This window comes from Melanostigma gelatinosum (assembly GCF_949748355.1).
Source record: "Melanostigma gelatinosum genome assembly, chromosome: 18".
NCBI classification, from domain to species: Eukaryota; Metazoa; Chordata; class Actinopteri; order Perciformes; family Zoarcidae; genus Melanostigma; species Melanostigma gelatinosum.
This window is the reverse complement of record NC_136651.1, coordinates 20,151,953-20,224,041: the sequence shown is the minus strand read 5'-3', so window position 1 is coordinate 20,224,041 and position 72,089 is coordinate 20,151,953. Positions and strand designations below refer to the sequence as shown.

Here is a 72,089-nt window from a genome sequence, read left to right as displayed (position 1 = left end):
ATAAATGGCAGAGTGGTGCATTTAGAGAATGGGCTTCTTTCTGTTCATTTAACGTGTGTGTGTGTGTGTGTCTGTGTGTGATGAATTCCACAGATGTCCTGCGTTACCAAACACACGGAAACAAGCAACGTGGAATACGTCACCGCACGACATGATCATTTGTAAACCCGCTTTAGATGCTTGTGTTCGGGGAGCAGTGAGCTGGATTATGTTGCACCAGTTGTGAGAGAGTTTGTAAATGCTGTTATTAATGCAGAACCCATTTACTCAGATTCATCAAGACTGTATTCACTTCTTTTGATTCTTCGTGGAGGCGTGAGAGGGGAACAGAGTGATCATTTCGGGTGATGAAGTATTCCTTCAGCAGGTGAGAGGTCACACTATGAAGTCAGCTCAGCTGTACACTGAACCACAACAATGGTTTGGAAGAGGAATGAATAGCACTCGTCATCTTTTTCTGCCGTGATGTTCAAACTCATGTTGTTGGTGCAAAATCACAAATTCTCAAGAAGATATTCTGGCATTGGCCAGGGATGATCCGCCCCCTAGTCCGCCCTATATGAGGGAATAACCACATAATAAAGTAAAGGTTGATACAATAATACATAAATCAGATGATACATACACACACATATACATACATATATATATGTGTGTACACACATATACATACATATATATGTGTGTACACACTGTTGAACACGGTGGAGATTTTGCGAAGTCGTGATGTCTCTACCAGCAAAACCGTTGTTTAAATCAGGCATATGACTCTGAGGCTCTGAGGCGGTTGTCCAAAACCCCTGTGATGTGTACGGGTGGGCGCACACTCATTCACACACACACACACACACGCCCTCAACCCCCCCCCCCCGGTGCTTCTTGGCTCAGGGGAAGTCCAAGAGTTGAGTCAGCAAATTTACACACAGAACAAAGATGGCGGCTTGGAATTCCCCGGGAGATGGAGGAAGGGGGGGGGGGGGCAGCCATCGCACCCCCGTGAAGTCCGGGAGGCCGGAGGCGGTGTGAGGCATGAGAATATAGGTCATTAGTCTAGAGAAGAAAGGAGGGAAATTCCCAGACAAAGTGAAAAAGACGGAGTCAGCGGTTTCAGGGAGAAGCTATAGGGCGGTCAGATCAGTAAGAGTAGCCTCGGGGGCACACATAAATAAACTTAGCCTTGACAGTGGCGTCGATGAGACTGCTGACGGGTTCATATGGACCACGAAGGCAGACCGGGCTTTCAAAGATTACGCTGAAGTAAGGGTTTTTGTGTCATCAATCAAGTGATGTGAAGGGTAGGAATCCGTTTGAAGTCAGACATCTGAAGCCCGTATTAGTATAAATACCAGCAGTTTTGAAACAGCAGGGACACTTGGAGCAGGACCTTGGAAGAAAGACTTGGAGCAGGAGTTGGAAGGAGGCTCTAACCCCGTGCGGCCTCCTGCCTGCACGGGGTGAAACTTTAACTTTTTACAGAATCTCCGGACTTTGAGAGTCGGAGGTTTTTAAGAAAACTTAGAAGGTTTTTTGAAGTCTAGTCAGGAGAGAAGGCTCACTCTGTCCAGTCCTGCGCTGGGTGAATCATTAACTTTTTCCTCCGTAGGCTACACAGCCAGCTTCGTCTGCCTGGCTGAGTCAGTGTTTTTAAGATCCTTTGTCTGTAAACTACTCTGAAGGGGTTTTTGAATACTTAGGTGATTTTTTCTTATATTTTTCAGTTAACGATTTTCCTCTGCATTTTGGACCAAGAGACTATACTTTGATTTAAATGCAAATAAATAAATAACGAATTAGTTTCTTCGACCAAGTCCTTTTCTTCATATTTTCCTGACGAGCCAGCCCAGAGGGGGGTCACGCCTCAGATGATTCCCCTTCATCCCCTGAGGTAAGTTGTGTTTGATCCAGCTCGGTACATTACTGATGGCATTCTTGAAATGCCCAAACCACACTGATACTTATTCTAATAATAAAAAAAAAAATAAAAAAAATTAATAATTATTAATTTTTCAAATTTTTTATTATCGGATTAAAAAATCGTGAGGGGTCACCGCCCAGATATCACGTAACATGGCGCCCGAATAGGGACCCGTGAGGGATTAGATCCTAGAAACACTAGAACGTGTAATATAGGTAGAACAGCGGTTCCCTCTCGGGTTAAAGTACACGGATCCTCCCGAGGATAAAAGAACAGTGATGCAACCTTCCCTACCAATTGTTGTTCGTAATAATATCACTGTTATATTATCGCATGCCTAGTGTGGGGTAGTATTACAGTGTTGATTTTAGTTAATATTTATTGCTGCAAAATTTAAAAAGCCCCCCTCCTTGCTCCGAGCAGAGGGAGCAGGCAAAGGAGGGGCGGCCCCCTCCTTTTTGTTCAGAGCAGAGGGAGCAGGCAAAGGAGGGGCGGCCCCCTCCTTTTTGCTCCTAGTAGAGAGAGCAGGCAGGGGAGGGGAGGCAGCTCCCCCCCCCCCCCCCCCCCTCTTTGTTCAGAGGTTAAGTTCCAGCGAAAATCTAACGGAAGTACTCGGTCCTTCGTCATCAGCTGTGGCTGCTCTGGTCGCTGCCTCTGGTTGACGTGGGCGGGCTCTTGTGAACTCATGACAATGTCACAGGTGACAGCTAGTTTGGAAGGTGTCTTGACTGCAAAGAAAGAAAAAAGCAGAGACTCGAGAGAGATTAGGCCCTAAAACACGAGAATGTGTAACATAGGGGATCAGATTTTCTCTTTCGCGTTAAAATCGTAATAATATCACTGTTATATTATTGCATGGCTGGATACCTGAGAGGCCTTAGGCCCTAAAACACTAAAGGTGTGAAATAGGGGATCAGATTGTGTGTCTCTCAGGTTAAAGTCAAAAACGCTCCCTCCTTGTTCAGAGGAGAGGGAGCGATCAGGGGAGGAGGGGCAGCCCCTCCTTCCCTTGCTTTCAAGGCAGCTCAGAATGAGCTAGAATAAGAGAAAAAAGCAAACCGCTCGCCCACACAAGCAGACTAAATGGCCCAAGCCAGTCCGAAAATGGCTGAACCTTCCCTTATCTTTCCTCCAGGGTGGAGAGGGAATGATGCACTCACTGAGGTCCTGCTTGAACAAGCCTCTCAAATAGGGACCAATATGCATGAGGGATTACGAAATGAGGGACACGACAAGGTCAATAGGTTTTTTGACACAAAATCTAGTTCCTCTTCCTAACCTTAGAACACATCCAACACAAAGTGAGGTCACGGGTCAACAGTGAACGATGGTTGATGGCTTCAAGACAGCTACGCCAGGAAAAAAAAGAAAAAGAAAAAAGGCAAGCCAGTATCCCATCAAGCATGGGCCTCATGTTGACTTCTGTGACCTCACACGTTACATTCCACAAGCCGGCTGGATCATCAGCTGCTCAGGGGACATGATTTTGCCTAGAATGAGCCTGGACAGCCATCTATTGGCATTCAGGTGAACTCCAAAATCACCGTTTCTCTAAATATAGTTAGGGTCTTTAATCCTTTAAAAGTATATCATTTTTTGTTTGTTACTTTACCAGTTCAATTCTTATCAGCCGTATATTTTACACGAGCTTCTCTGATTTTTCAGTTTCTCCTGCGAGGACATTTTGTTCATTTCTTATTTTATATTTTTTACGATCTTATCCTTTAGATTAAGTAGGGATTATATACACATCGTTTGAGTGTTTTATGCAGTTGTTACGGACTGAGCATTTATTTTTAGTTTTAAAACTTTTTCAAACTTTTAAGTTGAATATTCTAGTTAAGGAAGGAGAGAGCCTTTTCAGATTTTTATGTTTTGATTTCTACACGATTTCTACCCTGGTCATTATGTGAAAATGAATCTTGGACCAGATGACTGGCCCAGCCCAACGATCTATGATCCTGATCTGTGCTTTCATATGGCATACAGAAGGGCGAGGGCAACAGCAGCTAACAATATCCTTCACGATTGTATAAAACTTAATCGGCTGCGAGATAGCACGCTTCAGTCTAGAAAGGACAGGTTGAAACAGGTAGTCATTTAAGGTTTTCTCTTTCTTTGATACTTTACTGCTATTTTTGTTGAATACTTTTATCCTCATCCCCTGGATATATTGGGTTTAACCTCTCATCCCTGAGGTCTCCAGGTTAACCACACCGAATCTCCAAGCTCGGGGCAGGTCCAGTTGGACCGGCGGGTTGTACCACTGTCGGACTCGCCAGAATCACCCACTGCTATCTCTCCCTCTCTGTCTCCCACGTCAACATGACCCTGACCTCTGTCCACTCTGTGGACGAAGAAATCGATCCCCGAAACGTGTACGGGCCCTTACGTGATGCAACGGACCTGATGGACCATCAGCCCATCGGGGGAGAACCGGCCTACGCGGACCTGGGTCCTTATCAGTATCCAAATACTGAAACTGGACTTTCCGTGGGCCCGGGGGCCTTCAATCGACTCTAACGACCAGGGGGTAGAGGAATATGTCCTCTGGGACAGAAAGCGGGCTGAGACAGGTGGCGTCTTGGACGGGAGATGCTGAACTATCGACAGTGACGGGTACTGGCGTGGCTCGCATGTGACTCTGGACATTGACTGTTCTGCTCTAGGAGAGAGGAGAAAGGAAAGAACACAAAAAACAAAGAGGTTGTGGGTGTATTTTGTGTTTTCTGATATGTTCAACATTTTGTATTCTGTACTTTTATGATATCTTTGAGAGGTGGATTTTGTTTTTGGGGATGAGGAGTGTTTTACTTTTTAGCGTTGCTTTTTCTTCTTTTAAACTATGTTTTCAGATAGGATTCATTTTCTTTTTCCTGTCTTTATTTCAATGATATAATTTCATGTGTTGTGTTTCAATATGATTCAGATTCCCATTGTTTTTCTGGGAATACCTGCTTTTGTGCATTTTTGACGATACAGAAGTTATGATGGACCTCTACTGTGAGAGTATGAGATGTTCTATTTTTCGTGTATCTGGTGCCATTCGAGAGAGGGTGTTAGGCGATGTGGCGAATTGGCCCAGATCGCAAAGAAAATGGTTGATCTTCCGTTCACTGAGATAGACATTGTCAAAGGTTTTAGCCTCAATTAATCCTGGTAGCTACCTTTTGTGTGATACAAGAACGGAGGTAAAGACAAGTCACGATTCGCAAGAGAGGGTGTTGAACACGGTGGAGATTTTGCGAAGTCGTGATGTCTCTACCAGCAAAACCGTTGTTTAAATCAGGCATATGACTCTGAGGCTCTGAGGCGGTTGTCCAAAACCCCTGTGATGTGTACGGGTGGGCGCACACTCATTCACACACACACACACACGCCCTCAACCCCCCCCCCCCCGGTGCTTCTTGGCTCAGGGGAAGTCCAAGAGTTGAGTCAGCAAATTTACACACAGAACAAAGATGGCGGCTTGGAATTCCCCGGGAGATGGAGGAGGGGGGGGGGGGGGGCAGCCATCGCACCCCCGTGAAGTCCGGGAGGCCGGAGGCGGTGTGAGGCATGAGAATATAGGTCATTAGTCTAGAGAAGAAAGGAGGGAAATTCCCAGACAAAGTGAAAAAGACGGAGTCAGCGGTTTCAGGGAGAAGCTATAGGGCGGTCAGATCAGTAAGAGTAGCCTCGGGGGCACACATAAATAAACTTAGCCTTGACAGTGGCGTCGATGAGACTGCTGACGGGTTCATATGGACCACGAAGGCAGACCGGGCTTTCAAAGATTACGCTGAAGTAAGGGTTTTTGTGTCATCAATCAAGTGATGTGAAGGGTAGGAATCCGTTTGAAGTCAGACATCTGAAGCCCGTATTAGTATAAATACCAGCAGTTTTGAAACAGCAGGGACACTTGGAGCAGGACCTTGGAAGAAAGACTTGGAGCAGGAGTTGGAAGGAGGCTCTAACCCCGTGCGGCCTCCTGCCTGCACGGGGTGAAACTTTAACTTTTTACAGAATCTCCGGACTTTGAGAGTCGGAGGTTTTTAAGAAAACTTAGAAGGTTTTTTGAAGTCTAGTCAGGAGAGAAGGCTCACTCTGTCCAGTCCTGCGCTGGGTGAATCATTAACTTTTTCCTCCGTAGGCTACACAGCCAGCTTCGTCTGCCTGGCTGAGTCAGTGTTTTTAAGATCCTTTGTCTGTAAACTACTCTGAAGGGGTTTTTGAATACTTAGGTGATTTTTTCTTATATTTTTCAGTTAACGATTTTCCTCTGCATTTTGGACCAAGAGACTATACTTTGATTTAAATGCAAATAAATAAATAACGAATTAGTTTCTTCGACCAAGTCCTTTTCTTCATATTTTCCTGACGAGCCAGCCCAGAGGGGGGTCACGCCTCAGATGATTCCCCTTCATCCCCTGAGGTAAGTTGTGTTTGATCCAGCTCGGTACATTACTGATGGCATTCTTGAAATGCCCAAACCACACTGATACTTATTCTAATAATTAAAAAAAAAAAAAAAAAAATTAATAATTATTAATTTTTCAAATTTTTTATTATCGGATTAAAAAATCGTGAGGGGTCACCCCCCAGATATCACGTAACAACACATATACATACATATATATGTGTGTATACACACACATATACATACATATATATGTGTGTACACACACACACACATACATATATATGTGTGTACACACACACACACATACATATATATGTGTGTACACACACACACACATACATATATATGTGTGTACACACACACACACACACACATATATATGTGTGTACACACACATATATGTGTGTACACACACACACATATATATATGTGTGCACACACACACACACATATATATGTGTGTACACACACACACACACACACATATATATGTGTGTACACACACACACACACACACACATATATGTGTGTACACACACACACACACACACATATGTGTACACACACACACACACACACACATATGTGTACACACACACACACACACACATATGTGTACACACACACACACACACACATATGTGTACACACACACACACACACATATGTGTACACACACACACACACACATATGTGTACACACACACACACACACATATGTGTACACACACACACACACACATATGTGTACACACACACACACACACACGTGTACACACACACACACACACGTGTGTACACACACACACACACACACACACACACACACACACACACACACACACACACACACACACACACACACACACACACACACACACACACACACACAGTGTTGCTGTCCATGTTTTTAGCAGCATGTGTCTGTATGTCAGCGCCCCTTCCTCAACACGTTAACAGATAGTATCGGACCTCGATGTTTGACACTGTACCATCAAACTTAGTATGGAAAGCATGATAACCAAATGTCATCAGAATGTTCACATCTTGTTTTTCCGTCTCTCCTACAGCCTCAGATGTAAACATCCCAAAATGAAAGCTGCAAGTCTGATGTTTCAGTTCAAAGCAGCACGACAACAACAATCCCTGTTAACACCTTCTGACTGCATCTACTGTGTCTCTTAATGCACAGATGATATTCGAGTCGGACTCTGGTAAGACATTAAACAAAAGCACATGTTCCGCTGTTTATTACATTTTACGTATTTACTGTCTTTACCCATCAAATAACGTTAAATATACTGTACACACGTTTGTTTCCACTCATCCAAATAGGACGCAACAATGTCGATCAATGCAGTTCAGCTGAAGTGCAACAATAATATATACAATGAACAAAAGCACAGGCTCAGTCATTCACAGATGATGAGTGGAAGAGTGGACATTGTGTTATCCATCTATGAGGAACAGCTGTTATTCCCTAGTGGGTAGAGGACATTAGTGTTAATGTACAATAAAAAGAATGAATAGTGTGTTAGTGGCTTCATATTGATATTGGAAGCCAATTAGCAAACCCTTGAAACTTGCTGGAGTCGTTTCATCCATTTCATATGTAGTGTATACTTAAATACCTATATGCTTCAATAATCATCCTGGAGTCTGCTGATTGATTTTCCGACCACAAAGACATGAATGGAATCCACTGAACGCCTGGAACAGTAGTCGATGAGCCTATGATCTGTATTAAATGGGCTTCACAGGCATCGGCACCACTAATTATCTTCTAAAACCTTCATGGCTGCATTCAGCTGCAGACGGACAATAACACTGGAGAACAAAATCCTGCTTATTAAAAATAGTCCATGTTGTTTTAGTCGAGGACAATTAATGAAAGAGTTCCGAAAAGCAACACAGAACATTCAACTCAAGAGACTTTTAACATGATTACACTCGACAATTATATTCTTTCGTTACTGTTTTTCAATGGTTCTTGTGGTAATATTACAAATGACAGTTACTATGATACAACAGGGAAACATTAGAAATATGGCATCTATTCGTAAATGTTTAACTTCATTTACATTTTTTGAGTTCTACTCTTGAAGGATAATTCATATTTAATACAACTTGGATCTTTATTCATGGCTTTGGTCTGGAACATCCAGTAATCAGAGGCTAACTGTGATGACTCATTGTAACTGTGATGACCCGTTGTTCACTGGGCTAACTGCGATGACCCGTTGTTCACTGGGCTACTGCGATGACCCGTTGTTCACTGGGCTACTGCGATGACCCGTTGTTCACTGGGCTACTGCGATGACCCGTTGTTCACTGGGCTACTGCGATGACCCGTTGTTCACTGGGCTACTGCGATGACCCGTTGTTCACTGGGCTACTGCGATGACCCGTTGTTAACTGGGCTACTGTGATGACCCGTTGTTCACTGGGCTACTGCGATGACCCGTTGTTCACTGGGCTACTGCGATGACCCGTTGTTCACTGGGCTACTGTGATGACCCGTTGTTCACTGGGCTACTGTGATGACCCGTTGTTAACTGGGCTACTGTGATGACCCGTTGTTCACTGGGCTAACTGTGATGACCCGTTGTTCACTGGGCTACTGTGATGACCCGTTGTTCACTGGGCTAACTGTGATGACCCGTTGTTCACTGGGCTACTGTGATGACCCGTTGTTCACTGGGCTAACTGTGATGACCCGTTGTTCACTGGGCTAACTGTGATGACCCGTTGTATACTGGGCTAACTGTGATGACCCGTTGTTCACTGGGCTACTGCGATGACCCGTTGTTCACTGGGCTAACTGTGATGACCCGTTGTTCACTGGGCTACTGTGATGACCCGTTGTTCACTGGGCTAACTGTGATGACCCGTTGTTCACTGGGCTACTGTGATGACCCGTTGTTCACTGGGCTAACTGTGATGACCCGTTGTTCACTGGGCTACTGTGATGACCCGTTGTTAACTGGGCTACTGTGATGACCCGTTGTTAACTGGGCTAACTGTGATGACCCGTTGTTAACTGGGCTACTGTGATGACCCGTTGTTCACTGGGCTAACTGTGATGACCCGTTGTTCACTGGGCTAACTGTGATGACCCGTTGTTCACTGGGCTACTGTGATGACCCGTTGTTAACTGGGCTACTGTGATGACCCGTTGTTAACTGGGCTAACTGTGATGACCCGTTGTTCACTGGGCTACTGTGATGACCCGTTGTTAACTGGGCTACTGTGATGACCCGTTGTTAACTGGGCTAACTGTGATGACCCGTTGTTAACTGGGCTAACTGTGATGACCCGTTGTTAACTGGGCTACTGTGATGACCCGTTGTTAACTGGGCTAACTGTGATGACCCGTTGTTCACTGGGCTAACTGTGATGACCCGTTGTTAACTGGGCTACTGTGATGACCCGTTGTTCACTGGGCTAACTGTGATGACCCGTTGTTCACTGGGCTACTGTGATGACCCATTGTTAACTGGGCTAACTGTGATGACCCGTTGTTCACTGGGCTAACTGTGATGACCCGTTGTTCACTGGGCTACTGTGATGACCCGTTGTTAACTGGGCTAACTGTGATGACCCGTTGTTCACTGGGCTAACTGTGATGACCCGTTGTTAACTGGGCTACTGTGATGACCCGTTGTTCACTGGGCTAACTGTGATGACCCGTTGTTCACTGGGCTACTGTGATGACCCATTGTTAACTGGGCTAACTGTGATGACCCGTTGTTCACTGGGCTAACTGTGATGACCCGTTGTTCACTGGGCTAACTGTGATGACCCGTTGTTAACTGGGCTAACTGTGATGACCCGTTGTTAACTGGGCTAACTGTGATGACCCGTTGTTAACTGGGCTAACTGTGATGACCCGTTGTTAACTGGGCTAACTGTGATGACCCGTTGTTAACTGGGCTAACTGTGATGACCCGTTGTTCACTGGGCTAACTGTGATGACCCGTTGTTCACTGGGCTACTGTGATGACCCGTTGTTCACTGGGCTAACTGTGATGACCCGTTGTTCACTGGGCTAACTGTGATGACCCGTTGTTCACTGGGCTACTGTGATGACCCGTTGTTCACTGGGCTAACTGTGATGACCCGTTGTTCACTGGGCTAACTGTGATGACCCGTTGTTCACTGGGCTACTGTGATGACCCGTTGTTCACTGGGCTACTGTGATGACCCGTTGTTCACTGGGCTACTGTGATGACCCGTTGTTCACTGGGCTACTGTGATGACCCGTTGTTAACCGGGCTACTGTGATGACCCGTTGTTCACTGGGCTACTGTGATGACCCGTTGTTCACTGGGCTAACTGTGATGACCCGTTGTTCACTGGGCTAACTGTGATGACCCGTTGTTAACTGGGCTAACTGTGATGACCCGTTGTTAACTGGGCTACTGTGATGACCCGTTGTTAACTGGGCTACTGTGATGACCCGTTGTTAACTGGGCTACTGTGATGACCCGTTGTTAACTGGGCTACTGTGATGACCCGTTGTTCACTGGGCTAACTGTGATGACCCGTTGTTCACTGGGCTACTGTGATGACCCGTTGTTCACTGGGCTACTGTGATGACCCGTTGTTCACTGGGCTACTGTGATGACCCGTTGTTCACTGGGCTACTGTGATGACCCGTTGTTCACTGGGCTACTGTGATGACCCGTTGTTCACTGGGCTACTGTGATGACCCGTTGTTCACTGGGCTACTGTGATGACCCGTTGTTCACTGGGCTACTGTGATGACCCGTTGTTCACTGGGCTAACTGTGATGACCCGTTGTTCACTGGGCTAACTGTGATGACCCGTTGTTAACTGGGCTAACTGTGATGACCCGTTGTTAACTGGGCTACTGTGATGACCCGTTGTTCACTGGGCTACTGTGATGACCCGTTGTTAACTGGGCTACTGTGATGACCCGTTGTTCACTGGGCTAACTGTGATGACCCGTTGTTCACTGGGCTAACTGTGATGACCCGTTGTTAACTGGGCTACTGTGATGACCCGTTGTTCACTGGGCTAACTGTGATGACCCGTTGTTAACTGGGCTAACTGTGATGACCCGTTGTTCACTGGGCTAACTGTGATGACCCGTTGTTAACTGGGCTAACTGTGATGACCCGTTGTTAACTGGGCTACTGTGATGACCCGTTGTTAACTGGGTTAATCTTACGACTTTATCTTTCCACAGTGTGTTTTCAGGTCGGGACAGTTACTTGTAACCGTTTGTCGCCCAACAAATGTCTCTTTCTGCGTTCAGTTGTTCTTAGCTCCTCCCTCTCGTCATACTTCTGGTTGCCAGAAAAAAAGAGACGTTAACGGACAAAAATCAAGATGGCGATGCATGAAATTTGAGAGTCTAGGCTTCAAAACAGTAATCCACAAAACAACGGGTAACTTCAACATACGGCTTATCGCAAAAGCTTCAGCAGGAAGTGGGTCTGGGTTCTTGGGTAGTACTTTTACCGTCCACCTACCTCTTCCTGATAGGTTCGTCTAACCTGGAGGTTTGTTTTTAACCTTTCTGATCATCTGACTGCTCGTGTATCTCGACCCTTCAGACTTGGGTTCAGCCTGGACAGGAGGCAGTAGTCTACATAGTCTACATGGGCCAGATGTGGTATGTAATCCCAGCAGGGCGTTCTGTCTGTTTGGAGCTTAAGGGTGCTGGTAGAAGAGCTTGTCAGAGGGTAGAACAGCTTGAGATATTGTGATCGGCTCTCACTTCTGGTTGGACACATTGTGCAAACTAGTTAATTTCGTTCTTATGCTTCATCTTAACCTCACTGATGAACAAGTCAGAGATGTTTTAACCTGTGTTCCCAGATCTCAGGACCCTGGAGAACAATATTATTATTAATGCTAAGAATGATTGCCAAGCCTCGTCCAATTCAAGTTGTAATAAAGCAGAATTATCCTTTAAATTCAAATAAACACTTTGCTGTTTAAGCAGGTTATTTAACAGTACCGATGCTGATGGAGTCTTCCCTTACTCCAATGTCCTTCAGTTGGAGAATAGGAGTCAAGCTCGTTTTAGGGTGGCTTCCCACCATCAGTCTCTGAGGAGCAGCTTCTTGCAGCAGGTGATGAACAAAGATAATGATCGTACCATTTCCCTTTGATGGCCAACCGTCAAAAAAATAAACTCTTTTACAAATAAATACAGTATTTACAGACACACGTGATTGTTGAAAGCTTGGTACTTCATTGTAAATTGCTTTAACTTCTCTCCACCAGCAGCCTTTGGCATACTGGTGTGGACAGTAACTGGCTCTGTTCTGCTGATTGTGTCCGTTGTTCATTTCCATGCTGTTGATTTGTTCTGTAGAAAATAGGAATTTTGCTTTTTGTAAACCTTGTTATGTACATCAGCAAACACCTGCTGAAGGGAACTGATCCAGTGCTGCTTCTTCATTTGACCAACAATTCATGGTTCCATAATAATAATAATAATAATAGTTATTTTGGAGCAGATTCAGTCCAGCTGTGTGCCACAGGGCTGATGAAGACTCCCCTTCGGTCCTTTGTTGCTGCAGTGCTGCTCTTAAATGGTAATAATGAGACCTTCAGAAGTTGGGACGTGCCTCGATGTCGTTGCGTACTCTTACTCCTGTAGGATGTTGAAAGAGCTATAGCACTTTCACAAATGCAACCACTGGAACAACAGGGGGCGTCTTGTTCAACTTCCTGGGTTACAAACCATTTGAAGGCCGTATAACACTGGTCTGCAAACCGAAGATCAGCATCAGTCAGCTAACACTGTTGTCCACATTTGTGCACTGATTGTTTCACCCAAACAGCAACCCAACATGGGCCAAAAAAACAAAAGTGCTTGCTCACATTTTTTTTAGCAGCTTAATAAATGACAGTGAACGATGAAGCCTCGAGAAAGTAACAAGAAACAACCTCACCAAAGTCTTCCATTGGCTGGATTGTTCCACAGATGACATCACATTTAGTCCTGGGGAAGAAGGAAGCAGGTGTGTTGGCGGTCACACATCCAGTATCAAAGAGCTTCTTCTACACTGTCAGATGCTTCTTGACTCTCCCACTTCAGTCGATACCATCAAATTCCACGTGTTCCATTATTTAGTTTCCTTCCCAAAGAAATGGGTTTGGCACAACAATGTCTCGCTGGGTGAGGTCTGCTCTCATTCAAATGACATGAGGTTTGCTGGTATCTGTTGAAAGAATGGTACATATTTAGCACAGCAATAAGAAACGGGGAAAGCTGCTGGGAAAATAAATACACCAAGTACACCAAGCCACTCGCAGGTCTTCTTTAGAGGCTACTCTATGGTTGTACCTCTGGAACGGTGGCAACTTCATCATTTTACCCTGGAAGGCATTTCTGTGAAATTGTCATTACTAGCATATCCATTCTTGAGCTAAATGTGTTTTGTGAAGTCACAGTGACCTTTGACCTGAATAAGATTTAATGCTGTTTGTGCCAAATTTGAAGAAATCCGCTCAAGGTGTTCCGGAGTTATCGTGTTCATGAGAATGGACAAACAGACAGACGGCCATAATGCGTCCAGCGCGTCTGCATACAAATGGCCATCAGAACAGTGTGCCATCACATGGTGCTGATATCAACGCCTTCTCATTGCCTCAAATGATCAATAAGTTGCAAAAAGGTAAATTCAGGTCATAATTCAACATTTAAAGTCAGACAAAAATACCTCGACAATTCAACTGTCTAAGTGCTGAACATACCTGAGGTCTACTGCTCCTACAAGCCACCTCCAGGTTTTTGTGCCAGATGATGGCTGAGAACCTGGATCCGGTCTGGAACTTGTAAACATTGCCTGTGAAGTGACACAAATAGCTGCGTGTGAATCTCTGAAGTTAACGGACGGACACAGTAAAACAGCAGCAGCTCTGTCGGTGGAGCGGAGCGGACCTTTGTCTGGATCGTTGAGCTGGAAGATGTTGGGTCTGGCTGAGTCATCTGGCAGCACCACCATCCATCCAGTCACACACACCTTCTTACAGGGGCTGGACTTGTACTGTGGCAAACACATGATTAACTTAGTTCAGAGTCACAGGATGGATGTGCATGGCATCATACATTACTAAACTGCTTTCTCATTTGTGTGTTAGCATTCAGATCGACAGTACAAAGGATGTAAAGACACAGCTGTACAGCTGTTTATAACACTGTAGTCCATCTCACACATGTACTCTGAGCTGATATAGAAATCACCTGGAGGAGCTGTGAGTGAGAACGAATGAGTTGAGGCAGACATTAAACAGACAAAGGTCTGTGTAATTTGCGATTGAGCCCATGTGTGAATAGAGCAGGTTGTTACTTACGTGTTTCCTCTCTGAGGCCCTCAGTGCTTTCGCCCCGTAGAACGTCAGCGTTGATCCGGACAGAACGATCCAAAACCTGGTCCACGATGACAACTGCAACGCAGAAAAATAAATGGTCACGCTGAAACCTCTCGTCAGATGACTCCTTGCCAACTTTTCTGACGTGGTCGGTGTTTTGACGAAAACGGAGCGGCTTAAACCAGAGTGGTATCACAGATCAGCGCACCTTGGGCTTCCGTCCCTCCTTCAGCAGTGTTTTCCTTCGCAGGGGTCCTTCAATGGTCACGCTGCTGGCCTCACTGCATCCATAGCAGGAGTTGCCAGCAGAGGAGCTGAGGGCGATGGAAAGGGGAGAAAAGATTTGTGACCAGTATTAAGAGTTCAGTGTTTGACATAATATGATGCTCTGTGACAGTGACGAGACTCACTTCTCTACTACTCTCTATCAGCCTCAATAGACCAGAATTCAATGCAGGATGTGTGGGTGTGGCCATATGCTTGGAAACGTAACCCTCTATTACGTCTGTCCCTATGATGATGCCATATTTGACTTCATGATAGTCCAGTCCATAGAATGTACTGTATATCAAGTTGGATGACATCACAGCTCCCTGTAGAGTGAAGCCAAAACATCTCCATCGCCCCCTTTTGGCAGGTTGCAGTATAGGTCATGAATCGCTATGCTAGCGGATGAGACATGGGCCAAACTAAAAAAATCAAAGTATGCGCCAAATTATTTTAAAGATGATTTCTGGAAATGTATGAAGATTAGGAGATGTAACTTTAATGTTGCATAACCTTGATTGTCTGCTTTCTACCGCTTTATCTAAAGTCATTGGTTCATACTGTCACTTTATAGAGATATTATGGTTAGTTGTAGCCAACCAGCTCGTGTGGTGCTAATGGAGCAGCTAGATAGCTCTCACGCTAACAAGCTAGCGGCCGTGCTCGCGACTGGGTCGGCCGGGGCCTCGACGCCACGGCTCCACTAACCGATCACTACTGCGCAGCCTCTGGCTCCGAATGTGCAAGATGGCAGCTCCCGTATCCGGGATATTCTGGCTTCATTTTTCTACAGTCGGAGGAATCAGAGACGCGTCGTCCTTCTGTATTAACAGTCTGTGCTATAGACTCAGAGTATCACTATTGTAGAATAAATGCAATGTCAACAAAGTGCAATGAAAATAGTGTGATCACACAACAGTGTATGACAATGACAGTGACTTTAAAGTTTTTATTCTGAAAGTATCCTGTTCCTGTTTTACAGGATGACATTGAAAACCCCGTTTGAGACTGTGAATACAGGGTGAGCTCAGTAGGGATGGAACGGTTACTGGTTTCACGACTAAACGGTCCGTTTAAAACTTATTTATCATTATCATTTACCGCGAGTCTATTGCAAGGCCGGCGTAATGTTGGCGAGTGTGCGGCCGGTTGAGACAGAATGAGAGCGACCATGTGTGTGTAAGAACATAGCAGTGCCGTGTGTGTACGGTTTATTTGTTGGTGGATAAATGCTACAACTCCTCAAGAACCAAGTCAAGTTCCTGAGTCTTGCTAGCCACCTGCTGACCAAAGCGAAGGCAGGTTAGCCGTGAAGCTAGCGACAGCAACGGCCCGGGCTAACTTAAGGTGGGCTGACCTTTAAAGTGGACCAGCTATTCTGCGACGTGGGGTCGACTTCGTCACAAGACTCCTCTGTAGATATGTCAATTGTTGGGCTAGTTGCTATTACTTAAATGCAACACAGATTATAGACTGTGTGTGTGTGTGTGTATGTGTATGTGTATGTGTGTGTGTGTATGTGTATGTGTGTGTGTGTGTGTGTGTGTGTGTGAGAAACAGATAATAAAAAGAATCATCCAGGTTTTAAGAAATGTGTTGATGACTGGGTATTGATCCTTTGGTATTCATCATTTTTCTAACAGTAAAATAAATCAGCATCCCTATAGACAACTGTATCAAGAAAATCAGCCACTGTACTTGGAGCTAGGAAGTACAACCCACAGTCAGATTAATTTGCTGAAAGCTAAAATAAAAATGACCAGCATGCAGTGAAGGAATGAGGTGAGATAAACCACAGTAAGAGTCGAGCTTCTGTTACCCCATAGAGAAGAGCTCATTCTTATTCTTACTCGCCTACTTCCACTGTACCTGTAAACATAGCTGCGGCTCCGGGGGGAGTTGCGAAGCGGGACCCTCCAGTTGGGCCCCAGTGTTGCGTACATGCGGCCCCTGTTTGTCACACATTGTCACAGTCAGTCTCAGGCTCATGGATTTTACTGTTTGATAAGCAGAACTGTTCAATGTCTCTCACGTCACCAGAAGAACCCAGAGTGTAAACTAAAGCAAATTTAAACCATTCACAGTGCGGAGATACATACATGGTCATATTGTCCAATCACAGCCTGTTTTTAATCTGCCTCTCATGGATACATATGAAATATTTATTCTATGTTCTTGCTGGGACAAACATAGATATACAGTATGATTAACATGACATAGGGTGTTAGCAACATTCAAATACATTGATATTATATGCATAATGAATATGCAGAGTCTTAAAAATGTTACACTGAGACATTTTTGGTTTAGTCTTTTCATGGGATAACTCTAAATGTTATTTTTTTTAAATTGAAGAGAATCTTGTCAGCCGCATTCTCCAAGAGAACCTGTCTGTTGGTTTGCGATCACTTTGAAGTGGTGACGTTGTTTAAATGGGATGAAAGCAGGCGGGAGGCAAGCGTTTTTGGCCTCAGCTTGATATCTAAATACTTAAATACACCACTTAAATGCTAGGCACACTTTACTTGACATTTTAAAGTAATTTAAATATGTAATGATTGGCTCTCACCTCTCCATTCCAGGTGACAGCTCCTCCCCAAAAGAGCTTTCACTGCTACCTGTCAGGCAAAACAAAAGAGTTTATGAGGAAAGCTAATCAGGCATTTATATACATATATATACATATATACTGTATATACATATATATCAGTGGCGGGCCGTGCATTTTATACCTGGGCCTTCACTGCTGTTCTGCAGCTAAAACACCTCCTAATAGTCTCATGATGGCGCCACAGCTACGGGTTATTTGTTTCTAGGGGTGTAATAGACATATTCGTATTAAACCGTTCGGTACGAGGCTTACGAACCGAACAATACGTTTGAATAACACTAGTGCATTTGGAAAAATCAGAAGAGTTAAATCCCAACTCACAAATCCGTTTCTCCTCCTTCAGCCATTGAGTGTTAAAAAAAAACAAAGCTAGGTAAAACAATAAATAATCGACACCAAGCAAAATGCAAAAAAGAATTTCTTCCATATCTTTCAATTTGAACTCATTACTCCGACTAAGCCTCTGCTTAAGTTTTGTTTCACAATAGTCACGTGCTCGCCCACTGACCAATCACAGCGCACACTGCACCTCACTGCAGAACTGCACGTTAATACTGAGCTGCACGTAATGATGATGTCATTATAGGCCAGCTAGCAGCTCTGGCACGTCAAAGAATACGCCCAACATGTCAAACTAAAGATCTGATTGGTTGAACACTGACAATCAACAATATCGTCCCCATTCACTTAAACTGCACATGGATGCACTTGTGAGTCTGCAGGCCTCTGGCTCTGTTCTACCTAGAGACACAGAGGTGAGATCTGATTGGATAAAAGCTCTACTTAAAACAAGCTGCACTGGAAGCAGAGCAACTGAGGAAGACAGTAGCTGTGCAATGAGAAAATAAGATAATGGGAAAAATATGCATATAAATTATAATACATGTAGTGTATTTAAGAAACATTATTAAATTATAAAATAGATATAGCTTTGTGATTCTGTTTAGGCCAGCAGAGAAGGCCTTGCAGGCCCTGACGGCCCACCACATATACATACATATAAATACACATATATATATTAGTGCTGGGCATTTATTATTATTTTGAAAGTCCGTTGCTCACTGGCAGCGGTGGAGGAAGTCTTCAGACTACGTTGGAAGCAGCGTGTGGGAGAAGTATAGATAAACAAAAGCAAGACAAGCGAACAGATGCCACAGAGAAGTTGATAGCTACGAACTGCAGCTGATTAGTACCGTATTGTGGAAGATGTCGGTCTGAGGAATGTTCTCAAGGTGTGTTCACGTCGCGTTTGGTGTGAACGCACCTTTAGGATCGCAACGACTAACGACGTCACGCACGTATGAGCCTCAAGACGCACCGTCACAAGAAGAACACACGAGTTGTATTAAAGGAGAGGACTGCAAAAGCGACGGCGTTACAACGTGCACCAGCTGTTGCTCTCACTGGAGACGACTGGACATCGCTGGGTAACCATCATCACCTCGGAGTTACAGCATTATATTGATGACCAGTAGAGCTGCATTCACACGCTCTGACTGTCATGAAGGCAGACATTTTTGCTGAAACGTGCTGAAACATTTTATTCCTGTTGCACAGCAGTGGAACGTTTCACATACAGCCACACACTGAGCACAGATAGTGAAGAGATAGAACTGCTATACTGTGTAAAGGGAATACTGCTGTTTAAAATAACCTTATTTGTTTAAAGTGTTTACAAACCAAATGTTATTGCCCTTTTGTTCATACAGCAGTACTTTTAAAATAAAAGTGCACAATACACTACTTTTGAATTCATTATTGAACTTTGCGATTAATGCCCGGCATGAGACGATGTACACCTCAGTGCTGCTTAAGGTGCTTGATCAAAACTGAAGCGGGCACTTCATTCAGATTACACAAAGAGTAAAAATAAAGACCGATCCTATGATCTGGAATTTAAGGAAAGTTAATTCTCATTTTTCGTGCGTACTTCAAAAAATGTCCAGCAACACGAGCGATCAGTGTGCCTGTGTAAACTCCTGCAGTGTTTAGGAGACAAGACTACTTGGTCAGGTTTCGGAAAAGATCGTGGTTCTAGGTTTGTTACGTAAAATAAGTATGATTGCTACGTAACGTACACACGCGGCGTTAGTTCAATAAATAAGTTAAATAAGGTAAAATAAGCCAACAACAAGTCCTGTGTCTGTTTGACCCCACCATCCACCCAGACCTCCTCCCTACGTGAACTTTGTTGCTCTTTATATTAAGTCACCTGACTTTCTTTGCGAGCAGCCCTGCACGTCCTGGCTCACTGTGACATAGGTTATAAATTACAGTGCACTACTTTTTGTAGGTATAAGGACAAACTGTGGATGAGAACAGCCTGAACTATTCAGTGTTACTCTTCTACAGCACAGACACAGCGTCATTGTATCTGTCATGAAGCGAATGTCACTGCATGTTATAATGTTGAAAATAATGAGCCGTACTGTGGATACATACCTAGAGACAGGCCGTTGGACACAGACATAGTGTGCGGGTCATTTCTCACTGGACTCTGAGACTCTAAGAAGCTGTCGTCCAGCAGGTGTCGTGCTTTCTCTACGGGAAACGTGGCGCTCCGGCTCTCTGACATGCCGTACTGACACATCATGCTGCGGACACAACGGGGAAAACATTTTCATATCATGTGAGCCATTAATATAGTTGTATCTCACCATCCTATGCTGCCTGGCTTATGTGTTTGGTGAATGGAACATTATTACCCTTTTCCCAACTTGTAATTTATTACCTCTGCTCTGCATGTATCAATAAATATAATCAGTATTGCTTAGCTGTGTTTTGTTGCTTGAATGGCTACATATTGCTGTTGTATTATTATTATTGATATCTTTATTATTGTTATTTTATTATTAATAATAAAATGAGTAGCAACAACAACAACAACAACAACAACAACAACAACAACAACAACAACAACAACAACAACAACAACAACAACAACAACAACAACAACAACAACTACTACTACTACTACTACTACTACTACTACTACTACTACTACTACTACTACTACTACTACTACTACTACTACTACTACTACTACTACTACTACTACTACTACTACTACTACTACTACTACTACTACTACTACTACTACTACTACTACTACTACTACTACTACTACTACTACTACTAGTAATGATGATGATAATAATTATTATTGTTATTTTTATAATTATTCTGATTATTATTTTACATAAAGTGCTTCACAAACAAGCACAAATAAAAGAAAGCAGAAGAGCAATCAAATACAAATAAAACAGCTAACAGTGAAGATATAATAATGGATGAAAGCACACACATGTATTGTACCGTCCAGTGTCGGTAGCTGCTGAACTCCAATCCACCTGGGCATGCAATCAATTTGCCTCCTTTTTTACTGACAAAATTCAGAAAATTAGACAAGCAGTCAGTGCCTCCACATCAACCACAGGATATGTGTTGTCCCAATCTCTGAATAACATCCATTCAAATATCATGACACAATTTCATTCAATCGACCGTAGAAGCCTAGAAGACATTATACAACATCTGAAGTCATCCTCCTGCTGCTTGGATATTCTACCAACACACTTTTTCAAAAATATTTCAAACTGCATGACCACTGATCTTTTACAAATTGTAAACACATCCCTTCTCTCAGGTGTCTTCCCACAAGCCATAAAAACTGCAGTTATTAAACCACTCCTAAAGAAAGCTAGTTTAGACTCCGCAACGATGAAAAATTATAGGCCAATATAACAAACCAAATCAATAAACAAACCTCCCATTTTTGAGGAAAATAATTGAAAAAGCAGTTTTCCAACAGCTGACCAACTTCTTGACCGTAAATAACTGCTTTGATGTTTTCCAGTCAGGCTTTCGACAGCACCACAGCACTGAAACTGCTCTTGTTAAGGTTTTCAACGACATCCACTTAAACATAGACAATGGCAGAAGTTCAGTCTTAGTCTTACTAGATCTCAGTGCTGCATTCAACACGGTCGACCATGCCATACTCCTAGAAAGACTAAAAATCTGGGTGGGACTCTCTGGCACAGCACTTAACTGGTTTGAATCCTACTTGAAGGGCCGAGAATACTTTGTGTCTGTAGCTCATTACACATCAGAGCTGACTAAAATGACATGTGGTGTTCCCCAAGGTTCAACACTGGGGCCTCTTCTGTTCAACATCTGCATGCTTCCACTAGCTCAGATTATGGAAAACAACAAAGTGTGTTATCATAAGTATGCAGACGACACACAAATCTAAATAACTATGTCACCAGGGGACTATAATCCCATACAAGGGCTGGGTAACTGCATTGAACAAATCAACAACTGGATGTGCCAGAATTTTCTTCAATGAAACAAAGATAAAACGGAAGTAATTGTTTTCGGTACCAAGGACGAACAATTGAAAATCACCGCTCAGCTTCAGTCACTGATGTTAAAACCCACAAACCAAGCCAGAAATCTAGGTGTAGTTATGGATTCAGATCTCAACCTGAACAGCCATATCAAGACAATTACAAAATCAGCCTACTATCACCTGAAGAATATATCAAGGATTAGAGGACTTATGTCTCAACAGGATTTGGAAAAACTTATCCACGCATTTATCTTCAGCAGACTGGACTACTGTAACGGTGTGTTTACAGGTCTCTGTAAAAAGTCCGTCAGAAAGCTGCAGCTGATTCAGAACGCTGCAGCTCGAGTCCTCACTAAGACCAGGAGGGTGGATCACATCACTCCAGTTCTGAGGTCTTTGCACTGGCTTCCTGTCCAACAAAGAATTGACTTTAAAGTCCTGCTGTTGGTTTACAAAGCACTGAATGGTTTAGGGCCAAAATACATCTCTGATCTGCTGCTACCTTATGAACCATCCCGACCCCTCAGGTCGTCTGGGACCGGTCTACTTTCTGTTCCCAGAGTCAGAACTTAACATGGAGAAGCAGCGTTCAGTTTTTCTGCTCCACATATCTGGAACAAAGTCCCAGAAAGCTGCAGGTCTGCTGAGACCCTCAGCTCATTTAAATCAAGATTGAAGACCTTTCTGTTTGCTGCTGCCTTTAATTGAACCACATTCAATTCATATATTAATCAATCTCCTGCATTTCTGCATTTTACTACTGCATTTTATTTCTTGCACTGTTTTTTAATGTTTTAATGAATGTTCTTAATTGTTTTTAAATCTCCTTTTCTTTTGCCTTATGTTTTGATGCTTTTAATGGTTTTATGTGAAGCACTTTGAATTACCTTGTTGTTGAAATGTGCTATACAAATAAACTTGCCTTGCCTTGCCTACATGTATTGTATTGTATGTCACATAAGTGACATATACAATAATTACAAAAAAGCCTAACGATAACATTCAGTCTTGAAAGATATTTTAAAAGAAGTCCACTGAGTTTATAGTCTGAAGTTCCTCTACACATTTTATTTGTATTATTCCACAAACACGTTGCGGTTTCCTGTTACAGCGTAACAATCAATCACTATTCTGCTACACTCTGGCGCTACACTCTGGCGCTACACTCTGGCGCTACACTCTGGCGCTACACTCTGGCGCTACACTCTGGCGCTACACTCTGGCGCTACACTCTGGCGCTACACTCTGGCGCTACACTGAGGTGCTACACTGTGGTGCTACACTGTGGTGCTACACTGTGGTTGTACCTCATCTGAGTCTGTGTGCTCCTGGTGGTAAAGTGCATTTATATGTAGAAACGTTGTTCTACACAGCCTCAGGTATTATTCTGTGCAGTAACTCATTCTTTTTTAGTCATAAATGAAATTTCAACACAGGAAGAGGTTTTTTTTTCTTTACAACTAAACGCATTGGGAGTTGATGAAGTTTAGCCCCGAGAGGTTCCACAGCTTATTCAACACTTTTAAACTTGTGTATGAGTGTGCAGGTTAGGCTTTAACATGAGTTTAGAGAGATGTTAAATGTTGTAGGAATCCTGAATATACCTTCGGGGTAAGACCTGTCACACTCACTTGTTTCCCAGACTGTGGCTCTTCCTGTGGTGAGAGGGAGGGGGGGTGGGGATATGAACCCCCACAGAGGCGTCGGGGCAGGTAGGACGTCGGTTATACCGCAAAGAGGCAGATACCTCGGACAGACCTGAAACACAGAGCACAAGTCATCACTGCTACAGCACTAGTGTTGATCAAAACAGACTTATAGATGCATCTCTGGATGTTGACAAGGTTTCTTTTTAATGTTAGTGTATAATTGTTAGAGGCATATACACACATATATTTAAAAAGTATTGTTTTAAGTGTACATTCCTTTACTGGAACAAACATGCTTATTTGAACCTAAACCACACTCTTTCCCTAACCAAGTACTATTGTTGTGTAGTAAACCTAAAAACTAAGCCAACCTACGTTAGCATTATTTTAACAAGAGACTATATGCATGTAACAAGCAGAAACTGTTTCCTGTAAACACAACAGTTTATTTTCAAGAAACACTATGCTTGTAGCGAGCAAAAACTGACACGCTAACACGTCCCAAACATAGACTGGGACGTAGTCGTCACAACGTGACGTCACCCATTGGTTTGTGGACTGATGTTTTGAAGCCCCAAGTTTGGCTAATTGGCCGTCGCCATCTTGGCTTTTTTGCAACCAATGAACGGAAGTGACCATATTTGGATTGTGGAGGAGTGACATAGAGCAGTGATTTTCAACCTTTTTTGAGCCGCGGCACACTTTTTACATTTACAAAATCCTGGGGCACACCACCAACCAAAATGACACAAAAAGACACTAACACAGTACATATAATACATATAGTTAATAATATAGTTTCTAAATGTATTTGTACTCACTTAGTGTGAAACCTGGGCCTGTTTCGATGAACACAACATGGATATCCTGGCAGGAATGGTAGAAAGACACACACGAAGCTCTTCCTCAACAGCTCTCAGTCTCTCTCTGTTTTTAGTTTTTATCGCTGTCAAGCTTGAGAAGCTCAGCTCACACAGATATGTGGTTGAAAACGGGAGCAATGTCAAAATAGCTTTGTTGGCCAGAATGGGGAACTCCTTGGCAACAGCTAACCAAAAACTGTCCAAAGGAAGATCAGCAAAGTTTAGCTTTAAACCACGATCTTGTTTCAGTTCAATGAGTTCCTCTTGCTCCTTTAAAGTCATGTCCTTTCCAGCAACGGATGCTGAGCTGTATGGGTCCCTAACCCAGTCAAGGCATTCTGTGAAGGCTGAAGAGAAATAAAATGACAACTTCTCCTCCAGAGTTTTCAAATGTTTGCCAATCACCTCGCACATTGCAGCAGTGTTGCCATCCTGCAGTTTCTCGGTGAGTGGGAACATCTCAAGGTTGCCACGCTGCACATGTTGTTGCCAGAGCTGCACCTTTAAACGGAATCCGTTCATTTTGTCAGTGCTTGTAAGCAGGTTTTCATTTCGGCCTTGCATCCGTGTGTTCAGTTCATTCAGATGATGAAATATATCAGCCAGGTATACCAGCTTTGCACACCACTGATCACTTGCAAGCAGCTTTGAGAAATCGGGCCTCTCGTCTGTCAGAAACACTTTAAGTTCCTCTCGGAGCTCATACACACGGGCCAGCACTTTGCCGCGCGACAGCCACCGGACCTCCGTGTGGAGCAATAACACTTTATGTTCCGCTCCCATTTCCTCACACAGAGACGCAAATAAGCGAGATTTCAAAGGTCGCGTCTTCACAAAGTTCACTAAGCGCACAACATCATCCAACACAGGACCTAGATCTGCTGGTAAGGTCTTTGCAACGAGGGCCTCGCGGTGCAAAAAACAGTGCGTAACAGTAACAGCTGGGTTTCTTTCTTTGACCCTACTTACGAAGCCTTTGATGCGCCCGACCATCGCTGCGGCTCCATCAGTGCAGACACCTGTGCAGTTTTCCCACGTAAGCCCGCTTTTGTCAAGATATTCCGACGTGACCCGAAATATTTCATCTCCTGTTGATTTTTCTGGCAGTGCCTTGCAAAATAGGAAGTTTTCTCTAATGGCTTCTCCATCCACAAAACGCACGTTGGCCAAGAGCTGACAATGTCCACTAATATCCGTCGACTCATCAAGTTGCAAGGCAAATTTCTTACTGATGCGCATCTTTTCCAAAACAACAGTTTCTATGTCCGCAGACATGTCATCAATACGTCTGGCAATTGTGTTATCTGAGAGAGGCACTTTAGCGATCTCTTTGGCCGCGTCAGGGCCGAGCATCTCATTCACAATGGCTTTACAAGCTGGCAGTATTAATGTTTCTGCCACGGTGTGGGACTTTTTTGTTTTAGCTACGAGTTCAGCAACAAGGTAGCTAGCTTTGAGGGCTCTCTCGTTTACCTTTGTGGTTTTTCTCAAAACAGTTGCCTGTTTCTCATTGTTTGTACGTAAGCGTACAAAATAGTCCATCGACTTGTTTTGAACGGAAGGGTGTTTCGTTTGGAGATGGCGTTTAAGCTTGCTTGGCACCATGGCGCTATTGGATAGCTTCTCACCACACACCAAGCACAGCGGACTCGGTGCCGTTGCATCCCCGGTGAACGTAAATCCAAATGAAAGATAGCTTTCGCTGTATTGCCTCGAGCTCACCGTCTTGTCTTTTTTCTTTTGTCGACCACTCATACTTGGGCCTTCATCTGGGTCAGAATTTTGTCCAGGGCCCTGTTCGGCATTTGCATTTTCCCTTCTCAAAAACTTCTCCATCACTGTCACCTTTTTTTTTTTTTTTTTTCATCACTGTCACTTGCTCGTCTTGCTTTGATCCCAAACTGTCACTGTCACGTGTCGCGCAGCACTAACTCTATTGTCTTTACAGGTATTTAAATCCCTCTGCTGCCACCCACTGCCATAGAAGAGTATTACATTATCTGCGACACTTTATTACAGCACAGACACCCGACAATGGTTAATTAGGTGATATTAGAAAATTTCCCACGGCACACCTGACGATCTCTCGCGGCACACTAGTGTGCCGCGGCACACCGGTTGAAAATCACTGACATAGAGAAGCAGTGTACGGCTCTGGTAGCAGCAGTGACCTGTCAATCACACTAAGCCCGCAAGCATACTCTGCTTTATGGTCTATTGACTCTAAAATGGACCATAATTCACGAAATGAGCATCATGAAGAAGACTTGAAACTAGAGATTGAGACCATAAACTCATGTTTACAATATTTACTGAGGGAATAAATTAAGAGAGAAGTAGAGTAATTTCCTTATAGACTACCAGACAGTCAGACCTTTTTTTCCAACCAGAGGAGTCGCCCCCTGCTGGACATTAGAGATAATGCAGGTTTAGGACACTTCAGCATTGGCTTCACTCGGCAGAACCGGAGGTTTCAGCCTGGTCCAAAACTGATCCCTGGAAAGGTACCTAGAGGATCATAGTTTAAGCGCTGGGACACTGACCAAGCGTCAGTATTTGATGAGACACGGCTACATAATATAGGATTAGTGAGTGGCGCAAACTCCCAAAACCATTTGAAATGACCCCAAAACTAAATGACACACAGTAAACATGTGCCCTCTGTGTCATTGCCTGCTTAGCGAGGTTGGTAACTACATGAATCAGATCCACTAGATGGAGCCAGCGAGGCAGAGAATAAAAAAAAATAAAAAAAACATTATTTCCATCGGAAACCAATCCCTTCATCAACTGTAGGGACTCTGTCTACATGCTCTTTGTAAAGCAACTGTGTGAATGTGTCAACAGGTCTGCCCATATAATGCTATCATCAGTCCAGCCAGAGTTCTGCTCAGCTTCTGGCAGGACTGAGTTGGATTGGTAAATTAAATCAGAGCTTTCACGTGCATTATGTGGCGGTGGAACCTCTGAGTCACTCTCTGTTCCCTCTCACTGGAAATCCACTGGGGCCATTCAAGCAGCTAGACATGACCAGTTTGGACCAGGCAGGGAAGTCTATGTTCATCATGCTCAGCTTGGAATGCTTCTAACTTGTACAAAGTAATTGTGTGGTGTTAAGTACCACGAGCATTAGAGTAGGAACTGCTGACGGACAGCTGTATGTGATTGTGCATGTTGGGTATTTCGGTGGGGGAAGCAGATCGATTCCCACTGATTATGTTTCTATGGAATTGGTTCAAAATAGAATCTTTCTTTCAAACAAGAGGAAAATGTTGACTCATCTGCAATTTTGTAATCGCGAAACATATGTGGTAAAGTCAGAATTACAGGAATGTAATGTGGCAGGATAAAGTGATCCCTCTGGGACGGAGGCTGCCTTAATGAATCTACTATTAGCTAGTAAAGACACATTGCTGCGGCTTGCTTTCTGCACACTCAGCAGAATAGCACCCAAGTCTGAACACTCACTTCAAGTATACAAATGTTATTCTTCTTCTCCCCACACAAATTCACGCCTAATAATATCTAATAATGTCGATGGATGTATGGAATGAATACTGATTCACCAAACATCCAGATAAAGATTTTAACGTTTTAAGTTTACAAACGTCATAATGTCAGTGTTTCAAAAGCTCTACTGAATTTGATTGATGATCATATTTTGTTTTGTTCATGCACTGCAAGCGATAGACAATTTACAATAATTTGAGAAAAAAAAAAAACATGACAATCAAAATCAAAATACATAACACTGAAATTGAGTGACATCAGCAATATTTCTTTGGAATTTTAACAAAGAAGCCAAGAGGTGGAAAAACTGTCTTTAAAAAATGTTGCGCTAGAGGTTGTTTAAAGAATAACACCAATAACTATCCCAGACGAGTTCTATCTACAGTAGAAGAGGGTTTCAACAGTTTAATGAAAAAATTCCATGTAATGTTAGCAAGCATTTCATTGTTAGTGACAATCAACAGTCAAAATGATGTTGGCGGAGGCATCAACTGTAGCCAACGTTAATTCTGTGCGTAACTTGACGAAAGAACCAACCAAACTTTTGGCTGTTGTCTTGTTAATGTGCTCGCTGCAAGTCAGCCAAAGATTATCTGTTAATCCACGAAAAGGAGCACTAATACTATTCTGGAGGGCCATGGTGGCTCTACACTTTATTTTGGTTTACCATTTTGCTAAATACATGTGGGTGTCATTTGCTTAATGCAGCTGATAGGAAGATGCACACACACTAGGACTGGCAGCTTCAACAATGCAGGCACAAACAGAAAAGCTGTGATGTCACAACAGGAGCTGGACATGTCCTTCTGCTGTTAGCTCATCTCTAAGCTACCTCAGCTGCTGCTGAGACACTGCACTTACTGAAGTCGTGAATGCTCTTCTGCTTTCTATGGATCTGGAATCCACCTCAGTGCTTCTATTGCTGGATCGCAGTACTTCTTTTTGATATTGTTAATAATTGTATAAACCTTGAGCGATAGGGTAAACAATTTGGCGTATCTGGCCTGGCTCTGGCATGGTTACAATCTTACTTACCCTGAGTAATACGACATCAACAAATACAAAGTACCTCAAGGCTCTGTTCTCGGCCCTCTGCTTTTCTCTCTTGGCCAAGTTATACGCAGTCATCAAATTCATTTCCACTGCTATGCTGATGATACTCAGCTCTATATGCCTAAAAACGTGGATGATCCGTCCCAAATGATTGAATTAGAGGCTTGCTTGTCTGCTGTGAAAGACTGGATGTTTAGTCATTTCTTGCTCCTAAACTCTGATAATACTAACATGCTGGTCATTGTCCTGCTCAACATAGACAACAGTTTGATCAACCAACAGACAACTGTGTGATATCTCAGAGTTGAATCGAATGAAACACTAAGATTCTTGTCGAACTTTTTCTTTTGATCAGAACGTTAAAGATATCACCAAGATCACCTTCTTCCACCTACGCAGCATTGCTAAAATCAGATATCTTTCATTCATGGCTGATGCAGAGATCCTAATTCATGCCTTTGTATCATCATTCTTTGACTACTTCAGACCGTGTACCATTATATTTCCAGCTGGTTGGTCTCAGCCAAGTATTTAAAATCCTTGTTAGTCCTGCCAACGTGAATACTGTGAACTTTCTGAAAACCATGGCACTCCTTATCTGCATTCATGGGCTATACTGTACTGTTGTGAAAATTGAAATGAGCTAATATTCTTGGGATGATCTGAGCTAGAGTCACGTACAGCACCACCACCAGAGGGCTTTCTTCCCGTTTACAGCCGTTATGTATGAACATCATGTCACGTGGATTTTCTCTTGTTTTTGTCCTTGCACACATTCTGCTCCCCCATGTCATCCTACACTGACTGGTTGTACATGGAGAGAGTGAGTAAACCCAATTCTTCTGTTTGGCAGTGTGTGAAGTGCATGACACTTGTTTATTCTGAATGAGCCAACAAGCCAGGGGACACAGCCAGAACAGGCCTTTCCTGCCATGTTATATAAATGATCATCGGACCAGCTTAAGCAGGAAAAATCGGCTGTTTTTATGTCCTGATGAAACACTCATATATCATTCAAGTCAGAACAAATATATGTACAAGTCCATTCAAAGCAGCACGTTTAATATACACATGTTGAATAGTGAGTAAAAGGAAAAATAACTTAAAATGCAAATTTTTCATCAGTTACGTTCACATCTACATTTAATGTGTACAAGGCAGCATGTCTGCTGTACTTTTTACAATACACGTCTGCTGACCCGTAATGGTGGAAAGTAACTAAGTACATGTACTCGAGCATACTTCAGTACGATTCTGAGGCTCTTGTACAGTGTTTGCTTTCTTTTTTCACTCTATACTTTTTTCCGCTACATTTCAGAGGCAAATATTACTTCACAGCAGCCTATAAAATACAATACAATACATGGGGTTACTCCAGGTACGTAAGAGAGAGCATGACTTAAACCAATCGATTTTCTGCACAGTTGCGCCCATTGTTAGTGTTTAGCATTCGTTTGGACAACTTCTGGACGAAGGCAATCAACAGACCCCGGGAGAGCATGCCTCACCTCTGAAAGAGGGGAATGCAGGCAGCAGCGCTGCTTTGGATGCTAAGCTATTAAATGTCATGACGGAGTAACTTAAATGTAATATTTTTGTTAAAATCAACTCGTCATCCACACTACACTCTGGAATCCACAGTGGCTGACAACCAACTCAAGCGGCTGGACGGCAAGTGCGAGGACCTGGAAGCCAGATCTAAGAGGAACGTTTGTGGCCCAACTTCTCTGCCTGGAGGACAAATCCCATATTCCACAACGCACATCTTTCCCTACGCACAAAACCAAAAGATGGCGGACCACCTCATCCATTCATGGTCAGAAGCCAGAACCTATCTTGATAATGTCATGCTAATTTATCATAACGGGAAACATTTTTTAACGAGCTAGGCTGGTGTGTCACAATGAGAAAAACATGTCTTTATGAAAAAAAATAACATTGTGTTTGTTTTTCGTCTTGGTGACAGAAGCCACACGTTCACCCTGGGGCCAAACTTTTCCCTGTAATAGCTCAGACACATGGTTCCTTCCTAAATGACTCACTGCTGTTTATTACAGCGGCTGATGCACGGTGCACTCTTGGCACAGAGAGATTCTTTTGTAATCAACAGGCACTGAAATTGAAACCCTTCCTTAATTTACTCCGGTCAGTCCAGTGACAAGCACCGCATGACTGTCACTTTATAACGATTAATAGCACCGGATTGTCTTAAACGTAATCATATGAAATCATATGATAAGTGGTAAAGAGAGAGAATAGCAGCTACTAACGATTACAAACAAATCCCAGCATGTGGCTGGCCGGCCTGTGAGACATGAGTCTATGGAAAAGGATCAGTGTGTTTGGTGCCTGAGGACACGGCTGACATGTTGCTGCCGTTAGCTGCCGTTAGCTTACTCTATGCCTTCAAGCTCAAGCAAGGAAAACCCTGGCTTATTATAGGAGTTCATTTTTCAAAGAATAAAGCTGATTATATGTTACATAGTATTGTGAAACCACAGCATGTCGATCTTCTAAAACAAAACTATTTTTCTATCCATTCGGGGGCGACCGTGGCTCACTGGGTTAAGAGGTCGTCTGGGAACCGGAAGGTCAATGATTCGACCCCCGACTGGGACGTGTCGAAGTGTACCTGAGCAATACACTGAACCCCCGGCTCCCCGGGCGCCTGTCAATGGCAGCCCACTGCTCCCTATATCCAGGGATGGGTCAAATGCAGTAGTCAAATTTTGTGTATGTGTAAAAATGTATATGATAATAAAAACAGTTTCTTCTTCTTCATTCCCTCGGCTGTGTGTGTTTCCTCCGTGTGTCGGGCTGACGAATCTTTAATGATCAAACTACATATAAAAGCAGAACTCTACTGTAATCACACACACAGAGCAGAACATTGACGTATAAATACCGACGCTTGGTCAGTGGCCCAACGCTTCAGACTAAGACTCTCCGTACCCCTCTAGTGTCAGCTTTGGACGTGGAGATGCATTTTAATGCCAGGTGTAAAGGGAGTCTTTGATACCTTACATCCTCTGAACACCAGCAAGGTTTCAGTCTGTGTGGTTTGTATGTTGAGTTTATGAGTCATGGCTGTTTGAGAAGACAGAGGCATGATGGTGCTACCTGATTTAATTAGATCACTGAGGATTTATGGGGTTTTATTTGCGATGGACATTATTATCTTCTGTCATCAAGTTACTCACAGAATTAAGGTTCATCAGTAACAGCTGATATGATCTGCCGACAGGTGGAAGTGACTGTCTGCGCTGGCTGTGGTGAGAGTCTGCTACCTGGATGTTTGTACACTGAGTAGAGATGAATATGAATATGTGTATCTCGCTAATACAGATGTCAAAACTCATTTTCTTGTAAATCATAATTACGAGATAAGGTGTATCGTTTTTTCTTTTCTTTTGTGAATGTATTGCACTTCTGTAAATTTCCACTCGCATATGCATCAAAATGCAGAAGAGGAGCGCTGCGACACTAACACAGTAGAGTCAAGTCAGGATTGAAATGTGATCGACTTTCATCCGATACGATCCATTCAAATAGATTGATCCTTAAGATCTCAAGACATCTCTACTTACTCTTATTATTATTGTCTAAATTTCTTCCCAAAAAAAAATGCAATTGATAAAAAAAAACAGAAAAAGGGGAAAAAATAACTTCCTCCAACTGGAGAAGTAGGACGCAGCCCAGTTCTTTATTTTTTTATTGATAAATTACTATTATTATAAATAATCACACATGTTGATGTGTTCTGGGTTCATCCCTCTTCATTACTCTGACCTACATCCAGCTCTTGACTTGTTCTTTCTGCATTACATCACCGCAGCCCAGTCCAGATGAAACCCTCCTAACCCCTGCTCAACACAAGACAGGAAAATAAAGGAAGTGGACTGGCCCACTGGACGGCAGGCTGGAACATGCTGGAAACAGAGGTCATCTACAATGTCTGCAACAGGCTGCTAGATGTTCTGGCATCACCTCGAGCTAGTAGACCAGCTCAGTGAATGGAGGAGCCTTGGATTCTCTGGTGGCAGTGACGGGAAAGAGCATGAACGTCTCCCACCCGCTCCATGACAAGCTGGTTGAGATAGGAGATAAGACTCACCCCCTCAAGCGTTACATCTTCCCTATCGTAAGTGCATAGCACAGCATATCTCTTTAACTTTCATAAATATACAGTATCCCATAACTCTATATATCTAATGAATCATATCGTCATTCGATAATGCAAACTGTGGTTTGTAATTGAAATAAACACCTGATATTCAATGAAAGACAAACCACTGGAGGACTTTCCCCATCGGTGTAGCTCTACCACGAGTGCGTCTTACCTGCCAGGTCTTCTTTAGAAGAAGCGATGCGAGGGGAACTGTTTCCAGGTTCAATCTTCAGAGACAGCCTGCAACACAAATGGGTTCCATCAGACACACCACATCACTGCTGCTCCCAGATCAACTGATGCTCACTAGTGTCGAGACAGAAATACATCACTCGCTCACTGCTGTGACATCAACTCCAGCAGTTTCATTACAGAGTTAATCAGTCGGTAAATGCTGCAGAGTTTATGCTCGTAAGTATGAGCATAAACTCTGTCTTTGAACCGCGAACAGATTATCCGAACATTTCACAAAGCCAATTCCAGAGCTTTTTACCATGGCGCTATTTATTTACCCCAGATGATTAAAGCCAGATCAGAACCAGCCTACAGTACGTCTCACTGGGCATTGAGGTTTCCTGCTGTCTCATCATCTGCTGATGTGAAAGGTGGGTTAAGAAAAGGGAACACACGGCTCAGTCATTTGGATCGATAAGATATCCAGCTATGAAGGGAGTCTGTGTCGGGGTTGTATTTGAAAGACAGGATTCAGCAGTTACATCCTGATTTCAAGTCAGTCAAGACAGTACAGCTGCCAGCTTTAGGCTGAAATTCATTTTGCCTGGAATTGCACAATAAATTACATTACACGGTTGAACAGACTCACTGTACATGCATAACAATAATCCAAAGCATAGTTTTTAAACTTCAAGTCCATTTATTCAGTTTTTTTTAATCCACGGAACCACAGTGATTGTGTATTGGGCTCTGAGTGCTGCCAAAACACAGGAGGCCTACACGCAATACTGTCCCTGAACACATCATGAGCTACAGCTACAGCCTCAAACGCAGCCTGTCATGTGTAATGGCCACATTACATCACGCAATCAGCCCGGCTTCATCTGTGCATCTGTTTTCCCTCTCGTCACAACTCGAATGCTCTGTGAGCATCTCACCATAGGCATACGCGCACACACACACACACCTGACTAACTTTAGTCTTTAGAAACTTTGGGGGTCAAGGAGGGAGACGTGAGCCAAAGATATTGTGTGAAGTTGTGCCACAAACCTGTCAGTCATAACTCTCAAGATTGAGTAAGAATTGCACTTTCAGACTTAGACTTTGATGACATTATCTCCCATAAATCTGCTTAGAAATCCTAAAACATACTGGTTATAACTTCCAAAGTTGCTTGAGAATTCCTGCTATAATGTGATCTCGCCAGACGACAGCACACAGCTGAACAGTTTAAATCAATAGCATCAATGCTAATCTCAGTTGTTTAGATCCTTATGCATTAACAACTAATATTGATAAGAATACAAGCGAATGTGAGTTTTAGCTGTATCATATCAGGGTTTTGATCTCCTTGATGTAGGCCAATCGTTCTACTTCATCATGTCTAACAAAGGGAACCGATGCAACACCTCGTCCTTTACTGCTTTTCACTGGTGCCTCCATCATGTCGATGTAGCCAGCTGACTGTTGATTTAACACTTTATTGAGTGACAGAGCTGACGCCTCTGTGGACTCGCCTACACACACAGAGAAGCCCCTCACACATTCAAACGCTCACATGTGGAAAGTGTGTTTCCTTACTGTGATTGACAGGTTGCTACTGCAACAAGAGACGTACACAGCGTATCTACGTCACTCCTCCATATTCCAAGTATGGTAACTTCCATTCATTGGTTGCAAAAAAACAAACATGGCCGACGGCCGTAATCCAAGATGGCGACGGCGAAAGCGCCAAACTTGAGGCTTCAAAAAGGCAGACAGACAAACCTATTCCTAAGCAGAGGATGTGAGACGCTGCCTGAGAAAGTCATCAGCGGCTGCTGGACGAACGAGCTCCCTGTGGAGACAGACAAAACCAGCTGCCTGTCCTTTTTCCAGCCCTACTTCCCATGCGTTGACCCCTGTCAATTTCACGCCCACTTCCATGAACCATGTGCTGGCGAAAAGCTTGTGTTGTGACCGAGGTGGACAGAGTTTTCAGTATATCTCTTTCTAATCTGGCCAATAGAGGGCGAGAAGAAAGTGTCCACAATAGAGGGTTCATCCTCTGGGGGGTTTGGACTTCGGCGTTGAAACAAGATTAAACTCACTTGAAGTTGTCGTCCTCTACAAACTTCTGGAGCTCCTCGATGTAGCGAACTGACAACAGATACTTCTGGACATGTGGCAGCATCACCAAGTAATCTGAAGGAAAAAAAGGTTGGAAGAAGTCACTCGATCTGACGGTCCACATATGGAGTGTGTGCTGGATTTCCTTCATCATTGTGGCTCAAGGAAAACACATAAATGATACAAAATAAGAAACGCAATAAGAATCGGTGTACAGACGTTGACTCGGTGAGGACAGCTCTGATTGTCCGCTAAAATGAAATACAGGACTCATCACTTTGGTAGTGGAAGAAAATGTCAGCAAGTACAAAAAAAGAGAGAAAGACCTAAATGCTGATAAAGCTGTAGGTCATGAATCTATGGGCGACCTAAGTTACACTGTTGACAGGACAATACTCCTGCATTAGTCTACTTAAGGCTGGAGGCCTAAAGCCAGTCAGTCAGTCAGCTCACATCACGCGTTACGTCTTTCAGCAGGTAATGTAGCATTTCTACTGGATGATGTAGACACCGTGTCTCATTTCCTACCATAGTTACATGACATCTGCAGGTCAGAGATGAGCCTCAGAAGGTTGTTCATCTGATTGGTCCGCTGCTCCGTCTCTATGATACTGTCCGAGGCAGGATAGGCTGAGTCGATGTAGATCATGTCCAACAGGTAGATCCCTGGAGAAGACGGCACAAGACGGGGAACCAGTCAGCACTGACACTGGCTTACTGATGGAATGAAGTTCTGAGGACAAGCACCCATTCATCTTCAATGAAAGAATATGCGGCTTTAAGAATGCTTTTGGCTCCTTTGGAACAAACGATGTGCTCTGAATATTTTCATTTTGGTTGTAAAGACAAAGACAGTATGATGGAAATGTGGCCATTAGTTTTTTAGACACAGTCTCATGAATGAAAATGTTGGCCATGGAGACATGTTTTACCTGATGGTGGAGCTAGAACTAACTTTTTACACCCCAGAGCTAAAGGGACTGGATTGTCCATGCTAGAGTTCTTGACACTCTGGACAGGTGTTTTTAGACACAGTTGGATTCCTGTTGGACGAGCTGACTGACATTAGAATCTGGGATAAAAAATAAGCTACAATACATGTTATTGATCAGTAACTTATGAATGAACATAGCAAGGATTTTACTGTATTTTATTCTGTAAGACATCTTTTACTTCTTAGGTTTTGGATACTAACTTGGATATTTTTGGTGCTTGGATATGCTCAGGAATGTCTTTTAGGAGCCACAAACTTGTCATTGAAGCTGAAGGGGTGTCTGATTTCTGGCATTTTTTAACCGAGGACCGGAGGAGAAACCACAGAGCACATCACACGTGTCAAAAACAACCTGGAAAACATCTGCTGAGTCACAGACTTTCCTACAATTTGTCTTAATTACTCTGTAACTGTTACTAAATACCAGACTGGAAAATCACCCTCACCCATGTATGCAGAGTTTGATGTTGTGTGCTTTTTTGAAAAAGTATATACATATACAGCAGACAAATAAACAAATAGATATATAAACAGATGTTGGCCAGGAAAGTGTCCAATTGTTGAACAAGCAAATCAATACGGACCCTCAAACAGCTGGGACAGGTCACCAACACAAGCGCTGAGTAAAACCGACTGATATGAGCGAAAGCCAACAATACCAATATGTCTGCTCTGAATCGAATAACTGACGACGTTGTTGTGGCTAAAATCTGACAGCTTTCCACAGTAAGTATTCAGTGTTGCTGCAGAGCTGCACAGATCGGGAGCGAGCGAAGGACTTTGAAAGTTAGCGGAAACATTAATGTGAGACAACATCCGGTTTCTTCAGACGAACATCCGGTTTTCAGAATAAGATGCCAACAAAGTATGAATTATATTCACATTAAGTATGAAACATGCTACCTGCATCTCGTGAACCAAATGTTATTGCCCTTTTGTTCATATAGCAGTACTTTTAAAATAAAAGTGCGCAATACACTACTTTATAATTCATTGTTGAACTTTGCCATGTAATTAGTGGGCACCCGATGCCCACATTTTTACATCTATACCAGCACAACACTGGAAGCTTTGTTTACCAGAAACAAATCTTTGCGGTCACACAAAAAACAGCAAACTGCATCTTTCCTTGAATGCTTAACAAAAACAAAAAAACACCCGTAAAACCAAGACGGACGGATAAGTGCTAATTATGGTTTCTTCTGGACTTTAACAACCATTTATAATAAATGGTGAAGTTATATGAGGTTGGTTTAGTAGTGTTCATGGTGGCTGAAAGACCCCCCCCCCTGCATAAGTTGACAAAAGCATAAACAGATGGCGAACACGCACGCACACACGCACACACACACACACACACACGCACACGCACACGCACACGCACACACGCGCACACACACACACGCACGCACGCACGAGAAATACACCGTGAATACAGAAAACACAGGTCAATTCTGGGATGAACTGGGAACTAAATTTGTGCTGTGGCGGCAAACTTTTCAGAGATGAAAGCATACGACGCTGTGGTTGGTCAATGCAGTTTCCTCATCAGGTCACAGAGGGAGAAAATAAAGTCATTGATGAGGGAATGAGCCCACCTCTCCATCACTACACCGTGCTAACACTCTGGTGGTAGTAAGGTAGTACGCAGCCTACTGCGTCTCATAACCGCCGACTGTTCTGCCCGATTACGCTCCAAGTACTAACTAATGACGCACAGCTGCTGAGATCGCTGCGTGTACGAGCTGCAGCTGAAGACACTGCTGTGGTAGAACAGTAGACATGAGTGGATCCCCTCCATGTTGGTTTTCTGTTTGTTTAAAGGCGCTAAATGTAAATCTCACCTGATTTATGTCAGTGTGGAAACTGACACTATTCTTGCCATTTTTGCCAGCTCATTGGACACATCCTCCGCTCCCTTATCTATTAAACAGGCACCACTTTGCGAAGAAAAGGTCTCACCTTGACCTCTTTGTTCTCAGAAGATGTAGTCTGTAAAAAACTGTAGAAGACACTAAACAAACCTCTAGATGCCCCTCAAGTGTCAGTTTTGGACGTGTCAGGGACGGCGTGTCCGTGTCTTTTCAGAATAAACTTCCGTGTTCACAGCAAATGTACAGTTCACACTCGTTACACACATCGTGTCTTTTCAAAATAAACTTCCAATGTAGGCTTACATAGTTTTTAGTTCACAAAAGTACTTGTTAGGCTTAGGAAAATATTGTAGTTTAGGTTAAAATCTGTATATTTCTCTCTGTTTGTTAAGTAACTGGCATTAGTGAAGTATGGCAGTTATGTAACGAGACTAATGTGCTCGCTCTTTATTCTACATCAGTTAACCTGACTTTCTAATAATTCCGTGAATGGGTTAATGCTGGCGTTAGCTGAAAGCCTGGTACGTCTCATACAGACAATAAAGGATGCCTCGTGTGTCAGTATCAGACGCCGAGGACCACCAACCAAGCAGCGGTGTTTGACAGGTTGGGAGTGAGAATTAAATTATATTAAAGACACATCATTACTGACTGATGCGTAATATCTTCTAGCTGAGGTTTCTTTTGTTGGCCAACATGGAGTTGAACGTTGCGCTCCAACGGGAGGGAAGAGATGTAGGAATGTCATCCGAGCTCGTCTGTGTGGGATTCAAGTCACAGAGCTGCTCTGGTGAAATACCCATTACCTCAGTTCTTCCTTGAGGCTGCTGCACGTCTCATGTGGTGGTTACCAATGCACTCAAGCAAGTCCATAAAAATATCCAGCATTGCTTCGTTATGATTCAAGTGCAGGACCGGTCCACACAAGTACCGACTGCATGTCCATCATTGTCAGCTGCTGTTGGTTGGTGAGCAAGTTGCTCATGGACCCACAATGTGAAATACACACGATAAAAGGTTTTGTCAAAATAAACTTCTGTTTTGACAGAAAACTCAGTTGTGTTTAGGCAACTAAGTGAGCTACTGAGTTAGGTTTCATAATAGATGGTGGAATAGTTAGTTACTGTCTTGTGGGTTAAAATAGCTACCGAGGTACCGTTACTTAACTACGCAAGTTACATGACAAATAAATCAAGGTTGACCTCTCGTTTCACATGAGGAACGAACAGCTTCATCGGTGTGTGTTGGACCCATCCACCTCCCCTCCTCCCTTCGTGGGCTTTTCCTGTCTTTCTACTTCCTCGTTCATGATTTCGTGCATAATATACCAACATACTTCGTGGGATACCTACGAATTACGGTGTATTATTTTAGGTAGGTATAGCGACGAATGCTGGATGAGACCAGAAACCAGCCTGAACCCTACATCTGTGAAAGAAATGTGAAATTATTTGGATTCATCAACATAAATTGACGGGGTGATGACAAAGTGCCAGGAAGAGGATTTCACTTCCTCTGCTCCTCGAGGGTCCCCAGAAGGATATTTCCATCCCAGCTAATCTAACCGTTTGCTTCCATTGTGCTTCACTGTGGTAAACTGATCCTGGAACCTCGCTGAACGCATAGAGATGAACATTCACACTTTTGAGCCAAAAGCCCATTTTCTTTAAAGTCCGAGGGCCAACAGCAAGAAGACTTCGGTGGCTGCACACAGCTACCTCTGCACAGGCACGGAGCCAGTTCCAGCCTTGATCCTGAAAAGGGCTTCAAGATGTTGGAGCATCTTGATCCGGGTTGTATGCTGGATTAAATGTCAAAGCGTTGGCATCTGTCAGTCCCTGATTAAACTATTAACTTGATCACATTTCCCACGACACGGCGTGTTAACCTCCACATTAGCCAGCTCATGGCAACAAACGTGGATCGGCCTGCTTCCACCTCCAGTCCTGAGAAGCCTGAAGAGACAGGAACAGACGGGGTGCAAGAGGGTGCAAGATATCCAGACCTGGGACTTTCTCTTGTCTTCTCTGGAAACATTTAGTGGATAATTCAACAGTGTCTCTGAGATAGGATGTGGAAAAATGGGGGGCAGATGTAGCATTTTTATAGGCCTTTGGAAAAGACCAGCAGGCACAGGTGGACATGCTGGGGAATGTGTTCATAACAGTTACAGGACTCCAATAAACTGAGTAGTACTGCACCTGTGGAAGCTGTTCCACTACGGGGTTAACATTAACGCCATTAGAACGTTTGACTGGGAGTTTTACTGTCCCACCGTCAGCGGCACTTGATGAGGCCATCTGGCAAGATGTCATTGGAAGCTGTTTGGGAAAAGGCAAGTACTCAAGTAATACTTGGTAGGATGCTGGATGCTCTTCTTTCAATGAAGACATACTCCCCAGCTCTGATAGAGCCTCTCCGTGTGGTCTCGCACACACCGCATTCCACCTATTTCTAACACGCTAAAAGAAAATCTTTAAAATTTGAAGATACTGAGAAGTGCAAGAAGAGATGCATGTGTCTCAGCAGCTTCAGCTGCCGGCACAGATCCTCTTGTGTAGAATGCTGGTATGGTGGCTTTATATATGGAGATGATAATCCATGGGACAATTCTATGACTTTCCTAGTTGTGGGAGTTTTCAAACTAAGATGTCAATAATCAAAAAAGTTTGAATTTCCTCTATTCAGAGACGTATGCTGTTGTCATCACACGTCTTCACCAGACATGTGATATGTAGTCTGTTAGGCGACTGAGAAATGCCAACGCTTGGTCTTTTGTAATCTACATGTCCTACACTTCCCCTTAGAACTATGCCGGCATTACGTTTCCAACACATGAACAGATGGGGAGTGTCAGTATTCAATGGATACTGTATAAGAACTATGTTGATCACACATTTTGAGCATCATATTAATGCTTATTAATAACACATTGTAGTGAACTCATGAAGAGCCAGTTTGAGGTATGAGAGTAATCTCAGGAGCGATCATCTGACTAACTAGTCTTTACCATCTAACATCATATGAGCAGACGAGGAAAAACAAGCCCACTGAAGGCCTGTCACTTATTTAGTATAGGATTTATATTTTGGCCTTTTCTACTTTTATATCTTAGATTTTTACATATTTAATGAGCTTAGTTGGAGTGAACCTGAGATGTAAATGTTGTGCATGTGATAAGAAAGAACTTGAAACCCACTAAGCTGCTGCTGATGCAGTTCTGAATACACTCCATAACTCCACGGGTCTCCCTGTTACAGCCCGCTGCTCTGTTTTCATTGTGCAATCATGGAGAGTCGAGCATGACTGTGTTTTATTAACAAGGCAGGCATGGTGATCCGACAAAAACATGTTTTAAAAGTGACGCACAACTAAAATAAATCTAAAAAAGGGTTTTTCCTCTTTTCCTAAATCTTCACAAAAACATATCCATAACTTTTCATAGAATGGACTCTATTAAGTACACTGCGTCTGTGTGTGTGTGTGCATTTTTGATCTTAAAATAAAGAAAATAGTCGTTATGGTTGCATTCCTTATCCTTCTCAAACTGAGCTTGACAGAACACATCACATCAGTGCGTTTCACAGTGACGCAACATGTTGTGAAATCTCTAATTGTAGGTTCTGCACCTAAACGTTCTATGCACTGTGACCACCAGCACCACGTGTGCAGTGAGGCGCTCTGACATCACTCACACAAGATACTTAAGCAACAGACCGACGCAAAACTCATTTTGGGTCATAAGATATGAACCACTGCACCACAAAGCGAAACAGAGTGGACGCTTTTTGCTTGCTTGAAAATGTCTGTTTCAGATCAAATAAATGTAGTTTACAAAAAATTAAAGAAAAGAATACTACCGGTACTTCAGAGGAAATATATGCACTTTCCTCACAAGTCTCAGAGAGGTCAAGGTGGGACTGATGTTTTGATTTATTTGAAAGTTTTGTGCCTGAAAGAAAAAGTCTTGTTCTTTTCTCTGTTTTCATATTAAACTATCAAATATCAGCGTGTGATAATAAACACACAATACTTTTCAGTAGATACAATCCACTGTTTGGAGCTGCACATGAGATTTGTTGACAAGAATAACTATAAAGGAAGAGAATAGAAAATATCACCAGCCTTAAATGAAATATAACGTAATAAAATAGTGAGACTTGGTGAGTGTGGAAGAGTTCAGAAGAGGAAGTTTGAAAATATTCAATGGGAGTGAAGAGGATTGACACCAGTGAAGCTGCTGTTTTGAAGAAGACACTTGAATTGCCTTTTAGTGGTTTTCATCAACCGGAAGTCTGATGAGTTAAGTTACTTACAGATGCAACTGAAAACAAGGCAACGTTGACTTTTGGTTTCGCATTAGACAAGAACACGCGTCTCCTGGGTGAAAGTCCTGTGTTATGTACTTTATTTACAATACGTCACCTGACTTCCTCATAACTGCGGCCACGTAGAGAGATAGAATTATTGAGCAGGGCAGTGAGAAACATCTTGAGCGGCTAATAGGCGATTTGTTCGTATTTAACATCGGGGACAGACCCGGTTCGTTTTGTTTCTCTGCGACTAGTATTTGTATTATAACTAATACCTCCCTTTTAAAAAAAATACCATATCTATATGGTTCAGTGTTATCAGATACAAAGAGTAAAGATGTGAACGTTGAACATGTAACGAGCTGCACGTTAAATAGAGCTAAAAGTTTAGACTGAAATGCACCAATAAACAAAAGTCTGGTTTACTTGTCAAACAGCTGGTTGGATCCAAGTCGTGCCTCTGGGCAGATAGCCAATCATAGCCAATCAAAGTTTAGAACGATTAGATGTCAGGGGAGGCCTGTGGCCAGGCAAATTCCCTGGACAGGGCCTCAGAGTGGAGCAGGGAACCTCCATCATTAACTATTACACACAGAGTTTAGCTGGCTGCGCTAATGCCAACGTGTGAAAGTGGAGCTCCACTGATGAGGGCAGATGGAAACCAGGGCTGGAAACACTGGACAGCACCTCAGGCAGCGTTTCAGAGCTTTAGGCTGCGCCTGTAATGATGAGAGAAACAAGTCTGAAGACTCACTTCTGTCCCACCAGCCAGCTCGCATGTTGCGGACAGGGCAAAATAACTCAGTTACAATATAAAGACGACAAATTAAATAAAACGTTGCCTTGAAAAATGTCCAGGAGTTACAAATCGGTTCCTATTGGGCTGAAACATTTCCACAGCCTGCTGCATTCTTCTCCGTGCTACACCCAACATCCCAGCGCGATGTACCGGCTGTCCATGATATCAGCTGTGCTGGCAGCTCCGGCATAAATATTACATCTGCATAACACAGCACCAGTCGCTTCACACGTACGTCGATGATATCATCCTGGTAGACGTACGAGTGCGGGGTGTAATGTGCTTCAGCTGTGCAGCTTTGCTTCCCGTCTCCTTGCCTCTCTGACGCACAGCGAGGCCCGGCCTCATTCTTCCATTCAGACACAACAGATCTGCCACTTCTGTCACTCGGGTTACAACACTGGTGCTTCACACGCAGAACGAACAACATGTATACTGTCTCTTCGTGTGACAATGTGGGAGCGGTGTTCCAGGGTTTAGCTTCACAGAGCGCTGCAGGGACGACCAGGAGGTTAGCATGGCGCTGGTTCCCTCGACAGAAGATGGGAATCTTCTGTTGGATTTTGGATTATTGCAGGAAATAAGCTCCGCGGCAAACACAAGTTAATGATACCTGTACGTAAAAAGCTAACGCTAGGCTACAAAAAACTACAAGACTGTCACATGACCACTAAAGGTGGACTAGTGTTCTAGTCGTTAGACTAGTTTCTTAGTTATGCCCGTATTTATTTGCTGCCTGTATTACTTTCTTGTACACTTACTTATTGTAAATATTTTCTTACGGACTTACCCACTTGTTTACTTTATTGACTTACTTACTCATTATGCTATTTGTTTATCTTATGTACGTTTCACATATTGACTTATCTAGAACCTATTTTACTCGTGCAGTTCATTTTCCCATGTTGACTTTGTTGACGTTTTATTGGATAACCCTAAGAAGTCGTGGTGGCTCTCTGGACTCGTACTAATCCTACAGAGATGTGAAGTGCATCACTTCCTGTCAGTGATGTTCTGCTTTAGCATTCAACAACAGAGACTTAATGGAGCTGTTGGTCTCTGCTGAATGGCGGTTCACTGCTTCTTTCCTGACTACCTGCTGCTGGAGGTCATTATCAGGCCCATCGGCGCAGACTGTGGGACTTGAATAGAGAAGACAGAGCCTGGATGGCCACAGGCTGGGACACGTCCTCCTGTGCACAGAAAGGAAAAGACACGGGACGGCCCGACATACAAAGGCCACCGCAAGAAGTCCAGAGATTGTGCCTTTGTTAGGACACACACAGAGAGGAAGGAAGGAACCACTCTGTGGTATTATGCTCTGCTGCATCTGGATGGGCTCCGTTTGGACGTCACATGATCGCACTTAAAAGGGTGTCATCATGTTTCCGTTGGGGATTTTGAATTGGCGGTGAAGTTGTTATTGCGCCGGCGAGCCTTTCAGTTTCTTTTGTCAAACACGATGTTGACTTTTGAGACATAATGAGAAATATAAAGAAAGTCTATTGAGCCATATCTTGTACAAGCTTCTTGCTGGTGGGAAGAATTCTCCAGCCCCCCCCCCCCACACACACACACGCACACTACTCCACAATATTAAAAGAAGAACCTGCCACTTTGTGATTGGAATACAGCTCATTTGAAGCTGCAAGCGTGACTTTAAACCCTCTGAAAACGAACAGAACTAAAAGAGACACCACAAATCAACACGGCATCGCTTCCCCCGAAGATGAGTTTCTCCAAATGTCTCAAAGCAGAACCATCTGACTCTCTCTGAGACAAAGAGCACTTGTGTTGATCCAGGGATAAAAGCCCATCACACGCAATCAAAAACACAAAGCCACTGAATGAGTTTAGAAAAGGGATTGTCAGCAGTAAATTACTATGACAACATAACAAACTCCAGCCACACTGTGAATACAGTCTCTGCCTGGTTCCTCAGATACACAGAGACAGAGCCCACGTAAGAGCTGTCCTAAAGACAGTAATGGACTGAAAACACCCAACTCAACCTGCTGTTGCTGTTAAAGTCGAGGATCATAGGAGTCTGAATGAGGTGAGGAATTCAAATTCAGTTTTGCTTAGAAATCAATATTTAGCTCTCGCTTTCTGGATGGAATACAATCTTAACGGTGTCCTTCGTTAACGAAAACATACGTTTAAAAAGGAGAAGTAAATAGACTGTACTTGTAGAACGCTTTTCTTCTTCCCCACCACTTGCCATCATTCACCCATTCACAGTGATGGCAGGGCTACCATGCAGGGTGCCACCATACCAACGCGACTCCACTGAGCCACAGTCACAGCGTCATATCGTAGAACACACGAGCCTTCACTTTAACCAGCAGGTAGCAAGACACGGAACTCGTCTGGGTTCTTGAGGAGTGGTGGAAGTTATTCACTGACAAATGAACACACACTGTACTGCTGTTCATCGCTGTAAAGTGACTGCTGACTTCACTCATCCTCTCACGCACGCTCTCGCTCTGTCTCTGTCTCTAAACCATCATCATCCAATAAAGCAGAAATCCCCCAAAAACATTTTTAAAAAAGTTCCACGATGCTTCGGCCCGGCAGGGAGGCAACTCAGGCCAGACGGGGCAAAAACCCTGCAGACGTTTGTGGAACATTAAGTTGGAGAAAGCTTGCAGCTTTTTATTTTTTTCTTAATCAACCTTTATTTAGAGGTAATCTCATCGAGACACACGTTCTCATTCTCAAGAGAGACCTGGTTAACTTGGTGGCCACAGGAGACCAGCTAGAGGGGATGTTTGGGAACCCCAATACATAATCCTTGTTATGTGAATAACATCAACCATCATATTTGTCTATGCTTTCCGACACAAACGACCACCTCTGAATCAATCGATGTATTGGAAGTGCTGGAAAAACAGGAGAAGACGTAACGTAAAACACTTCTTTCCTGTGGATTCCCTCAGGGAGTACAGGTCAAGACCCACAAGCTCCAAACCTGCGACCTCAACTTCTCCTCCACAGACGGAGCAGTGGAAAAACAGGAGGGCTGAGAGATGCAGGTGGTGGGGGGGCTGCAGGGGACAAGGGTTTGGGTGGGAGGACTGGGAGCCTCCGTCTAATTCCTCCACGCTCTCCCTGTTGTCAAGGGGAGGGGAAAGGGGGCGTCGCCGCGGCTCACTGCTTAATTACTTCAAGAAAAAAAAGAAGAAGTGTCTCACTTGTGATGGCAAGAAGACTGAGGGAGGTCGAGTCTCTGGGAGGACGAGACACAGATTGTTACTGAGGGACAGGAGATGTCTTACAGGTGGAGACAAACCCTCTGCTGCTGATGAATTGAGCTACGACAGGAGGAACCGTTTGCTGCTGCTCGATTGGACACGTGGGGACTGATTGAAACACGTCATCACAGCCGGACTCTTTCCGCTCTTCACAGAGCATCGATTCTGTCAGCAGGTAACAGGAATATTACGAGGAAGTGGAGGAAATGAGGAGAGACTGACTAGAGAGGGAGTCTAAGGAAACAGAGACAAGTGGAGGTGAGTGGGGCTGACACCTGACACTTTTGATAAGTTCTGAAGAAAGATTTGCTGCACAGCATGACTTTGTTCCGACTGACCCGTGTTGGTGTGGCTTAATGAGACACTTACAGTCACTGTCCTCTCATCAATCACGAGTTTACCGTCTTCTTATTTACAGTCAGGAGTAGAGTCCACACTTTGTTCTGGAAGAGTATGGCAGGTGTTTTTGTGCAGCTAGTTGTTACACTGGTGTGGAGCTCCACACTTCATTCACATCCCTCACCACAGTAACTGTCTTGGGAACATTGTTACCTTGTTGGTTTACTTCCCAGCATGCATATCCTTTGGGTAATGAGCCCTCTTTTTGTCAAGTGTGAACAAATGACTCGGCGTGCTCTGTGTTTTTAGACATGTGATTAATTCACAGTGCAAACCGTGACGCAAACCCCCTTCAACCACTCCAGCGTGCATCTTTCCTCCACGCTGCAGGCCAAGAGTTGATATTGTTATATATCAGCACTGACACTGCTTTGAATGATGAGGCTGACGTGACACTGAAAGAAAAGAAGAATAGCTCGGGCTTAAATAGAAGTAGATTCTACTTTAGAACAGCTAATTGACAAACTGGAACGCCGTTTAGTTCAATTTGAACTAACAGGTGCAGGAGCAGATTGGGAGCATTTCGTTGCCTCTCCACATGTTGACAGCGAGCCGGCGGCTCATGGCTAGCGGTGCTAACAGTGCTAACTATGGAGAAAGTGCTGAAAGCGCGAACAGTGTTTACCTCTTTATCTTCACATAATAGTGGTTTGCTGCCATAGCAATGCTCTGAACCGTACTCAACTGACAAACGCAATAGTCGGTTAGTTAGTTGACGTGTCCTCGGAATGTTCTCTGCTTATTACTTCATAGTTGTGCAAAATGAAGAATTGCACGTGTCACACCCTTTGTATGAATATGAATTCTTCTTTACTCTTCATATCCCTCAATGCAATCTGTCCAGCGCTTTAGAAAGGTCCAGTGCTCAGGATTTAGTGGCCTCTAGTGGTGAACTGAATGCCCCTCTGCTCATCGCCTCCCTTTCTCCCAGGAGGCCGCTGTTCATGTCCCGTGTGAGACCCAAAGTAAACTTTGCTCTTGTTACATAGCGCCGTGACTAAACAGAGCGTAGGAAAGAGCGTTGTTTATTTAGGCTAGTTACATTGTTATGGTTGTCAAGTTGTTGCTTAAATCGAATCAATAATGTTAACCATGCGTCATTGTGCATTTCTGCAAGCGTGCCACCAGGCTGATAGGAAACATACTTTCAGAAACGTTGACGTTCACCTTCTCCTGGTTTACAGAAACAAACATGCCATGAACTGAAGTTGATCTGTACGCTGCAACATGTCCTGCTCTAAAAGCTCCAGAGCCTCTGTACACTGCCTGCTCAGCCCCAAACAGACACAGTTAGAGACTAGCTGGTGAACATAGCGGATTGCCCTCAGGAGTAGGTGGAGGCCAAAGCAGCGCTATTGGCGAGTGAACAGTAAACTTAAGATTCATCATGTGGAAACAAACATGAATGATAATGTTGCTCTGTGTCGGCCGGATGTGAAAAAGAGGTAACTGTTAGCAAACACGTCCCTGGAACTATTGGCATCAGCCATACGAGTTACGAGTGCGCGCGTGCACCTGCATCCTCATGAGTGTGCATGAGACAAACAAAACGGGAACCTACATGTAAAAGAAGAGGGCACCTTTGAGGACTAATTTAGGGATCCTTCATTTCTTTACGCAGAGCTGCTGGGATATTTACACCTCTGGTCCACTCATGACTGACGATGAGGGGGAACGGCTCCTTTTTCTGAAAATAAATATCCATTATCCTCACGATGAGGTCAGTTAGTCGACATGTGTAACTGTCAAAGTGGCTCAAAGTGAGCCACGTCAGAGTCGGGAGAACGATGATGTTGTGACTGGTTAACGCTCGGCACACCACAAACCAGAGGCTGAATAAAGCCTTTGGCACAAGAGGAGGACATCAGTCAGACTCCAATGAAAGGACAGCTCTGCTGCTTCAACCCATTCAGCTTCAGCTAGACACAGGGAACATTTACTCACTTCTTTAAGTTGTTCATCAGGCAGCTTTAACACTTCAACCTAATCTGCTGATTGAGGAGAGCTGGGTGCCCCCCCCCCACTTTGACACGCTCCACAGGCCTGTCATGCCTTTGTGTCCAGACGCAGACGTGCGTTTGCGGGCGGAGACGGGTCGCAAGCACCCCGGCAACTGCTCCTGCTGGGTGTGCACGTGTGTGGGAAGGAAGCAGTGCCAGAAACAGACGCAGTGACAAAGATAGAAGACGAGGGAATCGTGTCCCGCGACACAAAACCAATAGATCTTATTCTGACTATTTCAGGAACTGCCGTGAGACTGTTGCGTGAGCGCACTTTGACGCCAGCTTCACAGACAAGGTTAACTTTCAGCATTCACAAGTAAAACCGCACTAAAATGACATCAAGAAGCTGAAATGTGTGATTGCCTTCCTGCTCAGTTCCTCTGGGGCCGGGATGGATTACTTCATGTCATGTTCCGCAGAGGAAGTGAACAATTCATCTTCATTAGCGCACAGTGGCAGATATACAACCACGCATTAGAGAGACCGAGTGCAGCTGTGGAGTAACCGATCACATGATTCCATTAAACATGTTTTGTGACAATTCAATCTGCGAAATAAGGATAATCAAATGATCTTAATCCTCTCTGCGAGTATGATTAAACGAATGCAGAGCGCTGCAGCATTTCAAGACGTGGTGTCATGATTTAGAAAAGGTGGAACATTCTCAGTCTGCAGAGGTGAATCAGTGCGATACGTAATAGTATTATACGCGCTACAGCTACGTTTACAGGAGGGCACGGCTTCGAAATCAAATGGAAAAAATGGCTGATCCAGATTCTACCGCAGCTGGCATATACATCACTACCAGCACATGCATGAACAACACAGGTCTTATGGAAACTATAAACTCAGCCTTTTTTTCACACCTCCGTTATTTCTTTCAGGAGTAAGAGCTCCCAGTCATGTTCATCCACTTTACATTTTCACAACTTCATACTGTACATGTCACAGGTTGAATGTGTTAAATGGAGGTGCCTACTTTGACAAATAGCCAAGTCTCCATCTGAAGCTAATGGTAAGAATATTTGTTTTTCTTTGTTTCATTAGAGAAGCGATGGACCAGTGAACGTAGCCAGGGTTAGTGGTGAATGTTATTTACGGTTTCATTCAAACCAACAGACACGATGTGAAATTATTATTTTGATCCATTGATCAGTTGATCTTTAAGACATCGAATGTCACAAGATATTTAAAAAAATGTTCGTCACAACTTCCCAGAGTAACGGTGACATCTTCAAATGTCTTGTTGTAATTAATTAACCAAATACTTGATTATTGTTGTTTTGTAGATGAATTGAGCGATTAATCAGCTAATTGCTTCAGCTCTACTCCAGCACCCCATATTTATGAGCGCATACGTCAACGCAGACAAACAGAAAGTTGGAAGAATAGATCTCCTGCTGTCTGCATCCATTTTGTAATACATCTTAATCAAATCCCGCTTCAGAGAGCCTTGCCCAGGGTCAGCGACAGAAACAGGCCAATCTCCAAACCCACTGATGGAAAAGTCCCAGAAAATAAAATTTTTAGTGAAAGGAACCGTAGCGATGCTTCAAAGTAGAAACATTCCGATGCTGTGATAGCGCTCCCCCCCCCCCAAAGACCAAGAGAATCATCAAAACACGCTGGCCAATAAACGAGTTTTGAGCCGAGCCTGGAAACAAGGAACACGTTTGCTTGAGCAATCCATCTTCGCCAGATCTTTTAGTGAAGACCAGTGCTGTTCGGCATGTGCTGCTCACAGCGTTCACGAGGACGCTCGCCGCTTGTTGACTCGAGGGAAGTAAAGAAGAGTTCGGTTTTAACGTCCGTGTCTCCAGAATACAGCAGCTAAAGTGAAGTCCAGTCAGTGGGCCTGTAAATGTCAAATCTGCTCAAAATGATGTAATAGGGCTTAGGAGTTGATTGATTTGATTATTTCAGGGATGATATAGATCATTACTAATCAAGGACACCAAATACCGATATTAACATTTGTGGTAGACATTCCAATTTTGTCTCAAAATTTAGAACACAAACTCCACCATAAAACTTTGTTTATATGCATTTAAGTTCATGTACGTTATAGAATCTGCAATGTTTTAACTCTGGTTGTCCAAACAGGAGAGCAGGAATCTTAAAACCATTGCTCCTCGGAGTTTGATTTCAAACTTGTCCAGTATTTGCTGATGTTTAATTGAATGATGCAAGAGAGACCTTTTTAACATCATCTGAAAAAGTAAGAGAGGGAAATGATTCCCATGCAGACACCTCACAGTCTTTGCATGTATATTATCAGTTAAGTGATTCTCTTCCAACAGTGACAAACAGAGTTGCGGCTGTCTCACAGGAACGGGTCGGGTCGAATGAGCATCGGCAGGTCCGCGTGTACGTCTGGTGTATGAAATATCTCCGTCATCGCTGCGCTGCATCTTTAGAAACTATGATAATCGGGTCACATCTCTGGTTGCAACTTCAGCATCGGGAATTGTGATGTTCATTGCAACTTCAGCTATATCGGCAGCCTTAGCCATAGCTCCACTCACTCACCGCGACAATTCCAGTCTACGTCCCATCTGTGGCACAGTAATCTTCTTTAGTGGTGTTGACAGGCTATTACTTGTGACGAACAACCAATCAGATACTGCGGTGGACCGGACACTGAGCGAGGATACAGAGGGGTGACTACAGACAGAGAGAGGAGGCTGCATCAGAGCCAAAGTAGCACATATTTGAAATTATTCATCAGCAATGAGCTAGACAAAAACGTCTTTTGTTAAATGATAATTGTAAAAATGATGAATATCGACGCCAATAATCGTCCAGGCAGCTATACGGTCGATGGCGGTCAGTGAATGTTGTGAGAGAATAGACATTTAGTGATAACCTCTTCCCCCCTCTCTTTCAGAAACCATCTTGGCTCGGGTGCAGCAGGACTATGATTCTCCCTGTGGTGGTTTTGCTGGTGCTCCTGTTGCTCTCTGGACCTCAGTCCTCTATCCAGGGAGACACTCAGGAAGTCGGGAACAGCGACGAGATCTTGGAGAGAGAGTTCTTCTATGCGCCGAAGCGTCAGAAACGTGCCGTGGTTGACCACAGCGCTTCCCAAACTGACAAATGTTCCTACACCTTTATTGTACCCCAGCAGAAAAACAATGGGGCCATCTGTGTGAACTCCAAGGAGCCCGAGGCCCTGCTGGAGAACCGGGTCAATAAGCAGGAGCTGGAGCTGCTCAACGGCGAGCTGCAGAAGCAGCGGGGGCAGATAGAAGCGCTGCAGCAGTTGGTGGAGGTGGATGGGGGGGTGGTCAACGAAGTCAAGCTACTGCGCAAAGAGAGCCGCAACATGAACTCCAGAGTCACGCAGCTGTACATGCAGCTGCTGCACGAGATCATACGCAAACGAGACACTGCACTGGAGGCGTCACAGCTGGAGACACGCGTGCTCAACCACACACACGAGATGGGCCGGCTAGCCTCGCGCTACCGCGACCTAGAACACAAGTACCAGCATCTGTCGGCGATCGCAAACAACCAGAGTGCTCTCCTGGTGCAGCTGGAGGAGCACTGTAAGCGGGGAGGATACCCGTACGGTGTGGTGCAGGACAGGAGCCGGCCTGCCCGTCCACAGCCCCCCGTGATCCCTCAGCCTCCTATCCAGATGCCCCCATTGTCTCCTGGAGGCTACAGACCCTACCATCCACCCACCTACCCCCGCCACACCAACAACCCCATGACTAATGAGATACAGAATGACCAGAACGCCAAAGCATTACCGCTTCCGCTGGCCACAATGCCGAGTGCGACGTACAGCTTCACCAGCGAGCCCTCTGGTAAGTAGACGTCGTCCTCTGAGGTCTATTACTGCAGTGGACACACATTCTCCTTGATGTCACAAAACTGTGGAAAGGTTTCTTCTAAATACCTGCAAAACTATTCATACCGGCAACGACGCAATTTTCAAAAGTTGCAACACTTTTTCAATGAAAGGTTTAAATAGATATACCCCACTCTAGTGTTTACGCTGCTCAAACACACATACATTTTTCCAGCAGTGTTTTACAGTAACGCTGCAAAACGAAGCTTTCCAAGACTCCAAGGTGGACAAATGACACTAGTAACTACTGTACTGTACCCAATGGTGTGATGAGATTTGAATAAAGTATAGCCATTTAAATGTGTCGTTTACATGCGATGTCCTCGTGGTTACTAAGAAATGCAGTGCAGTTTTGCTCACTGTAATATTTACTGCTGCCAGCATCACGGGGACTGGAAAGCATTAGTCATATTTGGCACATATTACACTTGGTCAACAGTGACTTCTCTTTTCCAGGAGCCCTTTGACCAAATGTTCTACCATTGGTTTTGATGTTGCAGTGTCTGATACTTTTTGATACTGCAGTATACAGCTTTGTTGGTCAGCGTTCCATCTCTCCTGCAGGTCCTTTCAAAGACTGTCTAGAGGGTCTGGAGGCCGGATACACCACGAGCGGCATGTACCTCCTGAAACCAGACAACGGCAACCAACTCATGCAGGTTTGGTGTGACCAGAGACATGACCCTGGTGGCTGGACCGTCATTCAGAGACGTCAGGATGGCGCCGTGAACTTCTTTAGAAACTGGGAGACCTACAAGGTAATACGGATCTGAGCTTTGAATCATGAGGTCCAACAAAAGTGCAGAGTAGCTTTTATAATAAAAGAAAAAAAGATAGATAGTCCTTTTATTCCAAGAGTGGTGAAGAAAGCAATAATTAGGCCTTGGGCAGGGATCATTTCATTGGTCATAGACACGTTTCACAAGCACACAGTATGAGTATAAGAGCTGAAGCAAAATATTTCCGTGCAAGCAACATTATACATGCGTGCATATATACAGTTAGAGAAGTGGAGCAAATCCAAGTGCGAGCAGAGTATTTGAGTGCGAGGAAAGGTTTTGAGGGACAGCATTATAAAATCGGAACGTGAAATCAATAAAGCATGCTCTCACATTGAAAAGACATGCTCTTGAATTAAGATAGGAAAAATACTCCATACAGTCATTTTAGGCCTAGCTAAATAATCGGACTGGAATTCTGAATTCTTCTAATATGCGATTGTTGTTGTTGTGATAACAGTTAGGTTAAGACCTAGCATGTTTGATTAATTGAACAACAAAACCCAGGTCAGCACCAGCCAATATTGAAAGCAGCAGCACATCAGGAGCACATTAGCAGCAGCTGGTCTTCTATCAGTGTCACACTTGATGAGTTTAGCAACAAAACTAAGTTTTCAATCGCTCACAGCGACAGTCAATTGGAAGACAATAGACTTGAAGCTTAATGATATGCCGTGTGCCAGAGGATAGACCGTTGTATTGTAACATCAACTTCATAAAAAATGCAATTGTACAAACAGGAATTGAAAAACTGCCATGGTGTAAGTATGACAAAAGGAGTGCATTATAGTACAATATACAAACAATAAATGTGGACACATTAACATCCTGTGGCCTAAAGTGAGAACATCTTAATATGGATACTCTTCACAGTACTTTAAACTCAAGACCAAAGCAGGGGGTAATACTTCCAAGTTGTCCCCCGATCCAATCCTTCCCCAACCCACCCTCAATGAGTCAACAAGGCACTTAAAGCCAATTACATGCTCACATTTGGCAGAGACGAGGACTCCCTCCTGAGTGAACCCATGTGTGATGTAATTGAAACCAGTGATTCAGATACACTGAGCTCTGGTGGAGAGGATCTTAAACGTGACCTGCCTTTGTGTCATTGCTCTCGGCCTCTCGCTCCGACATCATACCAGTCTTTCACAGATGCTTGGAAAACATGGGCGGTTTGTTGTTGGAAGGCCATGGCTGTATCCAAGGGGAGGAGAAACAGCTTCTTTCTTGTAAACGTTAAATCATGTGTTAGGAACAGTAGGAATGGATTACGCCTGACCAGTTAAATGTATTTCTCTTTTCACAGCAAGGGTTTGGAAACATTGATGGCGAATACTGGTTGGGCCTGGAGAACATCTACTGGCTGACCAACCAGGACACCTACAAGCTGCTGGTGACTCTGGAAGACTGGACCGGACGCAAGACCTTTGCGGAGTACGCCAGCTTCCGTGTCGAGTCCGAGGCTGACTTCTACAGGCTGCGAGTGGGCCGCTACCACGGCAGTGCCGGAGACTCTCTCACCTGGCACAACGGCAAGCAGTTCACCACACTGGACAGAGACCATGACGTCTACACGGGTGAGTGGACTGCAGTACAAGAGAAGGCATTCAGAACTGTTGGTGGGCTTTCACTTGCTTACATTTTGGCATCTGATTCAATACATCGCACAGTCTCCACAGTAGTTCCAGCTACATATTGTATATGCCACTCCTGTCTTTGAATGAGGGAAAGTAAACTTAGTCACAGGATACACTTTGGGTTAAATTCTGCCATTGGCCGCGTATCTCATGCAGAATTCTCCGCCATCTGTGGTATTTTTTTATTTTTTATTTTTTGAATGGCATCGTCGCTGCATCCCGCGCGACGATTGTGATTGGTTGGCGATACAGTAGGTCTGGCTTTGCGAGACTAAGTAAAACATAACTGGCTGTATCCATGGTTTCTTTAATACCCACAATGATGAGTCAATACGACACTTTCCGCTCTTGCTTTCTTCTTGTCTAATGGTGTTCTGGTGGGTTGCTGTAGATTTGTCCAACATTTGTAGAGCAATGACAACTCGCATATGTAAAAGAGCATGACTGGTGCAAGCATGTACACATGAAGTGATGCACACACACTCAACCGCAGAGGAGACGGCTGGCGGGTCGCCGACTGTAGCATGCTGAGAGCTTTACTGTTACAGACCCAATGAAGACTGACAGAAAAGCCAATGATGCAGGAATTTGATGGAAACAGCAGGGCGGTCCATTGTTGGGCTCAATGATTCATGATCAATCATTGCCCGGACCCCTGACCCAGAAGAGTGAAGATTTCAGGTGGTCTGATTTGATTGCTTGTGTCTCCAGGTAACTGTGCCCACTACCAGAAGGGAGGATGGTGGTACAACGCCTGTGCTCACTCCAACCTGAACGGCGTGTGGTACCGTGGTGGGCACTACCGCAGCCGTTACCAGGACGGGGTCTACTGGGCCGAGTTCAGAGGAGGAGCCTATTCTCTGAAGAAAGTGACCATGATGATAAGACCCAATGCAAACACCTTCCATTAACACTTCAGTCACTCAAAACGCAAGAGATTTTACTGGGCGAACATCAGAGGGTTTCCCTTTCTATATCACAAAAAGCACAACTCCTTGATTTGATCTTCACTCTTTTCCTGTTGGTTGCCTTATATTCACAATGTAGCTTCAAATGGCAAAGGCCCATACAGTGATGCGATAGGATCCATGCATTCTTTAATTTGTATTTTATTCATTCTACAGGTAGAGGTATAGCTGGTACTTCCACTTTATTATGGGTGCTTATATTATATACGTATAATATATGTTGAGATCAATTCTACAGGAGAGAAATCTGGTTATTTATTTTGATAAAATGTTCCTGAAAATTGCTGTAAATTTGGATTTGACAATAGTTAGTAAAACAATTGGTTGCAAGTCTTCTGAACACTTAGTATGAGGACTAGGTTTGAAGTTGAACATCCAAACAAAGTTCAACTTTTCTTCAATCTAAATAGCAGGAGTGTGGACTTTACAGCTACCTTTACCACTGAATACACTATGCATGTTCTTGAACTGAATCGACTGTAATGCTTAATAGTTGTTTAATGTGGGATATGAAGTTGCAGGTTAGTATTTCCACTAACTGAGCAGAAACGGCCCCTTGGAGATGATCTTCCTCCCTGTATCCTGATCAACCATTGAAGGGGCCGCTGTTCTATTACTTCAAATTACAAATGTCTTGGTACTGAAGAGTCTGGTACTTGATATTTCGTGCCACGACTTTACATTAAACTCTATTCTCAGAAGGCATCCGTGTTTTAAATATACCTTTTCTTCCTAGCATGAAACCATAACGGGACACAAAATCTCTCGACTGAAAAAACAGGACATTGTTAGCCTAGCTTAGCATAAAGACTGGACGCAGGGGGGGAAACAGCTTGCTTGACTCCGTCCAAAGTTAAAAAATACACGCACTAACTCTGTTGTATTGTACATGCCAAACCATAGCCAGAGCAAAGAAGTCATCGGGTCAATCAGTGATCTTTAGAGGCGCTGGTAGGTATCTTTTTTTACTTTGGTCAGAGCCCAGCTAGCTGTTCTCTCCCATTCCCAATCTTTATGCTAAGCTAGGCTAACCACAGCCCGACTCCAGCTCCGTACTTCTTGAACCATTACTACCACTGTAAGTTACCAGCACCAAGATAACAGGACCTGCCCCCATGTCCATTTAATATGGACAGTGTGAAATTGAATAAAGCCTTTGAACGTATACAGGATTTACAAAAACATTCAACAAATACAATTTCACTGCAGGTTTTGTAAGTAAAGGCAGCTACAGTACATTCAAACAGTAACCAAACAGTTCAGTGTGTACAGCTCAGTTGTTCCCTCGACCTAACGGTTTCCTGGTCTGTTGGAAATATCAGTCACTGCATTAATATGTATGTAGCAGGTATTCTGTGTATATATATGCTGTTTCATTCAAATTATTTTTTTATAGTCTGTATGTTATCAAACTTACAATAAACGATGTACAACTCTGTGCATGTCTCCAGTGATCTCATTTCAATCAGTTCCACTTTGAGATCACGAGCCCAGAAAACCAAAAGCGTGAAGACAAACAGCAAAGCATGACACTAGAGTAAAGCATGAATCAATGAGTGTCGACCAAAGAGCAGAGTCACTTTACACTTGCAACCAGTAACATGTGCTCTAGAGCAGGGGTTCTTAACCTTTTTGACCTCGGGCCCAACTTTTCAAGTACAAAGTGTCCCGGGGCCCACTCTGACTATATGCATCAAAAGTGTCAGACAACCTGTAGGTCATACAGAAACAGAGCAGTGGGCCTTTGGAGTCAGTAAAAATTTAAGATTTTTGTCCGCATAAAATAAAAAAGTATCTTTCAGTATAAATAACTGCCGGTGGCTGTATCTGTACAGGTAAAGGACAGTATAGGGCTGTAACTACACTATCAGTGAACAACTCCCTCAAATGTGAAGAAGATTGGACAAAGTATGACCATTCTACAGTGTTTCTTCATGAAGAGATCCAGGCGGAGCTCTAAAAGGACATTTGGAGACCCAAATGGACACATGGTACCCAAATGATATTCTGACACACTAAAGGTGTTTCTCCCTTTATATTTTGATATTATATTATTTTCCTTTCATTATTAGCCTTTGCAAATTGCAAAAACTATGTATATATGGTCGAAGACATGGTGTGTGAGTAGCGGACTTGCTGTGCTTAATGGCTGCGACCGAGCACACGAACGAGAATGAGAATAGCTCAGTTACGCAAACGTTGGTTGACGGCTTATGGAAGAGGAGGATAAGGTTTGTACTATAAGTACTAGCGTTTTCTGAAGGCAGTAGCTCCATGGTAACATCCAATAGCACGTTGTTGGGTCTGTAATGTGTCTTTTTCCGTCGAAATGCTGCAAGATACGACTTGCAGCGGTTATGGCGACTTTGGACAGTGTGTGTGGGGGCTCCTTTTGTGGAGAAACCATAAGAAATGAAAGAAAATCGATGATTTCTTTGCAAAGATGAGGATTTTGGGCATGCTGGGATACCAAACACGGACATGTTTTGTGACGTATTTGCGCAAACAAGCCGTAGGAACGGAAGGGGAGGGGATGGAGGATTCCGGTGTTGAACAGGCAAAACCCTTGTTAAATAAATGAGATGATACAATGTGATGATCACAAAGACATTTATTATCATGTGTATGTAAACCTGCATACACAACAAGAAGCCCAACAGACTTTCCCACGAGCGTTGGATGTTTCGTCGCTTGGTGTCGCTTTATTTATGAAGGCTTCAGAGCTTCGTTTGATAGCATTAGCTCACATTCCACACACTGAGCCCTCGGCTCTGCCTCGTTGCCTCCGTTCACAAAGCCGTACTTAAGAAAGTCAGGGTTGTACTTGCGCACACATTTAGACTTTTGGGGGGTATGGCACCACTGTCGTCTTCATTGTTTCTTTTTAATAACTTATCCATAACTTTCGCTACAGGCTAGCGGCTAGCTGAGTGTCTTCTTCTGCGTATTGCAGCTTGTTAAACAACTGACTGACGCATTACCGCCACCAGGTGGTGGGAAGCTGTATTGTAACTGAGCGTCTCATGGATAACAGTAATATCTCTGGTGTCTTCAATTAATAACCTATGCGGTCCCGCGGCCCTCGCGGCCCACAGGTGCAAAACTGAAAGTTTTTCGCGGCCCTATCATGGGCCGCGGCCCTATCATGGGCCGCGGCCCTATCATGGGCCGCGGCCCTATCATGGGCCGCGGCCCTATCATGGGCCGCGGCCCTATCATGGGCCGCGGCCCTATCATGGGCCGCGGCCCTATCATGGGCCGCGGCCCTATCATGGGCCGCGGCCCTATCATGGGCCGCGGCCCTATCATGGGCCGCGGCCCTATCATGGGCCGCGGCCCTATCATGGGCCGCGGCCCTATCATGGGCCGCGGCCCTATCATGGGCCGCGGCCCTATCATGGGCCGCGGCCCTATCATGGGCCGCGGCCCTATGGTTAAGAATCACTGCTCTAGAGTGATTCAGTAGCTCTCCAATCGCTGCAGCCAGTAATATAAGCTGTTTGATGAACACGGTTCTGAGAAGCCGGTTAGATGCATGGGTCCACTTCATTTGGTGGCATATCAATTATTGTATGAAGTTAGAGTGAATGAACATTCTTTAACTGATCGTCTCTTCAGTCGTACTTTATCATTTCTTAATGGTGGGCAACATGTTTTATGATGCATCCTGCAATTATTCATCATCGAGCATGACTTAAGAATATGATTTGTACCCTTATTATAAAGCGTTATCGATAACAAGACCTGACACCAGTGTGCTCCATTCCAAGTATTAGTAAAGTGCACTCCGCCCCCCCTCCCCAAACAAATAAGACCTGAATCTCACTCAAATGTCCCTCCCTGCTCCCTTACAGGCAAGATGGCGGCAAAGATAGCAAAACCAGGGATTCATTCTTTTCGTATTGTGCCAAAACACTTACTTCCTCTGAGCCATGACAGGCCTGACTATAGGTTCTGAAGGCCAAGACCAGGATGATAACGGCATGACCGCAACGCCGCAAGGGTTGAGCTTATTACTGTCGTCCATGCAACTTTCAATGTGTAAATGTTCAACAACACCTGGACTTACATCATGGACCGTGCAGCTAAACACTAATACTGAACAACATCTCAGTGACGGTGCTCTGTAGAAGGATGTTTAGTAGAACCATACAATCGTATTCTACTTGCATTTAGTATGGTTTGGTTTTGTGCGGACTGGAATTCCATCTGAAGTATAAAAAATAATCGATGTGTGCAGGGCTTCAAACTGCCAACTGGAGTTTAGACTAGTCATGTAAGATGTTTGAAGTGGTTTAAAGCAGGGTGTGGTGAAAGAACATCGCGGCAGCGATGGAGGACTTACCGAGGTACGGGATACAGGGCACCATCTTCAGGGAGCGGATGTATTCTCTCATGCGGGTGTAGTTCTCCTCCTTGGATGTCAGATAGTTGAGCTTCTCAAATGTGGCCTTGTCTTTCCGACTGATCAGCTACAACAGAGAAGAACGATCACACATATTCGGTTGGTGCTACTTCATCAAATTGTTACTATTACCTGAGTGGTAAACACAGACATCACATTATGATATATTACCCCGACCAAACTAAAGTACGCCTGTGTTCCCTAACCCCGTTTGGAGTTGGTAGTTCATTCCCTCTTCACTGCAGTTGCCAGCTAATTAGGCTCCGTTCATGTACAGTGGGTTAGAGGAGCTCTGCAGTGCATCATCCTGAGCACTTCAAACTCATTTGGCAAAACCAGTTTTTTTCTTTCTTGCCAATATGTGACCCAATACCTTTGCTCAGGCACAAAGTAAGTGACTGAGTGGTATTGGTTTCCATCAACTGTACAAAAGAAAACTGAAAAGCGGAGCTTGGCGGGTCAATCAGACCTACAGTATGTCCAGAAACAAGAAAATGTCAAAGTAGTTTATGTTCCAACTCACACAGGCTCCTCCGTCTCCTGGAATACTCTCCCGCTGCTAGCTTTCCTTTCTCTCCTCAGCAAAGGCGATTTGCCAACTGACTGCCTTTCGCCTCCAATATTATATCAGCTGTAGCTAATCAACATAACACATTGAAGAACATGCCCGAAGGCCAAAAGAATAATCTTTGAATGCCTTTATTATTTATAAGAGAATCTGTATCATCAGGAAGGGTTGTGTCGGTTTGACTGGTTATTGTTGTTTTTCTGGTTGCTTAATAGATTGACAAAGAATGAATCAGCAACTATTATGGTATTGAAGAATTATTTGGAAACATATTCATCACATTGAAGATGGGTATTGACAAAGTTTTCAGACATTTTAAAGACCAAACAATCATTTTACCAACTGAAGATCAAACAAATTGGACACCAGTTAAACTTAACACGAGATCAATAATCATCAACCGAATAGTTCTGAATCAAGACCTTTAGAACTTTGGTTGGACCAAGAAGCTGGTTCAAATATAAAGGTGTAAAAGTGAGCAGGCGCTAAAGAGAACATATTCAAATGTCTCCTCTTGACTGAAGTTGGCATGCCTGCTAATACAACCACTAAATGGGAGTGATTCTTAAAGCATTCTCACTCTTTGCTGGTCCAGTGAATGTCTCTCTGTACTGCTTTCTAACATCTAATCAGCAGCAGCCAGCCTTCCTGTAGTATTTCTCCACGTCTTGGCGCTGATGCATACACTTTACATGGTCCTTTATCCAGCATTGTAAAATCCTGATTGATGTTCAAAAATTAAAACCAGGAACAAACACTTTGCACTTTAATGGCCGGGAGGGGAACGGCTCATAAGGGCTCACAGCTCACGAAACACCCTGTTTGGAGAAAAAGAAAAGGCTGCCGGCCAGCCAGATGTGAGTGGAACATAGAATTCACTTTGAGCGGACGGCCAAGCAGCACACGTCATCTATTTCCTCTGAGGGGCGCTCATCCGAGGCCACAAGGAACTACGATCTGATCCACCGACAACTTCCAACACAGTTTTCTGATCTATTAAACGGAGTATTATGATAAACTCAACTCATGCTCCCCCCACTGTTCACAATCCAGATACTTGGCCTGAAGAATCACTGCACATACTGTAAGTAAATCTGACCCCAAGACCACTGGTTTTATAAGACATTCATGTAGCGACCAGCAGCACGTTCACACCAGCCGAGTTTAGTCCACTTGAACTGAACCGAACTTTGGTCGAAGGGATGTTCTGACCGCTGTCGAGTGAACTCTGCAGCAGCTCATTTGTAAGGTGAATACCATTAGAACCAATCACAGGAAGCGCACCATTTATGGGTCATTTCCTTTGGAGATAAACCGATACTGATATCTGATATCGGTCCGACACTGACTAGTGCTGAAAATAGGCCAATCTGGTATCATACACTATTAAATAAGCAACACTACCATTAGTGGTGGCACGGATCACGGATCACGGATCGATCCGTGATCCGTTCGGATCAGCCCTCACGGTTTGGATCACTCGTGAACCGCGGATCAATAGAGTATTTTATTTTTATTTTATTTTTACAGTGTAATCATCATAGTGTGTAAAGTTCTACTGCTGCTGCTTCTTTTCAAGTAACAAGTCCCTGAATATCAGTGCAGAGTGTCAGTGAACAGATATAAAGCAGTAGTGTGTTCAGTGAACGGAGCAGCTTAGAAGCATTTAACGGTGAAGTCATGGCGAGCGGAGGAACGTCAGAAGCCGCGGCGTCATTTAAGTCGCAAGTTTGGGAACATTTTGTCTTCCCTGTAACGTATAATGACGGATGAGGGTGGTGGACAAAGCGTTATGGTATGTAGGAGTTATTTAAAGAGAGAGACGTACGATAACGGCAAAACATCGGCATGTCCACACATATGAAGAGACACCATCCCGTCTGTTAGCGACGGGGACACTCCGGTGTAGAAAACAAAGGATTTCTAAATCTGGTTAAAATGCTTGAGCCACGCTACGGAGTCCACTCACGCACCCACTTCAGTGTGAAGCTGTTCCAGACCTCTATGAGAAGGAAGAGACTGTGACCGCTTTCACCACGGCGGAGTGATTCTTAGTCCGGTGCTGTAGACACGCCCCCTCTGAGAGTCACGCGCACACACACCTGGTTCAGGTGCTGACAGAAGAATCAGAGTGAAGCTAGACAGGCCCAATAATATTCCAGTCACCACAGAAAGGTCGACCCTCTCCCCAGACAATGGAGATATTCTCATCTTTTTGAAAATAATGTCACAGTAATGTAACATTATTGTGTATTTGAATGACCTGACAGGAAGTAAACATAGACCCAAGTTGTTGCTGAACAGTTCAGTTCAGTGTAAACAGTGGAAGCTCACTGGCTGTTTCTTTCTTTCAGTATTGATGAAAGGACGAGGGTATCAACATACCTCATGTTGCACTTCAACTTAACAGAATTCTTGAATGTATTATTTTTATTTATTTACTTTTGTTTCAAATTGGACATCTTCAATATTTTTGTTTTCATGTAAGACCATAGCCCAAAGTTCTTTGCTTTCAGTGTTCTTGAGGTTCTTTAATTAATAAATGGAAAGCAAAGTTATATTTGTCTCCCCTTTTCTTTGTTGATCCGAAAAATGATCCGAACCTTGACTCCTGAACCGTGATCCGAACCGAACCGTGAGGTTTGTGATCCGTTACACCCCTAGTTACCATGTATTTATATGTATGCATACGTGTTTCACAAAGTTCGGAATGCAATGTTTAAGTCAAGCCTGACGCACATAAAAATCATCCCTGCTTATTAATTTAACACTGGTATCCAATCGGTACTTGGTACCGGATGATATCTAAAGCCCAGGTAGCGGTATCAGGAATGCAAAAGTGGGAAAGGTGCATCCTTAATTGTATCGGCAAATGAAACATTAGCTTTTCCTCTTTTGGTGACTGGAGAACTAAAAGCCTAAATGTGTAAAGTTTGATTATTTTACTTTTTATCAATGCACAGATGATTTCACGGTACAAATTCAAAATGTAGTCATGATAATGTCTTACCGCCCAGGTTTTGCTGAGTCTGAAGATGGGAGCGCTCTGCAGAGCCGACACCACTGACACCAGAGAATGAAGGTTGTTCAACTCAAACAGTTTCTGGGAACAAACACAGAGATTTCATGAACAACACGCAAAGTACGGTATTGCCCAAGTTCAACAAAAACTTTCCCGACCTGTTGGCACTGTGAAAAATGCACCTGTAAAAAACACATATACATCTTTAAAAACGCTTCCTTGGCTTCGGGGTTAGGATGTGAAACATGGACAATACTAGCTGACATGAAAGCACAAATAGAACTTGCCCAACTGAAACAAGTTCCTAAAGGCCTCTCTCCATTGTCTCCCGTACGTGTTAGCTGGTTAAAAGATGACATTTAGTTTACAGCGCACAACCTCTTCTTCTTCTACTCTGTTTACTGGCAGATTACAGCCATGTGTAGCATATAGCGCCAACTTCTGACCAAACTACGCTGTAGCAGAGTCTATCCACTCCATCAGGATGGTATCACATTTCTAATTTTTGGGACATATTTAAAAACGTTGCTTCAAATTGCCTGACGATTGAATGGAAACACAGGTGTTCACCGCTGATGTAGCCCAATCAGCCCGATCACCCGACCTCATGGTCTACGATTAGGTGTCCTGGGAATGGATGCCATGAATACATACGTTTGTGAACGGTCACAGCCAGGTGCAAAGCGTGTTTCAGTAGTTTTACATCGCTCATCAATGTCTTTGCTAGCTGCCAAGAACACCATGTCATGGCTCCACGTTTCCTTTCCATCCTAAGCTCTGACCTCATGGGAAAACCACAAGAGGAGAAAGGCCATGTTGTTTCTGCAATCAGTGTCTGCTTTCCCCATCACTTCCTATGTAATATAATAAAGTACCTGGGCAGCTCGTTCATGCTGCAGCTTCACAAACTGTAATTGATTTATTTTTTTGTTGAAATTGCTTTACAAACAACTGACAGTGACCCATGAAATAAAAATACTTTAACAGCTGTTGGCTTCCATTTCTACAAACGTTTCCATGTCTGATGATGGATGTTCCTGTTACACTGACAAGCTCACCAAACATCACGTTGCGCAATTGTAACATAACAGACAACATATTTCTGTCCTCTGGTTTCAAAGTTATTTTATTTTTATACATATATATATATATAAAAATAAAACTATGAAATATGTTTCAACTCACCTTGGCAATTTTGACAAAATGGCTCAGTATTTCTGCTCGGATCTTCAGCGTGTGGGCGGTTAAGAGTTCTCTCACCAGCCAAAAGCTCACCTGGAACACAACACACAAACACATTCAAACTAGAATTACAACCTCGCGGTTGAAGAACTCCGCCAACCAGTGAAGTTGCCATTTACATCAATGTCTGTCCAAAAGTACATCATCACATTTGTGTGAAATCATTTTAATTAACATATCAATTCCTGAGATATGGCCAAAAACGTGTTTTAAGAATCACAGTGACCTTTGACCACCAAATTCTTGAGTCCTAGTGGATGTTTGTCAGATGTTCCAGACATCACGTTCAAAAAATGGGGTCGGATGTGAGGTCACGGTCCCCTTTTAACCACAAAATCTAATCAATTCCTTCTTGAGTCCAAGCGGACCGAAATTCCAGCCTGGCGTTCCTGAGATATCCTTCTTATACACAGTCTACGGGTTCAAACCAACAGCAACAGACTCCATCAATGAGCTTCTTTAGGTTATGCTCAAGTAGAGGAAGAGTTTCCCTGTAGGGTCGCCACCTTCTTCTATAAAGCAGGGAATGATGATATTGACTCACTGGAACAGCTTTAAGACCTTTGAGACCAACATGCTTTGTACTCATTATTATCGGTTTCACTAACTAGCAGGATTCCACATAAAACTCATGGAAGAGAAGAAGCCATGAAAAGCCGTACCTGGTTGAACCTGCGTGTGAAGGCGACCACATTAGGGGACAAACTGTGCTTCTCTTTCCCATTCCATCCGCAGCTGGCCAGCTCCTGCCAATCACAAAATCACATGAAGCAACACTGATTTAAGGACCAATACCATCCCATAGACTTGCAATGGGAAAGAGATGTCTGTAATATTCGAATAGCCTTTATTTATTCATTCATTATCATTAGGGCTTAAAAAGTTGTAAACCCTTTAACACAAAGTACAGCTGTGCTGATGGGACAGCTTTGATATACATTTGGTCATAAGCCAAGTGTAGGACAAATTAGGGTTTAGACCTAATGAGGACGCACGATAAAGAGTATATTTAACAAATTGTAATACCAAAGTTATTACAATTCATCCTGAGAGAGACACAAATGTCCTTAAATGTTATGACAATCCATCCAATAATTGTTAAGACATTTCACTCTAAACCACAAATGTCAACCTCAAGGTGGTGCTAAGTGAAAGGTCAGTAGGAGTTATCCTCTGGGGGTCAAGCATTTCTGTTCAAATTTGATGGCAGATTTCAGAAAATCAAGAAATCATTAGAATGGTAGCGGACATGATCTTAACGACACAGTACAGACCCACTGCTTGACCCTGGTCTTCTCTCTGAAACATAAACGTGAATAGAACAGCAGGGATTGACAGCCGTCCATCAGCAACTGGACACTCCTTCGCTTTTTACTTTGCGCCAATCAAAATTTCAGCGATGAGATAACTTGCACTGGACTGTGTTGGACATAAGAGTATGCCCGCCACTGACAGGCACAGCCATTCTTAGAAATAAAAGACATGTTGAATGAGAGATTTCTAAGCAGTCAGTCACTAATGTCTCTGCCTGGTTCTCTTCCCTGCATACAGTCTGTGTAGAGCCTGTGGTGGGAAGGAAATCCTTCAGGGCAGCGCAGTGCCTGGAATTTCATTGACTAACAGAGGGTAAGCTGGGTTCCAGTGGAGAGTTCAACCGCTAAGGCCAGTCTGGGTTCAGCTGAGTGGCAACAGCTGTGAGAAGTATTTGAAACAGGAGGACTGGAATCCTTCTGTGAAGAGGAGCAGATCTCTAAAGGGGTTCTCTGCAAACATTTATAATCTGATACAAATGACTGACAGATGGTTCGCGATAGTGGTGCAACGGATCATAAAACTCAATACTCATTTTAACTGAACAGAGCCTGAATGCATCATAATGTAACTGAACCTTTGTTACCAGCTCTCCTCCTGTCATTATCAGAGATCAGTGTTGACCTGATCTCATATTTTACTGAAGTAAAACTGGATTTCACACTGTGATAACGTTAAACTGTTGTTAATTAAGAGTGGGGATCCGTACCGATCACGGATCGGCAGTGGTCCGTTACACCACTAGTTTGAGATGGGTCAATCATGACCTCTATGAACAGATTCTGCATATTAGGAGAGAGAAGATTTTGATATCTGAAGCATTCTGGTTTCCGTTTGAAGCCATTGGTCGAAATGCAATCTCAGAACCCATCGGCTACGATACTTTTTCTATTTACTGGTTTAGAATTAGCTTGTAAAACTGGCTACTTATGAAACAATCCCATCATACACGAGGTATCTCAACTGCAACTCCAGTCTCACATTCCAAGTTGCTAATCGGACTGTAAGCAATAAGCAGAAAAGGAAGTCTTGACCCGGATATCTGCTGGCTACACCGGAACCCCACAAATATGGCCCCTTAACCCCGAAATCATCGTCAGACCGAAAGCCGATAAGTATCGAGAGTGGGTCAATCACAGAATATTGTTGTACCGTAAGCTCCTCCTTAGAAGACCCTACCAAGATAGTTAGTGAACGATATAAAAATGGATTTATATGAAGTACCAGAACCCCTTTATCTGTGCACCAAAGCTGGAAACTTGGTTTTCCTCCAAGGTGAGAATGTGGCGTTGGGAGTTGGCAGTGGAAACGACGGTCAGGAGACCAACCACTTGACAACACGAGTCTCTCTTACCTCTGGATGTATCGCCTTGAAGACCGGTGCATCCATCACGGTGATTTGGCTCTGACATAACAAGAAAGAAATCCTGATTATCTTTCACTATGCAGGAGATGAAGACATTGTAGAATACATGGGAGAACTGAGAATGCTTGGCTGGGAGTAACTGCTGACAATCAATGATGAAGATAAGATAAATGAATGTCTGAGGCTGCAGAATTCAAGTAGCGTGATAGGCTTGGTTGAATGCTGAAGCCTGTGAGCGATTCCTCCTCCTCTAAAGTTTCTCTTTTCGTTCATCAAATGGCTGCAGACATCTGGAGGCATCAGGTCAAGTGTGTTGATTTATCCGCGGCCTGAGATTTTAGTCGTTGCGATCTGCAACCTCTACTTCTTCTACTCCATTTACTGGCAAATTCCAATCATGCGAAGCTGATAGCACAAACTTCTGAGCAGACTACGCTGTAGCGTAACGTTTTGTATTCATTTTTTTGCAACATTGCAAGTTTCGACCATTTTTTATTGCCGAAGTTCAACTCTTTTGGAGGGAACTTTGGCGCCAGTGTCCACCTCCCTCTCCTCAACATTTGAAGCTTTGCCGAGTAAGAAGTCTAGCAGCTTGCTTCCGTTCTGATCCGGTTCGTACGTTTACTTACAGCAAACTCCTCTGGCGTCACCTTCAGCACATCGAAGACGACTGCATCGTAGCTCTTGGCGTAGTCCACGCAATTTACATCCAGAGAGTCCGAGCTGCTGCTGGCCTGAGGGACACACACACACACGGACCAGAGTGACTGCTCTACATCTACAGAACCAGCAGTCAGGGACCACACGGACAACATTTGCCATGAAACTGTGTGCTGTCTCAATAGAGTTAGCAAATTATCGTGAGTCAGAAGTCAAGGTTAGATAATCATTCAGTCAAAATCCGAAATTCTCTTTGAACACTTGATGCATTGGAGTAACCCCTGCTAGTGCCAGGCCTCAATGATGGTGAAGTCAACGATGGAGGTTTGGCTAGTCTGTCCACATGTCCAGCTCTTTTTTCCCTTTAACTCTCCTCTATATAGCACAACCTTCACATAAAGACGTCTGCCTGACCATCAGTTTGGACTGATTTTGATAGAATTAGGAATTTACAATACAGTGCTGAAACAGTTGAATAAATATTCCTGGATACAGTTAGTGTCTTATCATTACCGCACAATACTATAATATTGATTGAGAACATCAGACAAAGATGACATAATAATAAATGGCAATTATAGCAAATTGCATTAGTAAAGAGCCAATTATCATTTCTTGTTGTTAAAGAAATTTGTCTGGACGGTCATTTTTTTAAAAGGTACAGATTCCAGCCAATGGTTTCACACTATTCCAGTGATCCATTGCTGTGAACGTGTTTTTAGAGGAAGGAATTATTTAAAAAAATATCTTAATATCTATAAGACCACAAGCATAAACACAATGTGTTCAGGTGACAAACCTGCACATGCTATTTATTTGTTTTTTTACAAGAGAACTCCACAGGGCACCTTTTAGAAGTCCTGTACAGACAGACATGAGAGGACATCGACAGAAAGAGATTGGACACGACCACAACACTAAAACATATAAGTGACTAGCATAATGATTCACTGGGTTATGAAGGACTCCACCGAGCAAAAGCAGATGCTTTGTCCCCGACATATTATCCATTTCAAATCATGATAACATGGCATGTATGCCTCTGAGGTTTAGCCTTGATTTAATGTGCTTTCAATCGGGACTTTTGATCCTTCCTGGTTTAATAAGGCTCAGCTCTGGCATTTTAATCAAGAAAAACAAATGGAAAGAAGTTATTATAAATGATTACAAGGAAAACGGGACCAATAGGCATGCAAGTCATTTTAAAATGAGACTTTGTGGAAGTGGTCCGCAGGTAGAAAAACACATTGTTTTGTTGTCCTGATAAGTAGAGTTCTAGCCGAGCGTCCGTCTCACACTTTGTTCCAGAGCCTTAGCCTGAATGTTAGTTTGCTTTTCTAATGACGTAGCACCACCATCATCAGGTCAAAATGTATTCCAGACATTTGTAGTCACTTTGATAGAACTACAAACTATAGTAAAGAACAGTACAGACGGTCCTTACCTCCGAGGTGACCGAGTGGATGCTGGTGCCATCTGAGAGCCCGTTCCTGCGATACATGCTCACAGAGGGACTGACGGGATGCACAGGTCGGGGCGACAGAGGCCTTCAGCTGGTGGGCACACATAACCTCTCATCCATGCCTGGAGATGGAGGATACAAGTTATTCACCTTTCATCATCATATTCCCCTTCATTAGAAGTAACAACCTAGGTTTCTTTATTACACCGGTTATCCATGCAAAATGGTCTGAGAGACAAGCTGCTTGGGAAGATGTTGGGAGGTAGAAGCCAACCAAACCAAAATATTACTCTCCTGTAGCATTTCACAGCAATACTGGACAGAAACAGGTCAGAATATAGACACCATTGTTCAGCACACACTGCTGTTGGGGCTCAAAACAGTATTTATTGGCAGAACACCACAGCCACACTCAACAAATTGATCTCACGTATCTTTTGAAAACGTTGAGAGCAGCGCCACTTAAACACACAGGCTGGGAGGAAGAAGAAGTTACTACTATAAGGGATCCTCTTATTCTGTATCTGCTTGTATTGATACTACAATGTGATGCATTTCCATCTAAGCTGCACCATGAGATCAAGTAGAAACATTCTGTACTCAGCATTGACTGGTACCTTTGGAAACATGGAGGTCTTTAAACAAACTCTGTGGAATGGAGCTGAAATGAACCAAACTAGGGACAACACTATAGTTGTACAGGCCGACAGTACAAACCGATGACATCACTGCAGTCTAAGAAAGCAACTGACAAATCCAGTACTTATATTTCTGACTAATCGATTAATTGACCACTCAGTTTAGTCGTGACGATGACTCCACTGAAATCTAGTGGTGAAGACGGACCATACTGACATGATCGCTGATAAGGATGATTTCTCTTTAGAACAAATAGCCTACAGTGAAACATGATTTAACAACTTCATGAATCTAGTCTTTTGATATACAGGGCTAACATAAATGCCATTAATGCAGCAAATCATCTCATTACATCTGAACACGTTTTAAAGAGCAGTTTGAATGTTGACTCTAGATCCTATAGAGCAGCGGTTCCCAAACCTTTTAGGCCGCGCACCCCCTTCTACATCCCGACCGGGTTCGCGCACCCCCCCCCCCCCTTAAGAAAAAAGAAAAAAAAAAAAGAAGCAACAGAGCCTTTTAAGCCTTCATAGCCGCATAAGAATCGGACCAATGAGAGAACAGTTTGCTCGCGCGTGGCATTTGTTTACAAGATTTAGTCCGCTGTTAAATGTTGCAGTGTGAACACAAACCGAACAAAGGAGCAACTGCAACAAAGCAAACGAACTGAAGGTGTGAAAACGCCCTGAAACACTGCAACAAAGTTTCAATAACTTTCAGTGACACAAGGCGTCACTTTTAAAGAGCAATACGGATGGCGAGGACACACGCACAGGCTCAGAGGCAGATTATCACATTTAATTTACAATTAATGAGCGACTAATGTAGCCAGGATGTCTTCGGACAAAGCATCGATGCGGCGCGACAGTGTTGTTGGATCATGCACAACTTTTTTGCTTCTTTCTCCCCAATCATACATTCCACCATCTCTCTGGCAGCTGGCAAGCTCACGTCTTCAGTGATTGTGTGCGGTAGCCCCTTTCTCGCTATTCTGTAACCAGATATGAAGCCCGTAGTGCGTCATTTATAGACCCAACACATGAATGAGACTGCAGTTGTTTTTGGCTGTTTTGTAACTCCTCCAATTTCTATATAAACAATGTA

At 43.6% G+C, this 72,089-nt stretch overlaps 2 protein-coding genes across 4 annotated transcripts; one reads left to right on the top strand and one right to left on the bottom strand.

Annotated features, from left to right (window-relative positions):
* Positions 1–13,312: 13,312 nt before the first annotated feature.
* Positions 13,313–70,385, bottom strand: LOC306792773 (ras-specific guanine nucleotide-releasing factor RalGPS1; the record flags this gene model as incomplete). The annotated part of the gene is made up of 19 exons (XM_079290073.1): positions 13,313–13,519; positions 14,055–14,146; positions 14,242–14,347; positions 14,655–14,747; positions 14,881–14,986; positions 16,809–16,889; positions 17,509–17,557; positions 19,993–20,144; positions 23,536–23,662; positions 33,320–33,387; positions 35,413–35,506; positions 35,960–36,097; positions 60,656–60,782; positions 64,294–64,386; positions 65,491–65,580; positions 66,210–66,293; positions 68,213–68,263; positions 68,854–68,958; positions 70,329–70,385. The coding sequence occupies 19 exons, from the start codon at positions 70,383–70,385 to the stop codon at positions 13,490–13,492; spliced, it is 1,743 nt and encodes a 580-aa protein (XP_079146199.1). The 3' UTR covers positions 13,313–13,489.
* Positions 45,366–57,748, top strand: angptl2a (angiopoietin-like 2a). Of its 3 annotated transcripts, none has more exons than XM_079289950.1 (5): positions 45,366–45,467; positions 51,955–52,879; positions 53,488–53,681; positions 55,012–55,282; positions 56,054–57,748. In XM_079289950.1, exons 2-5 carry the CDS (start codon positions 51,985–51,987, stop codon positions 56,251–56,253), a joined length of 1,560 nt encoding a protein of 519 aa, XP_079146076.1. In that variant the 5' UTR covers positions 45,366–45,467; positions 51,955–51,984; the 3' UTR covers positions 56,254–57,748. The 3 variants fall into 3 exon arrangements, with proteins under 3 accessions (XP_079146076.1, XP_079146077.1, XP_079146075.1); XM_079289951.1 differs by lacking the exon at positions 45,366–45,467 and adding an exon at positions 46,631–46,840; XM_079289949.1 differs by lacking the exon at positions 45,366–45,467 and adding an exon at positions 46,631–46,923.
* Positions 70,386–72,089: the final 1,704 nt, after the last annotated feature.

Coding starts and splice junctions, on each gene's coding strand:
- angptl2a (XM_079289950.1), top strand. CDS start 51,985: ATGATTCTCCCTGTGGTGGTTTTGCTGGTGCTCCTGTTGCTCTCTGGA. Junction 53,682..55,011: donor GAAACTGGGAGACCTACAAG/GTAATACGGATC, acceptor CTCTTTTCACAG/CAAGGGTTTGGAAACATTGA. Junction 55,283..56,053: donor AGACCATGACGTCTACACGG/GTGAGTGGACTG, acceptor TTGTGTCTCCAG/GTAACTGTGCCCACTACCAG.